This window comes from Lissotriton vulgaris, chromosome 11, assembly GCF_964263255.1.
Source record: "Lissotriton vulgaris chromosome 11, aLisVul1.2, whole genome shotgun sequence".
In the NCBI taxonomy this organism is placed as follows: domain Eukaryota; kingdom Metazoa; phylum Chordata; class Amphibia; order Caudata; family Salamandridae; genus Lissotriton; species Lissotriton vulgaris.
Genome location: NC_141699.1, coordinates 683655726 through 683727814, shown reverse-complemented (window position 1 = coordinate 683727814; position 72089 = coordinate 683655726).

Genomic DNA, 72089 nt, shown 5'->3' with positions numbered 1-72089 from the left:
AGACAATTTGGAGGAGATCCTAGCCCCACTACTGGCACTCTTTAACAAAATATTCATCCAGGGAAAGCATATTCCAGCCTCTTGGTCGGAAGCTACCATCACGTTGATAGCAAAACCGAATAAAGTTCCTAAAAAAATCAAGTCATACAGGCCTATTTCCCTTCTTAATTCAGATTGAAAAATTTACTCCGGCATACTAACATCTAGATTGGCGAAAGTAATCAAGCCCATAATTCATCCAGATCAGAGGGGGTTCATACCAGGCCGTCAACTTAATGAACTTACCTTTCAAGTTGTTGGTGCAATAGATACAGCAATAGGGAGGGGACTGCCGCTTGCCATTGTTGCGATTGATGCAGCAAAGGCATTTGACCAGGTCAACTGGCATTTTTTATGGAAAACTATGTCTAAGTTTGGGTTCCCAGATACATTCATGAAAGGGATTGAGACACTATAAAGGAGTCCCCGGGCCAATGTACTGGTTAATGGTAGCTTGACCAAATGGTTGAATATTTCAAGGGGAACAAGGCAGGGTTGTCCTCTGTCTCCCCTCCTTTTTGATATTTATATTGAGCCCTTTGTCTGCTCCTTGAGATCAGACCCAGTAATCACTCCGTTTAAAATGGGGACTTGGTACTGAAGACAGCATTATATGCAGACAACCTTCTTCTTTACACAACCAATCCTGGTGAGGCCATTCCCAGGTTATTTGAATTGGCTGAAGATTTTGGTGAAGTGTCGGGGTAGAGAATCAGCAAAGATAAAACTGATATAATGAGGTGGAACAACCTGGCCCCGATACCAGAAGCTAAACAAAAAATTAGATACCTGGGAATATACCTCACCAACAAATTAGAGGAGGTTTCAAAAACTAGTTGGCAATCGGTAGTAAAGGAGGTAAGGAAGCTCCTGACTAGATGGAACACTCTACCTCTTAACATCTACGGTAGAGTGAACCTAGTCAAAATGATAATCCTGCCTAAAATTACCTTTTTATTTAACTCCATTCCTCTTAATTTTAATAAAAAGGATATTACTAACCTTCAAGGGAGGATCGGTTCTTTCATTTGGGCCACAAAGTCCCCCAGGATTGCCTGGAGGAAATTGAGAAGGGGATTGAAACTAGGCGGGCTAGCTCTCCCTGATTTACTTTTCTACTGTTATGCTTTTCAGTTTAAGAATTTTAGACTCTTGGCAAATAAGTTGGACTCTTCATCGCATGGTCGCCTCTTTCAGGCTATGTTATCGGACCTGCCACAAGGCTTAGATGTTTTCTTATATAAATTTGGAGACCAGAAGTTTTTTAAAAAGGTCCGCCTAAAACTCTTACAGGCAGCACTCAATACTTGGCAATCAATACGTAAAATTATGGAGATTCCCTACTATCATTCTCAGGCCCCAAAATGGGACTCTCCGGGTACCCCCGATTGTCTATTAGATAGGTTGGCTCTCCCACTGAGAACAGCAGGCTTTAAGAAATGGGGGGACCTATGTAATAATTCGGTACTTCTAGACTGGGAATCCTTATCGAACTTAACAGAAGGCTCCATTACAAGATTTAAATTCTACCAGTTGTCTTCTTGGTGGGGGCAACAGCGCTGGGCAAAAGATGAGGAGACCCTAATCCTGGAAACTATTAGTAGGGGAGGCTGGAAGGGAGAGATTGCATTTTGGTATAACACATTAGTGGGAGCGAAAGATAATTTGGAAGCTGAGATTGCTAAGCTTTGGGATAATTCCCTAATTCAGAATCCCGTAGACATTTTGAAGGTTTGGTCAGATGCATTTACACTATCACAAAAAATCATAAAACCATCCAACCTTAGAAGGAATCACTTGTTTACGGCATATAGAATGTACTGGACTCCTGCGAAATTATCTAAGATCTCAGCAGAAGAATACTACTGTCCAAGATGCAGGCTCCCTGCTGCGGATGACAGGCATATGTTTGTAGATTGCCCAGAAATTACGACTTACTGGAGACAGGTGTGTGAGTTCTTAGAGGAGGTGGTGCAAGTATAGATCATCCGCAGTCCCAGACTGATTCTTCTCGGCCTTCCCCAGGACTATGACATTAGAAATAGTACTTCACAGTTTATCTTTTATGTTATTGTTATTGCAAGAAGGGAGATTTGCAGGGAGTGGAAGTCCGTAAATCCCCCCAGATTCGCAGACTGCCTAAGGAACATCATGGCTGTTAGCCGCTTAGACATGTTGTGTGGCGGGGAAAGCGTCGCTAAGATCTGGTCTCCATTAAAAGCATGGTCTGAGACATAACACACAATAAGTCCAATGACTATGCCAGAGGTTTAGTGGTCCTGTCCTCCCAAAGAGGCAAGATACACCAATAATGGGAGTTGGATCAGGAGATGACCTACCTCTGGGTGACCTCCGTAGGCTATCCACAGACTCCAGGGCGGAACATATTGGTTTGTGTTAGTGGCCCGGAGAAAGCCCATCTAGAGCTGATATTTTCTGGTGGCATTTATGAGTACAAAGAAAAAAAAAAAAAAAAAAGATTAATGTAAAACAAACTACGGAATGATCGGAAAAAGTGTTGGCCAGAATCCCTGCCTTGCAATTAGCTAGCAGTTTATCTACCAAGAAATAGTCCAATCGAGGCGCTGTTCGATATCTAGAAGAGTCCTGGATGCCCTTGCCTCCATGGATCTGTTAAAGCAAAATCTGTTTTCATATTTGTTATTAGCTATGCCGTTTTAGGATTTAATTGTAATTTTGCTGAATTCCAAGAATCAAGTGTCAAATTTGTAAGAAAATGTAAATCACCCCCCATAATCAGTATGCCTTCCGTATTCACAGCTGTTTCATAAATTGGTTCCAATGCTATGGTTTCATCATCTATGGGACCATAGTAGTTCACTAAATGTATAACTGTCTCCTCAACCTTTACCTTAACCCATAGCATCCAAAATTCCCATCTCGTAAAACCTCCTTGACCTGCCAATCAATTGTGTTTGATAATAATATCCCCACACCTCGAACCGTTACATTAGAAGATGAAAAATATGCCAACGCATATTTTTTGGGCAGGGATATCTTGGGGGTATCAGTCCTAAAATGGTTTTCTTGCATAAATAATACTTCAGGCGCAAGGGATGCTAGACAATTTAGAAATGCACCACTTTTATGTGGATTCAACAGACCGTTAACATTACATGTAATTACTTTTATATTTTGTGTCATTTTGGTCTATACTTGAAATCATAGTTCAATCTCAACCTCCCCTGGAACTTTTCTCCCTTCTTTCTTTCCGTCATCTCCCTTAAATTGTTCCGTGCCTTATCTCAATAATATATCCTATACAATTCGCTCTAGTCCTGCTCATTTTTCTTCTGCTTACCCCACCCACTTTCCCCCCACCCTTGTCTGCCCACCCCTTCTACGTGCCCTCCCTTATCCCCTGGGTAAAAACTCACTGCTAATAGAACGGGGAAAGCCCACCACACACCTCCCAGTGAAAACATATCCCAGATTGGTGCCATGGCCTTCCAACCATCCCCTTCAACTCTGCCCAACTCCACTGTATGGCACTCCACTCTATGCTCTTCCACTATATTGTACCCCACTCTAATATATAGTATTCCACTATACACTACTCCACTGTATGCCACTACACTCTACACCACTCTACTTTACTACACTCCACTCCACGCTACTCCATTTTATCCCACTCCAGTCTAAACCACTGCACTCTATGGTACTCCCCGCTATGCTACCCCCCTCTATGCTATTCCACTGTTTGCAACTCCACTCCCGCCACTACACTCTTCGCTATTCCACTATACACCACTCCACTGTAAGCCACTCCACTATACACTATATCACTCCATCCCGCTACACTCTACTGCAAAGCACTCCATTATATGCTTTTTCACTCTAAACCACTCCACTCTACGACATTTTACTCTAAGCTTTTGTTCTGTATACCTCCGCACTATACCTCACTCCATTGTATACCATTACAATCTGCACCACTGCACTCTGTGCTACTCCACTGTACACTATACCTTTCTACACTCTGCACCACTCCACTCTACGTCACTCTGAAGGATTGGGTTCTTTAAGACCCAGCGGTGCCAGGGGACAACACCTGAAACCTTCGTGGGTAACCTGCTCCGGCGTACGAATGACAGAGACACGGGACACTTCCTTCGGCGTCAAAGATTCAAAGTTTATTTACTGCAGGGAACACAGAAGTCACGACAAGTACAACACGTGCAACTTGGGGAGACTGCTTCAAATTGGTTCTGTGGATCGCTCCTTTTATACACGATTTTCCCATAGGTTTGCATAGCAGACAAAGGTTTACAACCCGGTTCCCACAATTATCCCCCAGAGGGGTCGCTTTGGTCACTTTGATACACACAAGGTCCGGAACATAAGTGCGGAAACATTTGGCGGTTCCCAACTGTAAAAACCCATCTTCCCAACATTAGTGCATTCCAATCGGCAGTAAAACAGATCGAAATAGGAACAAAGACAGGTGCAGAGGAAGATGGAGACAGTGGGGAGATCGGAAAGGGTGTAAAAGGGGAGGTATCAGGAAACACGAGATACAGGCATCAAAGGGACGTGCCTAATGAGATGCACGGCTGAGACAATAAACCGGCACGGCAAGATGAGCCTCGAGCGGGGCCATCTGCCTTACAGTATCATCCCCCTTGTCATAAAGACACTTACAAAGAACATGTGTCTTCCGCAAATATCGTGGGAGTCCCAGGGTCACGATGCGGACAGCGTCCGTTCGCTGGCTACTTGAGGGCAAGAGACAAAATGGATGCCGTATCTAAGATGGAACCCGTGGGTACAGATGAAAAACCCACATAGCAAACGAACGGTTAAAGTTAGCACAGCGAAACTGCGCACACTTACTAAACTCGCCATTTGCGGTTCGTAGATACCAGACTCGACCATATTCGTGCGAGTCGAAAACACCGCTTACAATTGTCACGGAACCTCAGACGCTCCTTTTGCCCTCATGTAGGCAAGCACTAGTCGGAATCATATTCGATATTCATCAGACCATCGAGATGTTGCTGTAGCATAGCTCTGTCCAACCGAGTCCCCTTGGTAACAGGTGGCTGTCTCATACACGTTGTAGCACAGAGGCCACATAAGGCAGGACCGCACTGCACACAAAGGCAACACGTGAACAGGAACGCCACAACGACTCCGATGATCATCAGAATCTTCCAACCCCAAGTCGACATCAGGCCCCAAAACCATCCAAGTAGCGTCCAATCCCCTACATCCACGTGTATGGATTCGGAGATCTTATGCAACTTCGAGATGGCTTGATAGACAGTCGGAGCGTTATCAGGAATGAAAATACAGCAGCTCGAATGGATCACCTTACATACCCCACCTCGATCTGCTAAGATCACGTCTAAAACCATACGGTTTTGTAACGTCATAAGTCTATCTGCCTGAAGTTCAGTGGTGATATTACCAAGGGCACTGGCAGTAATATTAGCTGTCGATTATAAAGTATGTACCCTTGGCAGCCAGGAACACAGGGGACGAGACCATCGGCAGAATGTAATTTTCAGTGCAAGCACTCTCTCCAAGTCGGGCTTTCGATCTTCGGCCACGACCTATTAGACAAAAATTACCAATGTGGGGTATGACCCATATCGGAGGCGAGCTTTTAAGCTGTTTTTCACTAGTGAACACACTATATTCGCCTCTACTTAGGACCCTATAGGCTTGTACCTCTTCTTCAGGAATAAGCGAGGGATCATAGATATCGCTATCTAAGTCTTCAATTGCTATAGACAAAGGTTTCTGATACGAGGTAGGACCAGAGTAGGGGGAACGTGGTTCTCGAATGGGGTGGAAACCCAGTGCGCTTCGAAACATTGTTTGAAATGCTCGAGCAGACCCTTGGGAACTATACGGTAACACCAGATATGGAATTCCCTTATCCGTAGTGTGTGGCATCAACCCACACACCCAACAATTAGTAGTGTTAACCACTAACTGATGCTGATGAAGGAGCTGAATAAAGGAATTATTGCGGAATTCTGCACGTCTAGCCTGCTCGTGTTCAGGTAAGATATGAAAAGAATGAGGAGAAACAGTGGAGGTGAGTTTCGGGTCAGGGGTAGGAGTAGGTATGGCAGAAGGTAAGAAGTAAGACATCGTGTAATACACCCCACCCGCCAATAATGCAGAAACAGTCAAAAACAATACGAATATTTGGAACATAAAACATTTGGTACGACTGAGTTGCTGCAGCTTGAATCTTTGCGCTTGAGCTCCTTCCAAGTCCATCAGCTTCGAAAATGCCATCCCCTATGACCGTCCGCAACGTTTCTTGACGCACTTCGTTCTGTGTAGCAGTAGTCAATCCCTAGGAGTTCCCAGGAACCGACGGTCTTTAACCTAGTGTCAAGACCTACTAACCAGAAGGAAGTACGCGCGCGGCCCTACGGTCTTTATTTCACAAGTATATATATGCAAAAACAATGTTTCTCAGCTGTGGAAGCAAAAAGGTGTAAGGAATGGAACTCAATGAATATATACAAAAATAATTACAGTGATATGAGTTGTTCAAACTGATCGTGGAAAACGGGATAATGCAATTGTCAAGGGACAGAACAGGATCTTTTATTAGTCTTTGGTGCTAGATCGCAAAAAGTATCGGGTTTTCCCAGGACGTGTCTGTTCGTCAAACAAAGGATCCGTTGAAGAGACAGCGTTCTGTTGATCAGTTGAATGTTCTGGTCTTGAGTCTTTTGATGACAAATGTTCAACAGTGCCTTTTTGCTGCACTGAGGATTCTCCGACAGGTTGTGCGTCACTGAAAGGTACAAACGCCGGCAATCCTTCGGTTTCAATTGATGCAATGCCTCTCCTCACCCACGAGTCTGCCGGTAACGGAATAGGGACCTTTTTGGTGTGGGTGGCGTGCACCCAATTCTTCCGTCCCTCGAGACGAACTGCAGTTCTCGTGGCAAGGAGGACCTGGTAGGGTCCAGTGAACCTGGGATCCAAATTGTTCTTGCGCGAAAAGTTTCGCGTTACCACCCAATCTCCGGGCTGGAGCTGGTGGCCTGGACCCTCCGTCTGCGTCGGCAATGCTTTGTGAACCTGTTGGTGAATTAACCTCAGTTTAGCAGTCAAGTCATGGAGATAATCGATCAACATTGGATACTCAAGATCACAGAACACACCTGGCCTAGGGACCCCCCAAACATTGGCAGGACGACCGAACACTATTTCATAGGGACTGAGCCCTACTCGGGAGTGTACAGTTGCCCTTGTTGACAATAATGCTAAGGGTAAAGCGTCAGGCCACGAGAGACCAGTCGTAGCCTGAATCTTCGCTAACTTTAGTTTAAGGGTGCCATTGTACCCTTCAACCAAACCAGCTGACTGGGGATGATTGGCGCTATGGAATTTCTGATTAATTCCAAGGCCCTTACACACACTCTTCATCACATTCCCCACAAACTCACTTCCGTTATCGGACCACACAACTCTAGGCATTCCGTACCGAGGAAAGTATTCCTTCAGTAGGATTTTCGCAGTTGACAAAGCAGTGTTGTCCTTAAGAGGGTAGGCTTCGATCCATCGGGAGAACGCGCAAACCACAACTAAAACGTATTTCAGGTTATTGCATCGCTCCATATGGATGAAGTCTAATTGGATCACCTCAAAGGGACATGAAGGGGGAGCAAAACTACCAGGAGGAGTTGGGGTTCCCTTACCAGGATTGTACAACATACATACCATACAATTCTTAACCAATCGTTCAGCACATTTTGTGATACCATCATTCTTCCACACAGGAGACAGCAACTTGCAAATACCTTTCACGCTAATATGTGCTAACCCATGCGCCATTGTCACAACAGCCAGCACATACGCATCAGGCAACATCCATCTTTTCTGATCCGATAGGTCAATCCAACAACCATGCGCATCCAACTTTCCCGTACTTTCTTTCCACTTCATCTTTTCAGTCTCGGTGGCCTCATTCTGAATTGCTTTCACACTCTCGATAGTGTCCTCACACATACTCGATTCTGTAGGCCACCTAACCGAACTCGTCACATACATTTGAGTGCTAAGGTTTCGGGCAGTCTCCTTAGCAGTCTCATCCGCAAACGCATTACCACGACCAACATCATCCGTCACCTTACGATGCGCACTACATTTAACAATCGCCACTTGCTTGGGCAACGTAAGTGCATCCAAAAGATCATTCACAAGCTGGCCATGCTGAATCTTCGTACCATGCGATGTTAGAAAACCTCTCTCTCTCCACAACCGTCCAAAACTATGTGCGACGCCAAAGGCATATTGGCTGTCGGTAAACACATTCACACGTTTCCCTTTCGCTAACACACACGCTCTAGTGAGAGAGATCAGCTCTGCAGCTTGGGCAGAATTCTGATTTAATCTCGCAGTCTCAACAACAGTATTCAATGTTACAACAGCATAAGCAGTAGTCACATCGCCATTCGGCAACTTGAAACATGAACCATCCACATACAGTGTTCCATCCGGGTCTTCCAATGGGGTGTTTTTAAGGTCCACTCGACCTTTTGTTTCCTCCTCTGTCCTCAAATAACAATCGTGTTCTGTTATTTCATCTGACTCTGAGCTAATTGGTAACAAAGTTGCCGGGTTCAGAACATTACAACGTTTTATTTGAATGTGGCTTGCCAACAGCGTCAACTCGTACCCAGACAATCTCGCACTCGTCAAATGCTGAGTTTTCGTACGATTCAAAAGAGTGTCGACTGCATGCGGAACCATCACTGTAAGCATATTATCCATGACCAATCCTGCTGACTGTCGGATGGAGACCGCGGCTGCCGCCGTTGCTCGTAAACAACTTGGCAATGCTCTAGCTACCGGGTCCAAGGTCGAGGAAAAATATGCACATGGACGTTGTTTACCACCAAAAGGTTGCGTTAAGACACTCAACGCACAACCTTCCCTCTCGTGAACATATAATGTAAACGGCTTGCTATAGTCAGGAGTACCTAACACAGGAGCCGAACACAATGAATCACGCAATTCAGAAAAACTTTTCTGACATTCTTCCGTCCATGGTAAAGGAGTCGAAACATCCTTGCACGTAAGAGCTACCAATGGTTTCGCTAGCAATGAAAAATTTGGAATCCATTGCCTACAGTATGACGTGATACCTAGAAAGGCACGCACATCTCTTTGGGTTGTTGGCACAGCCATTCGCGCAATTGCTGCAATTCTCTCTGGGGTCAACCGTCTTCCCTCCTTTGACAATAAGTGACCTAAATAGGTTACTTCTTGACAACAATATTGGAGTTTAGAAGGTGACACCTTGTGATTTAATTCACAGAAATGTTGCAGCAACGACACCGTAGCAAGTTTGCAAATGTCCTGAGTATCTGCAGCTACCAATAAGTCATCGACGTATTGGATGAAGGCCGCACCAGCTGGCAACCTAAACGCATCCAGTTGACCCTTCAAGGCTTGACTGTAAATCGATGGACTCTCACAGTAGCCCTGAGGAGCGCGTTTAAACCGGAAGCTGCGTCCACCAAGAGAGAAACCGAAAAGGTCTCTGCTCTCTTCTGCAATGGGAATGCTGAAGAACGCATTCTTCAAATCAATCACCGAAAACCACGATGCAGAAGCTGGAATCAGAGTCAGTAATGCCGTGATGTCAGGCACAACGGGGAACTGAGGAATCACAATTTTATTCACCTCCCGTAAATCGATAACAAAACGATAAACAGGTGGTTTCGAAGGATCAGTACGTTTTAGAATGGGCAGTACAGGGCTGTTGCACACGTTTCCCCGTGTTTCCTCAATAACGTCTTTCTCGATCAAATCATAGATGATCGCTAACAATGCTCGTTCACCATCAAGAGAGATACGATACTGGGGAATACGTGGCAACCGCACATTAGATTTCAACTGAACAACATAAGGGGAGATGTCAAGCAGGCCCACATCATTGGGACCTGTTGCCCACAAAGATGTAGGAAGAGAACTCAATTCCGGTGGAAGCTTATCGAGAGACAAGTACATAGGAGAGACAACCCTCTCTCCCAACGTAAGCTTTACACCCGCAGGGGAACAATACAGAGTTGCATACAAACGTTTAAGCAAATCCAGGCCCAAAAGATTTTCACCACAACCAGTAGTCAAAATCAACGGAGCTTCTAGCTCACGAGGCCCAATTGTAAGGGGCAAAGGGCGCGAAACTGGATTGCTAACGGGGGCGCCAGAGAATCCAACGGAAACATTTGTTAAGCCAGACAAAGGTGCGCCAGGGAGTTTCGAATGCTTTATGGAACTTTTCGCTGCACCAGTGTCCAACAGAAAAGGCTCAACGACGCCCGATGTAGCAACTGCGACGTAAGGCCCTCTCTGATCAACCGGAACTGATACTACTCCCTCTCCTTGTCTTCGGCTGTCCTAGTAATTACTGTCGTCAGTTCCCTGATCGACGTAATAATCGTCTACATTGTACTGCGCAGATCGTCCTTGTGAGGAAATATAAATTTTATGGTCAAATTGTGTTCCCTAGCGCGTACCCCACCGTCTCCATGTACCAGCTTAAAGTACATGTAACTTCCCTCCTGTGCCAGCTATGAAGACGCAAATACATTTGCGTCCAACGTTAACATGTCCTCTTTCAGATCCACCTTGAATGGATTAATTAGTCCGTTCCTAAATATGCTATGCCAACGTCTTTTTGTAATGTACTTTACACGTTTTTCCTGCTCTGGCAAAGTAGGCCCTGAATTTCTGCCATCGAGCCATTTTCCTGGCTTCTGACTCTGAAAACCTCAGCCCAGGCTGCCTCTGTACCCGTGAACTCTGACTTACTTCCAGCGCGGCCCACCGCGCTCAGCTTAGCCTGCTGCCTGCCAAGACTGACTATAACCTTCGAGTTATCTGTTCCGCTCCTCGAAAATACATTCCTGCCTACTAGCTTCAGTAAACATCCCCCTCATCTACAGAGCAGAGGGCCGACCTGTCCCTGTGCAAGTAATTCATAGACTCTGTTACCATGCTCTCATGGAAGGCCCCATGCCCCACGCTTCTCATACAGACACTCAGGCGCTTACACACGCATCCATAGTCAGTATAGAGTAGCTTCTGCCCCAGAGACCTTTCCGTTCAGATAATATGGTTCCCAAACATCAGATATCAGATATGATAGAAGTACAAGTTGATCTGACATGCCAGACTTCTGTCTCTTTCCGTCAGTGTAAATGTCAAGTCCCCTGCACCCTCCAGTTTCACGTAAATCACACGTCATGCAGCTGCGCGCGCATCCAAGCTTCCGATTTCTGCTGACATTGCAACATTTCTGTTAGTGCCACCCCTTTTGTGACACCTACCTGTGACGTTTCTAGCACACACCTCCAGTTCACGCCTAGTCCACGCCTTCTGATTACGTACTAGTAACACGTGGATACTGTTATCTTGTCTTCTCTCAGCTGTTACGCCTACTATACTGTTTTCTATGACATGAATTAAGTATATAAGCTATGTACTGTCAATAAAATGTAGCGCGCTCTATCCCTTCTTCCACCCCTGTGGTGGGAAGAACATGATATATTGGTCCTGACCATTCCTTTTTAAGGAATAAAACCCCTAAGAACTCTAACACCACGGACTCTGTTTTTTTCTTTCCGATTTGAGTTATTATTGATTAAGTACTTACCTGCATAGAAACTAAGACGGTAAATTATATATTTACATCACTTGCGACGATCTACGTTGATCAAAACAATTATCGGAATTGGATGGGTTATCTGAACGATCATTCTGAGCACCACGACCGCTACCACGTGGTGCCTGCTGTGAACCACCACGACCTCCTCTAGATGAGTTACCACTATTACGTTCGTTTAGAACAGGACAATTGAATTTAATATGACCCTCCTGTCTGCAATAAGCACATTGATTGTATCCTAATGACGATCTTTGGAAAGAGGAATCATTACGAGTTTGTGATCGGTTCGATTGCGACTGCGATCTATTTTGTTGCGAAGCATTCTGATTCGAACGTGGAGGATAAGCCTGCTGTAACAACACTTTAGTCTTAAGGTCTTTCGTCTTTTTATCAGCACGGTTGTTTTCTTCTTTCTCTCTATTCTCATAATACTGTGCCGTAGCCAATATTTGAGCTGAAGTAGAAACGGCCCATGCACTTTCTGAATTCTTTAATTTATTGCTCAAATCGGGCAATAAATTCGAAACGAATTTGTCCACAAACAACCGTTGACCGCCCTCAGTGCTCATATCCTGACCACTATGATCGATGAATGCTTCCTCGAACCTCGTAAAGAAGTCGGAGACACTCTCGTCCTTCTTCTGTTTACAAGCTGACAATTTATCCCAATTCACTCTCATAGCTGGCATAAGAGTTTTCATTAACGTTATTATTCTTTGAGGGAGAGCAGTAATGAGTTGTTCAGGCTTAGCCCCACCAACTTGTCGCGTATCGGCCGCAATAAGGGCAGCCCAATCACCACCTAATTCATTTGGATGATTCTCCTGACGAATCTTAGCCCATACTGGTTGCGGTACAACATTGCCAAACAGCATGTCAATATCAGCAAGATTCATTACCGTAGCGTCTACGAGCTGCGATAATTCCTTATAGTACCCTGCAGGATTTTTGCGAGGGTCAGGCAAAGATTGCTTTACCTGTAACACTTCCGATCGTTTCCATGGGAGATGTATCCATACTCTCTGGAAATGTGGCAAGATCGGAGGTTGAGCATTAGCGTCGCCTGGCATCCACACTGGTGGAACTTCTCGCATGGGGAACTGACCAGACTCATCTGGCTGTCTTTCAACATCCTCAACAAGCAAGGCTTGAGGTATAGGAGTGGGACGAAAAGATAACAACCGTTCAACAGCACGTCGAACATTAGAATCCACTATCAGTCCAGTCGAGAACTGAAGCTGTAGATCAGACAAAGCGGTCAGCACCTCGTCAGGTGCGTCGGCCGATATCTGTTCACGAAGGACCTTACACATTTCCTCGAACACAAATCTCTGGGTTGGTATATTGAATTGACAAAACGTGTCGAGTACAATACAAGGTGGATTTCTAAGGGGATGCGTCATCCAACCCATCGCCATATTATATAGCGAAGCGCGTTCCCTATTACCGGGAAGCTGACTACGTCTCTGAGGACCATAAGAAACCAGCGGACCCAAAGACAGGTCCGAGAGAATGAAAGAAGCTAGCCGCAAGAGGAGAATTACGACTACGAGTAGAGGGAGAAGTATAAGACACAGAACTAACAAGTGAAGGAGTAGAAACAGAAGCAACAGCAGGAGTTAACAGAACAGGAACAGGAGCAGGAGGTGGCGACTTCATAAGATAGGACATTAAGGGATCCTCAACTGCCTCTTCCTTCTTGTCCGACTCCGTAGGCAAAGTAGGATAGCATTTATCTATAGTCATACGCTGTAATCTATCAAACACTTCCTTTTCCTTAACCTCCTTATCATGCTGAAACTGCTCTGCTTTCTTTACAATGGTAGCAACACCATCTCTCTGATTTCGTTTAGTCTGTCTGATTTCTTTCTGTCGGGCTTCTTTACGCCACAACCGAAAGGCATCAAACATGGCCGTCCTTGACTTTTTCTCGAACAATTTAGCCTCTAAGTTATCTAGGATCGGGGTCTCAAAGCTACCGTGAGGTTGCCAACTAAGGACACCGTCCTTTTTAGTATAGCGAATCCAATAATCATTAAAAGTAATCGGGCCTAGCCCATGTTTACTGTACAGTTCATAAGTCGGAGTTCCAACCGGAGGTATCGGACACGAGTCCTCCAGTCGGGAATCCGCACCACAAGGTCTGAAACAACTAAACAAAGTACTGCGACTAGGCATCTTGCACACTAGCCGAGTTTCACAAACTTCAAGGGTTACGGGATTTACCAAGTCCCAGCAAAAAGCAAAAACCCTCGGTTTTTGCCGGCTGCAGTCGTCAAATAGCACAACAAAGTACGCTAGCAAAGTGTCACCGACAAAAACACTCACACAGCGTCAACAACAAAAACACTCGCTAAAGTGTCAACAACCAAGGACTCTGGGAGCGACCCACAAATACTTAACTCAAAGATCGATGGCGTCACCAGGAAGGCCCGTCAATCGTCTCGCTATACCAAGGTCTACGCCAGGCGCCAAAACAGGTCTACAGTCAGGGCAGCAGTCCGTCGCAGCCGTCAGGAGGCGGGAATCTTCGCGGGAAAAGTCTTCGGGCCACTTATTTCGACAACAGGATCGATGAAGCGGAGTGCACCTTCCCTCGGAGATTTCACACGAAGTTCCTCACGATCGTCGGGCTTGGACCGGTACCACTGATGCAGCCCCATGTTGGGCGCCAACTGAAGGACTGGGTTCTTTAAGACCCAGCGGTGCCAGGGGACAACACCTGAAACCTTCGTGGGTAACCTGCTCCGGCGTACGAATGACAGAGACACGGGACACTTCCTTCGGCGTCAAAGATTCAAGGTTTATTTACTGCAGGGAACACAGAAGTCACGACAAGTACAACACGTGCAACTTGGGGAGACTGCTTCAAATTGGTTCTGTGGATCGCTCCTTTTATACACGATTTTCCCATAGGTTTGCATAGCAGACAAAGGTTTACAACCCGGTTCCCACAATTATCCCCCAGAGGGGTCGCTTTGGTCACTTTGATACACACAAGGTCCGGAACATAAGTGCGGAAACATTTGGCGGTTCCCAACTGTAAAAACCCATCTTCCCAACATTAGTGCATTCCAATCGGCAGTAAAACAGATCGAAATAGGAACAAAGACAGGTGCAGAGGAAGATGGAGACAGTGGGGAGATCGGAAAGGGTGTAAAAGGGGAGGTATCAGGAAACACGAGATACAGGCATCAAAGGGACGTGCCTAATGAGATGCACGGCTGAGACAATAAACCGGCACGGCAAGATGAGCCTCGAGCGGGGCCATCTGCCTTACAGTATCATCCCCCTTGTCATAAAGACACTTACAAAGAACATGTGTCTTCCGCAAATATCGTGGGAGTCCCAGGGTCACGATGCGGACAGCGTCCGTTCGCTGGCTACTTGAGGGCAAGAGACAAAATGGATGCCGTATCTAAGATGGAACCCGTGGGTACAGATGAAAAACCCACATAGCAAACGAACGGTTAAAGTTAGCACAGCGAAACTGCGCACACTTACTAAACTCGTCATTTGCGGTTCGTAGATACCAGACTCGACCATATTCGTGCGAGTCGAAAACACCGCTTACAATTGTCACGGAACCTCAACTCCACTATAAGCAACGCCTCTGTACCGCACTGCACTGTACAACACTACACTCTAAGCCACTCTACTCCACTGTATGATATTCAACTGTACGCAAATCTTCTGTAGGGAGTCCACTCTAATTCAATTCACCCACCTCCATTCCATGACGCTATATTCTACGACAGTACACATTACAATATTCCTCTTGACAACAGTAAACTACCATTTACATTTTTAAAGAATAAAAGTAAAAAAAAATGAAATTCTATTAAAGAAAACAAACGTTAAACCTCAGTTATAGTTAGGAAAACGTTTTTTATTCTTTTTATATAAAATAAGCTTAAAATACACAAGCATTAAAAATTCTTCAGTTATACTTATAGCTTAAATTTGTAATTTACTGACCTTCTTTTAATTTATATAACTTTATGTATTCTTTGGCTACTAACACAAGTTAAAGTGAGCAAAATGTTTAATTTCTACACTTTCAATTATAATGTATGCAACACCTTCAAAATATTATAACTAGTGCACCTCCATACACAGTGTATTCAACTCAGTAGCCACACTACATTAACTATAACTCACACCTTTTCCATGCACTGCGTCTACCCTTTTATATTTTTATATCAGTTATAACTGCGTAATGGTGGCAACTTTTAACCGCCTGCTTGTTATAATAGAATATGGCGATTGGATTTTATTGGACAAGAAGTTTTCTTATGCACTGCTATTTACCGATCCAAGTATTGAGTACATGCTTCAAGACCATAATTGGTGTGTTAGTTGGATGAAGATGTCCTGAGTAGACCCCTAGAAATATGTTGGGGTGGAAAAATCGAAAATATTCCCAATCAGTTGACACCAGTAATGGAACCATACGTATTGCCAAAATCTTTGAGCCCTTTTAGTTTTCATTTGAACTCTAATATATGTGCAACTATTGGGAACACACAGTCTCTATGCTTTGTAATGATTACGGTCTGTTGAACCACATTTTGTGCACAGTGTTGTCTGCATTATTGATTCATACTGTCACACCTTGAGATATATATTCATGAAGATAATACATGTATAAATTGAAACCTTCTTGGTCTAGATGTTTCATTGCTGTAACACTGTTCTAAAATCACAGACACACCAATCCTTCAAAAGTGTACAGGGACACTGCTGTTGACCAGTTGAGAAACTTCTAAATTGCGGCATGAGGTTACTTCACTTAAATGAGTATCATGTGATGTGCGTTTCTTGATATATGCAGTTAGTTAAAAGTATGAAAGTAAATCACATGTGCAAAATACTCATGAGGGTAAGCTACCTTTGTGAATAGATCTGATAGCTTAGATGTTTGCAAGCTATTAATTCTGTATTATTCGGTTATTCAGTGTTGCAAATAAACCATTAGGCATTTTTAGAAGGCCTTTATGCATATATCAACCGACCAAGGGTGAGCAATAAATTCCCATCAAAAAAACCAGTTCACATTTGTGGGTCAGAGTGTTTGGGCCTTGTAAGATCTTAGCCATAGATCTCATCAAGGCTGTCGCCTCCTCCCCAGAGCCTAATGATCTTATTCCCTAGAAGTATCACCCACAAATTATAGCACTTGTATAAGATAACCTGGTTATAGGCTTAAACATTAGTACAGGAGAAATTTAGTTCCAGGCTTTTCAGAACCTTAGTGTGCTTTTGTAGTGTTTCCCTAGCCATATTGAGGACAGATGGGTGAAGGAAGGAAGTTTGATGGAAGTGGTAGTGAACACATGATGTGTATTTCAGCCCCAAATTGAGTCCAACCATGTGGTTGTGAGTTAATTGGAGCTTGATTGAAAATTTTTAATGTGAAAGGGAAAACTGATTTTGGGAATGATCAGTTGAAGCTAGAGCAAAAAGGCAGCTCAAACAGTAGGCTGCTTTTTAGTGACATTGTTTACTTGTAGAACCAGTGTCTGGTCTGCATCAAATATTCATTTACTCCAGATAAAAAGGAACCTGTACAACGTAGGAATGCTTGAAATGGATAAGTGAAATTTATTAAGTAAAAAGAAGGAGATGTGGTTATATAATTTATCGAAACCCCGGACAGTTGCATTCATTTTAGGTGAATGACGCCACTGAGAAGAATCACACATCAAGGCCCCCTTACGGGAGGGGGGCACGGCTCGCAAGTGGAAGGCTGTCGATCCCTCTAAATTTCTGGCTCATCTGTCCCAAACCTATTCCCCGGTACCCCACGACACCGGTACCGACGAGCTCCACGGTTGTGTGGCAGACTAGCTTACCACAGCCAGTGACATCTTTGCTCCCCTCACTAAGTTCCCTCAATCCCGGCACAATAACTCCCACAAATGGTTTACCCCCCACCTAAAAGTTCTTCATTTAGAACTCCGCCAGTTTGAGCGGAAGTGGAGGAGAGACTACAGCCCTGCAAGCAGAGACGCATACGTGGCTGCCCGCAATGGGTACAAACTCGCTATTCTGGCTGCCAAAAAAACCTATGCCTCTGGAAAAATTTTATCTGCCCCTTGCCAGACTAAGGAAATTTTTAAAGTTCTCAACGAATTTACTTCCGACCCCAGGACGCTCCCTACTCAGGCCCCTACACAGGAAGCATGCAACGCCCTTAGCACTTTCTTCATTGAAAAAATCGTATCGATCAAGAACACCATTCCCACTACATTTCCTGGCGCTGGACCTGTCTCCCCTCCCCACAACACTTCTTCTTTCACACAATTCCCTCTTCTTGACTCCTCCTCCCTGGCTACTCTTGCCACCCGCATTAAGTCGGGATCTCCAGATGATTGCTGCCCCCCTTCCATTCTTAGGGACATCTGCCACACTCTACCCGACTGTATTCTCCCCCTGCTAAATTCTTCTCTTTCTTCTGGGACGGTGCCGGCCCCCTTCAAGGAGGCCGTGTTGGTACCCCTTTTGAAGAAACCGGGGGCTGACCCCGCCGTCCCGGCAAACTACCGCCCCAGCTCTCTCCTACCTTTCTTCTCAAAAATCCTGGGAGCCCACGTCACCACCTGTCTCTCACAGTTTATCGAGAGCTCCAACTTTCTCGAGGGCAACCAAGCTGGCTTTAGACCCGGCCATTCAACGGAGACAGTGATCCTGGCCGTGCTGGATGCCCTGAGAGACGGTGTTGACAAAGGTACCCCCCAGGCCCTGGTATTATTAGATCTGTCAGCCGCTTTCGACGCGGTGGATCATAACATCCTTCTCCGCCGTGTCGAGCAGGCTGGCATCCAGGGCCCGGCTCTGGCCTGGGTCAGATCTTTCCTGACGGGCAGGTCCCAGACCCTTAGCCTGGGTACCTTCAGGGCCCCTAGAGAGCAGTCGCTCTGTGGGGTCCCCCAGGGTTCTTCTCTGTCCCCTCTTCTCTTCAATCTTTATCTCCGCCCCCTTCTACTTTCTCTGAGGCTGTGGGACGTTACCGTGTTCAATTACGCGGACGACCTGCAGCTCATCTTCTCTCTTAATTCCCATTCTGCTATTCCCAACTTTCAGTCAGCCATGTCCCACATTCTCCAGTGGATGGGCCATAACCAGTTAAAACTGAACCCCGGTAAGACGGAGCTCCTCCTTCCTGGTAGGAGCCCCACCTTCTGGGGGTCACACTTCTGGCCGGCGGAACTGGGCCCGTCTCCCACTCCCGTGGCCTCGGTGAAGAGCTTAGGGGTCACCATTGACTCTGCTCTATCCCTAGGGCCGCAGGTGGGGACCGTGGTCTCATCCTGCACTTACCAACTGCGCAGGATCAGGAAAGTGGCATACCTCCTTACACCTGAAGCCCTCCTGCAGGTCATCATGGCCCTCGTCCTCTCTCGCCTAGATTTCTCCAACTCGATCTACCATGGTCTGCCCAAAACATCGATGGGCAGACTACAGGTGGTCCAAAATCAGGCGGCGAGATTGGCCTTAGGGATCTCGAAGTGGCAATCTGCCAGGCCCCTTCTCGTCAAACTCCACTGGCTCCCTGTCGCCTCTAGGGCAGCCTTTAAGATCGGCTGCCTCATCTTCAAATCCCTGGCTGGCTCCTGTCCCATCTTTGTAAAATCTCTTATCCTACCCTACTGCCCGTCCCGCAACTTGAGATCCTCCTATCTTCATCTCTTAACCGTCCCCTCTTACAAGCTCTGCAGATCTGGAGGCCGGAGATTTGCTTACCTGGCCCCCAAGTTCTGGAATTCTCTCCCTCTTTCTCTTAAAACTTCTAATTCTTTGATTCTTTTTCGCAAATCTCTAAAAACTTGGCTTTTCCCTCATTCTGGTTAGTCTTTCTGTCCCCTCTATTTCCAACCAGCGCCAGGAAACCCATGGTGTCAGTGCGCTATACAAGCACCCCTTACGATACGATACGATACGATACGATACACAATGAATATCTGGATGTACCAATTTCACGTAATGGTGCTGAAAGGTGAAGAGGTCCAGCAACCTCCCCAAGATAGGCCTAAACCAAAAAGAACAATTCACAGGTGTTGCCGTACTCTGCTTCCCAAAGAGTGGCGGCGTCTGATATCGGGAGGAACTACAATCAAGTCTTTTGAATAAGGGGATACTGGAATACCTGGGATATTGATAGGAAATTTAATTTTGCTGCCGCCTGAACAGAAATCCTTTGTGGGTTGGAAGTATCACCACAAATCGAAGGAGATAGAGCCTTGAGAAAGTCACAGGATAACCTCCCTGTTTGCGACGAAACACGTGTTGGCTGTTGGGAGCTGTTTGAAAATCTACGCTATTAAAAAAAATGACCAAGAAAAGAGAAAAAAGAATCATGTTTACTTTATTGTGCTAAGACTTTGTACACTACTTTAAATTGGGAAACTACACTTATACTCAACGTGTGCTGGCGAGCGTGAATGGTTATATAATTGCTATGTATTATTTTTATTATTTCTGGAAAAAAGGTAGAATGCATTTTGCTATTATGTCCTTTCTTGCCAGGAGGAAGTCAAGTTGTACATGAAGGGATTGGGTAGTAAATAGTCATATCTTTTCAGGTGTTAAGAAAGAACCAGATATGAAGACTGAAGGTTAGACATCAGTTATGGTGGACACTGACTTAAAGGTGATCAGTGGGCTTGATGGATTTTACCGGATATGTATCTGATTGCCATCGCAGTACATGGTGAAACTCACATTGTGACTGCTGTGAATGATTTCTGTAGGTGGTTTATTACGAAAAGAAACATAAAAACCATGCAATTTTAGATCGATCCATAGCACAATAAAGAGTTAAAAGCATATTTAAAACATAGACACTATATAGTAAATACATTACCCCAGCATGCATAAAAAGGTTTTTCAAAACAATATTCGCACATGATTACAGGTTCTGAAATTTCCGTCTAATCTTCAGGCAGAATTAAAAAACTTAGAAACAGCAAAGAACTGTGAACAAAGAGCTTATCCATTTCTTTCTATTATTTTCATGAAGAGGACAAACTAGCAGGATATGAAAAGTAGACTCTTAATTGCTCAATTTCCTGGTCACATGATCAATTGGTGCTGCTTACAACCTAAAATGTTGAGTCTCAGAGGAGAGCCTGATCTTGGGAAGGTATAAAGTATAGCATAAACCTTTTATATGATTACACCATGAGAGAAAATCGAGATCTTCCATTGATCTCTCAAAGTGTCTCTGAATACTATTTCTTGAGAATTAATCCAGAATTGTATTCAGAACAATGACACATGCTTGTGGTGCCTAACTCCTCATCCAGCAGCAGGGTGGGAGAGGCTTTACATAGAGACTGAAAGGATTTGATTAATTTATTTTACGTGATAGCCAGACATTCAACCTCTTAATAAGGCCAGAGTTCAACTCATATAGTTCACCACTGAGGCAACTGGTGCTACAGACGGTGGGCACTGCTGATAAGGCACAACCACCAATCTTCGAGCAGGAAGACTTCAAACTAGCAATAGTTAAAATTAAAATATTTCTAGATGTTATTTTTTATCTGGTTAGCCCATTTGCCAGATGTAGCAATATACAGACTTAAATAATCGCAGTGCCAGACTTGGATCTTAGTATTTCCGTTCAGGCAAAACCTCCTTTTCAGTTTTCTTAGAGGACCAGTGCCAGTATGTCGACACTGATAATAAGTATTGTTCCAGTACTGTTTTTCAAACCCTGCCAGGAGCAACCACAAACCATTTTCTGTGAATGCACATGAGACTGCACCGTCTGGGGACCCAACATGTAATCTCTACAAACAGAGTCAAGGCCTTTTACAAAAGCATTAAGCAGGAAATTTAATAAAGTGCAACCTAGTCAAAGACCTTGCAAGATAATAGAACTCCAGAGGCTGTAACTCTAACCCTCCATCCTCATAGCGTCTCATCAATGAAGCCCAGGCCATCCTACTGCACTTGCCTGCCCATAATAGTGAAGTAAGCCGGGAATCCAGTTGCCTAAATATCTAAGAGTGCAGAGGACAAAGGAAGTGCTGTATTGTATAAAGACAAAGCAACAGGACCACCATTTTGGAGAGGGCTATCCTGCCCATAAGAGTCAGTGCAAAACCAAAGTGGATGATGGACGGAGTGTTGTACATTGCAAGCACTCCCCCCCCAGTCAACTGATCTGGGTTTAGTCCATCATCATAAGCGACAGTAGCAAGAAATTCCAAAAGGTGACAGAGAACCTAAGGGAGTCCAAAACCCTCCCCTCCCATATCAGAGCTTTGCCCACCCTCATCTCTTTCAGAAAAGAGCTAAAAATATGACTCTTAATAACTAGGCTCTTTCTGCTCAGGTATAGACAGCGCCAAGATACCTCAAGGTATAAGCGGGCTTAACAAATTGCAGTAACATAACATATTATATTATATTGCCTCTGGGCCTTCTTTGAGTGAGTGACCATAATTCCAAGATAGCGAAACCTATCCAGCTCTCACCAAAGTCCCATGTCTTGAAGGTCCTCTTGCGGGGTTTCGCACTAGAGTCACCGTTGGAAACAACAGAGATTTCTGGCTGTTTCAAGTGCAACCCCAAGACTGCCCCAAATTTGTCCAAAATACACAAGGGTTCTAGCCACTCCCTAGGTGCCTTGAGATAAAACAGCATGTCACTCCCTTAGAGGTGTCTTGTCACGCCCAACTCAATGCCCCATCTAGGCAGATCCTGTCAAACCCTGATCGCCAGGGGCTCTAACACCCGAGAAAACATAAAGGGCAACCCTGTTGAGTGCCCCATACCACTAGGGCTCATATAAAGTAATAGAATCCAGACAAAGAAGTTCAGGTCAAAATATTTAACCCATAGGACTTCCAATAGGTACCCCCAGTTGCCTGTATCAAATTCTTTTTCTATGTCCACCGCCACAAGGGCCATGTCCTCATCTGCCCCCTCCACCTCTTGCAGAGTATGAGTGAGTCTTCACAGAGATTTCACTGCAACACTTCTAGGACAGCAATGTGTCAAAAACGTACCCCTGTCTCAGGGCAGGTGTAAGGGTGACGCAGTGCCATAGGCATAGGCCTACCCCATGTATTGCTGGAGTTGCGTCATGCTTGCAACAACTCCAGCAATGCATGACTTTTGCGCCAACAGATATGTCAGGATTCCTGACGTGTCTGTCTTACCTGGCGACATGCAGCGTCATACATTAAATATGGCACATCCATCGTGCACAGTGAAATCTGTTGCATTGCTGTTTTGTTGCAGTGATGCAACAGTTTTCATAAATGAAGCCCACAATATTTACCACTGATGTTCAACAGAACTAATGTTAGCTCTCCTAACCAAATAATCAATTTTACATATAGTTCTTTTATTGTGACCAAAGAGGGTTGAATGTATATCTTTTTTTAAAATACATTTGGTTTGTGAATGATTTTAAAATGGTTAATTTTATTGTGGTTTGTTGACCTTAGTATGATATCTAAATCAAATCAAATAACCTTTGACTTTCCTGTGGCTAACCAGTGAGAGAATGTGATCAGAAAAATGTTGGACTGCTCACTGAAGGTTTGCATCTTCAGATGTTTCTGAAGGTCAGAAATCTTCAGTAATATTCACCAACAAGATGTAGCCAGTATTGAGTCCAAAAGGTCAGACATTCTGTTGCTGCAAAATTCCCCCCAAAAATGCAAAGCAGAAAAAAAAACAGCTAAGTTAAAGATGCAGAGTTGTATCTATTTTATATAAGCTTGGAGGGAGTCACAGTCTACCAGGAGTGAAATATCTTCCAAATGTAATTTATTTTTTTGCAATACATGCAGACTTTTCTTCTATTTTGGTGTCAGTACAGTCTCTTTTTGGAGTAGATTACAAGAGCAGGTTAATGGTTATCCCAGACTAAGTCCGCCCTGTGTACAAGGACTATGTAGCAGAGGAAGATGCCATTAGGTAGAAAGAGGTAAGAGGGGTGCTCAAGCGCCACTTATCCACATTATGGGCCACACTCCTGCACAGCTTCCGACACATGGCACCACAGCACCTAAACACACTACCGCTCACAAGAGAACCAAGACAGACCCCGCCAAATGAGGCCCACACGGAATACCAAACTTCACAGGACCACCTTGCACACAATAAGCAAACTAAATCCTCCCAACAGATACAAAAAGGATAGAACCGCCATGGACAAGCAGAAGCCCCAATAAGCCCCAAGTCAAAAACCATCAGAGATGACAGCCGCTCACCAAAACAAACCCCCCATTCCCAACTATTTCTACCCAGTTTGGGATCCACAGTTAATAATAAACCATAGTTCCTGGTAGTTCTGTACACCACACACAAGATGAGAAGGATGAATCCCCAAGGGGTGGGAATAAGATCATCACTACAGTAAACAATCACTGACCAACATAAAACCTATACTCAACTATTGAAAATAAAATGTAAATGTGTAACGTGACGCTATGTGATGAAAATGTAATGTAAGCAATGATAAAACAACAAAAATGTAATAAAATGGTTTAAAAAAAACTCCAACCACATACAATCAGAATTATATACAACAGAGGTGCTGATAAAATGCATGCATATTCAAATATATGAACTCATGTCAATATACCATATACACAACCTTGTTTTTTCTTTTAAAATGGCATTCTTTCGTACATTTTTCATTGTTATTAATAAAAACACAATAATATATACTGACTGATATCACAAACAAATGGACCAATATTCTACTACTTCAAATCCTGAGTACACAGTTGTATCTATACAATACTCACTTTCAATCAATCAATCTGGGATTTATAGAGAGCACTACACACCGATGAGGGTCTCAATGCGCTGGGGAGGGGGGCAGAATTGGGCAGCTTGGTCATTCAAAAAGTCAAGTCTTGAGGCTCTTCCTGAATGTTTTGCAATGTGGGGCTTCGTCTGAGGCTGAGGATGAGTTTGTTCCAAGTCTTGGACATGATGTGGGTGAAGGATCTGCCTCCTGTTCTGGCTCAGTGGATGCAGGGGATTTCGTCCAAGGCTAGCTCAGCGGAGCAGAGGTTTCTCTTGGGGGAGTAGAAGGAGATTCGTTTGTTAAGGTATTGGGGTCCTGAGTTGTGGAGGGTAAACATCGTTTACCACAAATCATTTTCCCCGTAGGGTATCACAACTCGGTCGTTACAACAACCGCGTTGTGATTCCGCATACCATTACTCCGGGGGAGATGTTGGATTTAAAATCCAACACCTTCTCTAGTGTCTGCACTGACTGGATTTGGAATAGTAAATTATACTATTCCAACTTCCTGCACCACCCACAAGTCGTTGTTCCGGCTTGCGGAGTAAAGGTATGCGGAATCACAACACGGTCGTTGTGACGACCGCGTTGTGATTCCCTGCGGAAAAAATGAATGCGGGAAAGGAACATATATTCGTTGTGAAGGGCTTTGTAGGCATGTGTGAGCAGCCTAAAGGTCACTCTTTTTTCGACAGGGAGCCAGTGGAGGTCTCTTAGGTGCTGGTTGAGGTGGTTTTGTCATGAGATGCAGGGTATGAGTTGGGCTGCGGCGTTCGGTACAATCTGGAGTTTGCGGAGTAGAAAACTGTTGATTCCAGCATTAAGGGCGTTCGCAGTCCAGACTGCTGGTGATTAATGCATGGAGGATGGTGTTCCTGGATTTGGGGGGATCCATTTGAAGGTCTTCCTGAGTATGTGGAGGGTGTTGCAGCATGTGAAGGATGCAGCCTTAATCTGTCGGTTCATGGTGAGGGAGGGGTCGAGTGTGATACCGAGTTTGCGGGTGTGGTCCGTGGGAGTGGGAGGGATGCCGAGGGCGGGGGGCCACCAGGTGCCGTTCCACGCCGAGGTGGTGGATCCGAGGATGAGGTCTTCCATTTTCTCAGAGTTTAGCTTAAGGAAGCTGCTGTTCATCCAGGTTGCGAGGTCCTTCATTCCTTCCTGGAAGTTGAACCTTGTGTTCTTGGGTTCCTTGGTGAGGTAGAGGATGAGCTGGGTGTCATTGGTGTAGGATACTATGCTGAGTCTGTGTTTTATGATGATGGTTGCAAGGGGGGCCATGTAGATGTTGAAGACAGTTGTGCTGATGGGGGATCCTTGGTTTACTCGGCATCTGATCTCTATGGGTTTGGTTCGGAGAGGAAGGAAGAGAGACTAATTCTTTGAGTTTGGCCAGTGAGGAAGAAGCTGATTCAGTCTAGGGCAGTTCTGTGTATGCTGGCGTCATGAAGTCTGGCAGCAAGTGTGCAGTGGGAGACGGTGTAGAAGGCTGCTGAGAGGTCTAGGAGAATGAGTGCTGCAGTGTGGCCTTGGTCGGGGAGTGTGCCAAAATCGTCTGTGGCAGCTAGGATGGAGGCCTCAGTGCTGTGGAAGCTGGATTGAGATGTGTTGAGGATGCCATTCAAATCTATGAAGTTCGTTAGCTGGATGTTGACGAACTTCTCAGTGACTTTGGGGGTGACGGGAGGACGGAGATGGGGCTGTAGTTCTTGAGTTCTGTCGGGTCTGCAGAGGGCTTCTTGAGGAGGGGTTTGACCTCTGCACATTTCCCAACGTCGGGGAAAGTGCCTGTTTCATGGGTGCTGTTGATTGCTAGTCGTAGTTCTGGTGTGATGGCGGAGGCAGCCCTGTGGAAGATGCGTGGTGGGCAGGGGTCAGTGGGTGCTCCGGAGTGTGTGCTCCAGAGTGTATGCTCCTCATGATCTTTGCTGTGTCTTCTGTGGTGACAGGTCCAGACAAGAATGGTAGACTGAGTGGAGTTTCTGGTGGAAGGTGTGGGGTCAGTGCCTTGGTCTGTTCATCGAAGTTGTCGTAGAGTGCCTTGATCTTGTGGTGGAAGAAGGAGACGAGTTTGTTGCAGAGGTCCTGGGAGGGAGGGATGTCAGAGGTTTCGCTGGGTGGTCTGATGAATTCTTGTATGATGTTGAAGAGTTCCTTGGAGTTGCAAGTATTGGAGAGGTTTCTGTCCTGATGAAGTTCCTTTTCATAGATCTGATGAGTTGGTGGTGCACTGCAGTGGCGGTCCTGTAGGCATTGCGTGCTTCCGCAGTTTTGTGGTTCCTCCGTGCTTTCTCGAGTCTTTGGCACCAGCGCTTGGATTCTCGGTTGTCCATCGTTAACCAGGTGGATTTTGTGGTGTTTTGTCTGTCGGGGTTCTGGAGGGGTGCGAGTGTGTTGGCACAGTCAGCAATCCATTTGTGGAGTTAGTTGGCTGCAGAGTTGGCATCGATAGTGGTGGTGGGAGGGGAGCGGCTGAAGGCGGTGGGGATGTGCCCTTCAGTGATCTTGTTCCAATTTCTGCACGAGGCGTGATGTTGGCCTGTGTCAGTGGGTTCCGAGAAGGAGAAGTGGACACAGTGGTGGTCTGTCCAGAGGGGTCGCATGCTGTAGCTGAAGTGAATGTTGATTACTCCGGCAAAGGTGGGCTTGAGGGTGTGTCCCACCTTGTCGGTGGGGGTGGTGATGATTTGCTTCAATCCGATGTTGGCAAGGTTGTCTAGGAGGGCGATGGAGTTGGGGGTCACCGAGGTTTTGTCAAGGTGGAAATTCAGATCTCCGAGAAGTACATAGTCTGTGGAGGTGAGGGTATGAGGCACGATATAGTCTTTGATGGTGTTATTGAACCGGGTGCAGGGTCCGGGAGGTCGTAGACCGGGGTCCCACTTAGAGCTGTTCTTGGGTTGACCTGGATCAGAAAGTGGATGTGTTCCATAGGGGGCGGGGAGTCGTTTGTGGTGGAAAGTTTGCAGTCTGAGTGCGCTTTTGTGGACAATGCCGAAGCTGCCTCTAGGGTTGTCGGGTTCCTCTGGATCTCGTACCCATTTGGGATGGTGGTTGCGATGTCGGGTGCGAGGCTGGCGTTGGTCCTCGTCTATATGAGGAAGGCGACATCGGGCGAGAGGGTGTTGAGGAGAACTGCATGTCTGTGCTGGGAGTGTACGCTGAGGAGGATGCAGCTCACGGGTTTGGGTGTGCTGGCATCTGGTGGGGTGGCTGTAGCTGTCGGGGTCTGGAGGTGGGTGAAGGTTCCGTAACAGCTGTGGCAGGAGAACGTGCCTTGGGTGATGCTCGGCGTTGGGAGCTGGAAGTTGTTGTTGCATTCAGGGTTGAGTGTGTCACAATGGCGGGGGGGTCGGAGGACCAGAGTTCCTGGTCCTGGCAGCGGAAGGGCACAGATGAGCTTGCCTTTGGTGTGCCAGTGGCGCAGCCGCACAGCCATCGCCATTAAGTAGGGGGAGGGAGAGCAGCAGAGAGGCGGGAACACGCAGGGATGGAAGGGGCAGCAACGGCGGGAAAGGGAGCTAAAATGGCAAACAAGCCAAAACAGTGAAAACAGACAAAAAGACACAAAGAGACAAAAAGGTACAAAGAGACAGAAAGGTACAAACTGTCCATAAGGCACAGACAGACAACAAGGCAGAGACAGACAAAATCAGGAAAACAAACACAACGGACCACCAGGAATGAAGCGTAGGCTGGAGCCTGTGAGTGGAAGAAGGCCTCGAACACCTTACCAGAAGGTTCTGGGGGCAATGACCCAATGACAGAGCTGCACAAGGGGAGATCAGTTTCCCTGATAAGGAGGTTGGAGGTCTTGCTCCTTTAAATTTGAGTAAAACAATCCTTCTATTCAGTCACTATGGTTACGGCATGGGTGCAGCACTTTGATTGTATTCCTATAATAGGCAGCAAAATGTCCAGTTCATCTAGATACACTCATCTGTAACAGATATATGAGTATATCTAATATCTGAGGCATGTGTTTTTCTATTTAAAGAGGAGAGTCTGTCCAAAAATGGAAACATTAACTTCAATCTTTGCAATGTCATGTGTAGCGACATCTAATGATTGTTCCGCCAATTGGTTAAACAGAATAAATATATATAATTCTCTCTTTTGGATCTGTAAAACCAACAAAAGAAAGTCTTACTCCCATTATTTAGCTTAAATTCAATCCTCTCTGTACAAGGAACCACCTGCTCAGTAATCTACCCATCTGCCTACTTATAACCTCGAACTATGATAGATCCTCCACAAACTGAAAATCAAATTCAGAAAAGGGAATGCTTCATAGTCGCAATTTTATTATATGTTCAATAATATTTTATAAAAACCATTTTTACATTTGAGAAAGAAACATTGAAGGAAAAACAAGAATGCAAAACGGACACAGGAGAATGCAATTAATTAGGAACGAACCACCATTCAATACTACAATCATATCACTTTCACCGTACATTCAAAACATGTAAACTACTCTCACACATACCATATGTACATTATCTACAACAGGAAAACATAAAACTGGTACTGCCTTAGTATGAACACAATGTTTGCAATTTGTATTGAAAAATAGAACACTACCAAAAGTTTTTACAATGTCAAGCAATCTTAGCAAATTAGACGAAAAATAGATAGTGTGCAACAAATGGCAAGAGGTCTATACAATGATGTACTCTTAAATCAGTTGGCAGACCAGTAGAGGGATGGGCCTACGCGTTTCGAATCTCCTTTAATTCTTTGGAGATTCTCATCAGGGCCTCAGGCAACACCTAAGTTGCTGGCGGTGGTCCAGAGCAGAGAAATGCTGGGGGTGGTGACCAGTCAATCGCTCTGGGGAGAGCAAAGTGTCCTAGCGCTGGGAAAACAACATTGAATAATGCCAAGGTAAGGGATGAAAGTGCTCCACGGAGTCCGGGGTAGTTGCGGCGTGCACTAGTCACTCGCATGCACGAGTGACTAGTGCACGCCGCGACACCGACCGGTTGCAGTGATCCTGGAGTTCTGGACTTTTTGGTTCCGTCCAGAGGTGTCAGGGAACAACACCCAAAGACCCCGGAGTTCCACCTGCCTTGGTGCACAAATGAACAGAAACACGGGCTTCTCGATGGTGGCGTCAAAGACCAAAGGTTTATTACTGCAGGGACACAGAAGTCACAGATACTACACACGGGCAGAATCTAGGAGCCTGTTCAAATTATACAAAGCGGGTTGCTCCTTATATACTAGTTTTTGGCCTTCAGGCGAATTCTTCACATGTTGGTACATTCCCAAAACCTTTGTGTCATAAACAATAAATATTTGGCGTACACAGGAACCGTTGATAAAATCTGATACGAAACATCTACGAAGAGGGGTTCCCACTAGTTCATCACAATCCCTTGTCAATATTGTATTCAAGAGCCGGACCGCCTCATCGTAAAGTTCGTTACCTCCCCCTAATAAAGATTCAGAAAGAAAGGAACGGAGCCAGGTGTGGAAGATAGGAAAGCGGGATAAGAGATGCTTGTGGGTTGTAAATGGGCAAGGCTACCGGCTTCGGCCGCCTAATCATGATCAGGACAATGGACACGAAGACCAGTTTGGCAGGACTGGCCTCGGGCAGAGGAGGCAGCCTTTGTCGAGTCATGCAGCTACAGCGTGATCTGGTTTAAGGTGCACGTGTCATGTAAAAGGTGAATCTCCGGCTAAGGCTACGTGTCCTTAATCGAAATGAAGTGATCAGAGGTTATTGCGTATGTGAGGGCAAGAAACACAAAATGGCTGCCATGATCTAAGATGGATGCCGTGGGTAGATTAGAAATGTGTTAATAAAAGGAGTGCTCTTGCTTGTAGCGTAGCGAAAACACCAGCGTATGCTAAATGGATCATTTGCGGTTCACTGATACCAATTTTATGTATTTCTGACAAACTTGAAAACACGGGTTCAAATCGTCACGGAACCGTCACGGAACCTCAATCCGATGCCTTCGTCTTCGTACTCGCACACCGGACTTCTGCCTGCTTGTGCTGACGCTGCCACCGGCGCCGAGTCTGCTTGATTAAGACAGGCATTTCACCTTCGTGATTCCAAGGACTCCGAGCCTCTTTTACTATAAAGACACAGCGCACCCGACTTCTGCCTGCTTGTGCTGACGCTGCCATCACTGCCGAGCTAGCTTGATTAAGACAGGCTTTTCACCTCCGTGATTCTAAGGACTTTGAGCCTTCTTCACTAGAAAGACACGACGCCCAACTACCCCGAACATTGTGTTCATACTAAGGCAGTACCAGTTTTATGTTTTCCTGTTGTAGATAATGTACATATGGTATGTGTGAGAGTAGTTTGCATGTTTTGAATGTACGGTGAAAGTGATATGATTGTAGTATTGAATGGTGGTTCGTTCCTAATTAATTGCATTCTCCTGTGTCCGTTTTGCATTCTTGTTTTTCCTTCAATGTTTCTTTCTCAAATGTAAAAATGGTTTTTATAAAATATTATTGAACATATAATAAAATTGCGACTAAGAAGCATTCCCTTTTCTGAATTTGATTTTCAGTTTGTGGAGGATCTATCATAGTTCTAAGTTATTATTATCAGCATTGGCATCCCCTTTTTGTTGTTTATGATATAGGCTAGGCCTTGCTGATTAGAGCCAGCCCCACCCTGTTTTCACGTACTTATAACCTCGGCACACAGGCAGAGTAACAGCCACCATCTTCAGAAATTAGATAATGGAAATTAGATTTCTCCCTCCATTATTTAAACGTCCTCTGAACAAATCACACAACACCAACGCCAAAGCCTCCAAACATAAATACATCCATCTCTAGATGAGAATACGGGGGAATGGTTCGTCTCTGGTTTGCCAGTATGAACAACCAATCACGTTCCCCTTTGTAAAAAAAACAAACACAAAAAAAACCCTTCCAGTCTGTTGGCATTCACGTCAATTCTGGCTTGTGGCGTACCCAATATCCACTTTCATCAGTATTTAAATGCTTAAACAAAAAACGCATTTACTGATTATAAAAATCTGTTAATACCCAAAAAACATCATGACAAAGTTACAAATAAAGGTACAAGTTACAAGTGTGTTCTGTGATCCAAATGTAACACTGAATAATTTACACAACGAGTTTCCCTTTTGGTCCGCTAATGTTGTGAGGCACTCAACGTGGTAAAGAGTTGAAAATATAACCAGTCTCCACGCTCCTCTATTTCCTGTAAAAAATTAATCAATGACAAAGCAGGTGTCAGCAATCAGCATTCTATCTAGCTATCGTGAACTGCAAAGTTTCCCTTCAGGTCCGCAGATAGTGGTAAACCAATAGACGTGGAAAAGAGTCGAATATACACCAGTCTCTAAACTCCTTTATTTCCTATAGAAAATTAACTAAATGCAAATCAGATATACACTCTATCTAACAGGCGTAAAGCAAATTAAAAATTTGCTAACATTCGTGCCAAGAATTTTCAATTCTATTAATGACAGGATTATGCTTTCTCATTTCTTTACTGTCACAAACAGCAGCCAATGAAAACACAGTAAAGAAAACAAAGAACTACATATCCCATGAGCACCAGTAATGACCATAGAGGTGATATAGTATAGAAGGTGCCATAGAGGACAACACTTCCTCTTTCTTTGTCCAGAACAGTTCAACCAAAAGGATAAAGTCCCAAAACCAAGGAGCCATGAAGGTCATGAAGAGCAGACCATAGGAAATCTGAACGAAGAAACTGAAGCCGAAGATCGTCTGTGCGAAGCACCATCCTCAGGCAACAGGAAACATGAACACAGAATTTCATTTAGGATCTGAACCTGAAAAGTAAACCAGAGCCGTAGTAACCCAAACCCACAAAGGTAGAAATGCATCTAGATTCAAAATTAGGGTGGGAAACAATGTAGAAAACAGCAAGAACATATCAGAATACAATTGCATATAAAGCAAATGGTACAGTACAACAGAAAATATGCAGATATAAAATAAGGGTGGGGTAATCCTCGCCTCCTGTCCCTAATAGAATTGAAAATTTTTGGCACGAATGTTAGCAAATGTTTAATTCTATGGCAGGACGAAGGCTCCGATTATGCTTGTTCAAAGCTGAGCCACCACAACTGAAGCAACATCCACAATCGGTTTGAAATAAAAAGTTTTAAACACAGACTCTGAAGACCAATCAGCTGCCTTCATGATCTCATGGAGACCAACACCCAGGGAAAAAGCCTTAGAGGCCATAGTCCCCGTGCAGAGTGAGCACCAAAAATGGAAACATCAATGCCAGCCTCCAACATGAACTAACGCACCCATCGCGCTAATGTTGCAGGAGTCACAGGCTTGAAAGGCTTTTGCAAAGCAATTAACAGTTGACCTTGTAAATCATGTTGAAAGGGAGCAGTACTCACCTCGTAATCCTTGATGCATTGAACCACACAAAGTTTTCGGTTGTGCGGAGAAGAAGGGTAAGACACAGAAGACGTGTTACATTTCGTACGTCGAGAAAGGACAAAGGAAAGGCCCTCCGAGGAGAACGTGCGACCAGCAAGATCTAAAGCACGAACATCTGAAACTCGCTTGCAAGACAACAGGCACAACAACATAGTGAGCTTGGCAGACAATTGCTTGCGAGTCAGCAAAGAATTGGAAGGCCATGAGTCCAAGAAACGTAGAACAACTGAGACATCCCACAAAGTGACATACTTAGGACAAGGAGGTTTTACCATCCGAATGCCTCTGAGTAATTTGGAAACTAAAGGATGTTCCCCAACAGGCTTACCATCAATAGAAACATGCCCAGCCAAAATAGAAGAACGAAAATTATTTACAGTTCTGAATGCCAAACCCGACAAAGCAATGGATGCTAGAAAATTGAGGACTAAAGGGATATCTACAGAAGCAGGATCCACCGTCCGTTGTGAACACCAATCACACCATCGTTTCCAAGCTGACGCATAACGTTTGTGTGTGTTGGGGGCCCAAGCTTCATCGATACATCTGGCAGCGTCCGAAGAAAGACCTGGGATTTGCCAGCGACCCCCAAAATCTGCCACGCCACTAGACGGAGATGACCCGATAGTACGAGGGGGTGGGGTTCCAGAAGAGGGTCCAGCAACAGGTTCTACTTATGGGGAAGAAGGAGTGGCGTTGAGCAGCACATCTCCAGAACAACCGGAAACCACTCTTGGGCTCTCCAAAGAGGAGTGATGAAAAAGAGCTCCGAAAGAAAGTGTTTCGTGCGGGCCAGGACTCTGGGAATCATCACAAAATGTGGAAAGGCATAGCACAGGAGAGGAGGCCAAGACTAGAGAAAGGCGTCCGTGGCCAGGGCCACTGGATCCGGGCGCCAACCGTAAAATAGGGGAAGTTGTTTGTTGAGGCGAGAGGCAAACAGGTCGAGGAGACAGCGTCCCCAAATCCGGGACAATGCCCGAAATGCTCGAGGGTGAAGCCTCCAATCACTGTAATCCCACAGATGGCAAGAGTTCCAGTCCGCTATTCGATTGTCGCAACCAGGAAGGTACTCTGCAATAACTGTGATCTGTCGTTGCAGGCAAAGATGCCAAAAGTCCTTCGCAATCTCCGCAAGGAGTCTGGACTTGGCACCCCCTAATTTGTTGACATAACGCACCGCCGAGATGTTGTCCATGCGGAGGAGAATGCAACAATTCGATGCTTGAGGGGTAAGGCAACGAATGGCGAAAGAGCCCGCTAGAAGCTCCAAGCAATTGATGTGAAGGGATAATTCCTCCTTGGACCAACGGCCCCCAGTTGCCACAGGGCCGCACCAATCTCCCCATCCCCAAAGGCTCGCGTCTGATTCTATCACCACATCTGGAGTCTTCTTGAACAGTGCTCGACTGTTCCAAGACTCCATGTGTTCCAGCCACCACAACATCTCCCAGCGTGCATCCTCCGAAAGGTTGAGGTTGTAATAGCAGAGACCCTTCTGAAGATGCCGATCTTGAGGTGTTGAAGAGCTCGATAATGTAACGGACCCGGGCAGATCGCTTGTATTGAAGAGGACAACAGCCCTACAATTCGAGCCACCGATCTCAACAAGACCATCTGTTTGGACAGCACCATCCGCAATTCCCGCTTGATGGCTCTGATTTTCTGACCAGGCAGAAGGAGCTGACAGGAAATCGAATCGATTCGGAACCCGAGGAAATCCATTGTCTGAGAGGGTTGGAAATCGGACTTCAGTGGATTCAGAAGAAATCCGAGAGATTGTAAGAGTTCTATGGACCACTGTAAATGAGTCTGCAAAAGGAAAGGGCTTTGAGCCATGAGAAGAAGGTCGTCCAGATATCACTATCAGGCGAACCCCACAGGCTTGCAAAGACTCCACCACTGGACGCAGAAGCTTTGTGAAACACCATGGAGCCGAGGAGAGACCGAATGGGAGGACAGTATACTCGAACCACTTCTCCTGCCATCGAAATTGGAGGAAGCGGTGATGAGGTCCATAAATTGGAACCGACAGATAAGCGTCTTTCAGGTCAAGACGGAACATCCAGTCTCCTTTCTGAAGAAGGTCCCTTAGAAGATGGATACCTTCCATCTTGAAGTGACGGTATACCACGCCGCTGTCGAAATCCTTCAGATTGAGGACCAATCGTAAACTGCCTCCCGTTTTCTCCACCAGAAAAACATTGCTGACGAATCCGTTGGGATGCAGGGAAGTTTGAACGATGGCCCGTTTGGCCAGAAGAGAATCGATTTCCTCGGAGATGAACACCTGATCTTGTTGGGAAAAAACAAGGAGGGTAGGAAGGCAGTGTTAGTGAGGATGCTCGTAGAACTCGAGTCTGTAACCTTGCACCGTCTCCAACACCCAAGCATCGTTTAAGATTTGTTGCCAATTGTGGAGGAAAAACTTCAACCTTCCCCCAAAACAACCTCTGAAGATAGAATCAAGCTCACCTGAGTTCGAGGAATCGTGATGTCCACCTTGGGTTCCGCCGTAACCTCCCTTTTTGTACTGTCCTCTCCCTTTGCGCGAGGGATAGAAGTTGGACTTGTTCGAACCGTAGTTATCTTGTCCTCCACCCCTTTGGGACTGGCCACCACGTTGATGTTGTTGGCTGGCTCCCTGGCCGGACGGACGTCCCCTTCGTCCGGCCACCCGAAAACCGGGCGGAAAGCCCGACGCAGATTCGATTGTGCCTTGTCCAGGGCACTGAAGGATTGCCACAAATTTGGTAAGTTCCTTGAGAAAGGGATGACCAAAAAGCAAACCATGGGCCAGGGAACCAGATTCAGATGGAGCTAAATCAGTCAATTTCGGGTCCAGCTTTAGTAGGATAGAGCTTTGGCGCCCACATGAAATTGCGCTATTGGCATTGCCTAACATACAGATAGCTTTCTGAGACCATCCCACTAGCTCATCTGGTCCATGAGAGCATCTGACTGTTTAGCGCAGAACGCAAGATCCAAAATCTTAGTCAGAGGACCGAGAAGGTCCAACATCTGGTCCTGACAGGACTTCCAAGACCTGTCTGGACCTTTCTTTGGGTCCTTGGAATATTTTTTCATATAGGTCACCATTGTTGGGTCAACGTCAGGCATTTCTGCCAATTTATCTGAAAGATCTGGACGGGGACATTCCGATCGTAATCGGGCCCTAGCATCCTTGTCAAAAGGACGACGAATATGCGTCTGCACATATTCTGCAACTTCTGGGGAGGGAAGCCAGGCCATGGAGTTGGGATGAACAATGTCAGTTGGATCAAATGTGAGAACCTGGGGAGTAGAAGAGGCATCCACAAAGTGCTCCTTACGAGCCTTCTTTTTTGACGGTGGAGCAGGATCGGAAGATGAGGAATCGGAAGAGGAGGAGTCAGTATAGGAAGGAGAGACTTGTGGCGTAGGCACAGACTTCGTAGACTTTTTAGCAGGACGGGAAGTGGACAGAGTCTTCGCCAGTTTCGCAAAATCCGCATGATGAGGATTTTTTGGAGACTTTTTGGAATGGCCAGAGGAAGGAGGCAACCAACCTTGTTGTGTGGCATATTCCGACAAATGCTGTTTCAGTGGGGCAATGGCATGAAATAAGGCTTGACCCATAACGTCGGCATCCACTGAACGAGGGCTCATCTTCATTGTAGTAGTAGTATAGTCTCCCATTATGCCAAAAGAAAATTGGATTATGCACACTTGAGGAGAAGAAGAAGTAACAACAACCCAAAGGGCAATGCAGGGGGAGTGCAACCCCAAAGCAAGCCAAAGCAATGCAGGTACGAACCTGCCAAAAAGAAATATCAAGTGTGGAGGAAGGGCTTGCTCTAACTCAATGGCACTCTAGGCAAAGCCTATGCATTATTTTACAACCCCATTTCTATTTGAAATAGGGGCGTAGGAGGAGGCAAAATCAGGCAGGTAAGTGGGCTAACGCTGTGAAAACAGCCTTCGTGAAGTTGCTACTCAGGAAATGCTCCCAGAAGACAAGCGCCGTCACTGAGGGTTCTTCTGATGAGACGCGGAGCAAAGTAAACAAATACACGCTATCGCGCATGCGCGCTGATAGCCGCCTGCTGAACGAGAGACGCACAAGACTTGAGTGCGTCTCTCTGCCCCCAGCTTCCGCTCCACAATCAGAAAGACAGGCGCGGACACCGCGCGCCTGTTAGGGGAGGTGCCACACGCTCCCTGTAACCAACGCCGGAGAGACCGAAACCGGCAACAATACCGGGCCGAAGCCCCAATTAAGCCTAAACAGCAAAGCTGGCGGGACACGCAAGCACAGGGAAAAAACATGCTGACAGAGCGGCGAACAACCGACATATGCGCTGTAAAGGCAAGCAACAAGGAAGTAAAAACATAATATCAACAATACGAAAAGTGCACTTAACTGGCTGAAAGAGGAAGTGTTGTCCTCTATGGCACCTTTTATACTATATCACCTCTAAGGTAATTACTGGTGCTCATGGGATATGTAGTTTTTTGTTTTCTTTACTGTTTTTCATTGGCTGCTGTTTGTGACAGTAAAGAAATGAGAAAGCATAATCGGAGCCTCCGCCCTGCCATAGAATTAGAAGGTTCCCTTCCCTTGGTGAGCCAATAAGTGTGGCAAAAAAAACGGAAACACACCTGTCTCCACGCTACTTAATTTCCTTTAGAAAATTAACTAAAGACACAGCAGAAATCAGTATTCCAGTGTTGAATGAATGAGACGGTTTCACTTCAGCTCAGATTAGTTATGGACCAATCAAAATTGTCAAATGATTCCGAAACATATTTCAAGGTCAAAAAGCAGCACGAGTCATGCCCCGAAAAGTGAACAAACTGTGGCCCAGATGTAGGTAAAATAGATTTACCGAATTTTAATTACCGAATTCTACCGATTCGGTAATTAAAAATCGGTAAATCTTAGGGGTGGATATGTAGGAACATCCAGATGTTCCTTTTACCAAATCGGTAAATATCTGTATTTACCGATTCGGTAAACACCGACCGGCAATGCCCCGTTCATTCCTATGGGCTTTGAAGCCCATAGGAATGAATGGGGCATTACAGGTCGGTATTTACCGAATCGGTAAATACCGATTTTGACAAGGGTGCAGGGGGTGTCACTTTGACACCCTCTAGCACCCCCAAAAAAGATTCGGGGCCATGTGGCAGGCATACCTGCCCTAAGGGCAGGTCTGCCTGTCATATGGCACAGGTGTGCATGCACACCGGAATCGGTATTTTACCATGAAGTTGGATTTCATGGTAAAATACCGATTCTGTAAGGCTTGTGGGACTCAGAAGAGTCCCACCTACATCTCATTGTTACCGAATCGGTAAAAAATCTGACTCAGAAGAAGACGTCAGAAAAAAAAATATCGGCACTTGATTACTATTCGTGCTATAGGAAAAATTAAGTATTGTGTTCCATACTGAATAATAACGGGCCCAAGTAGAGTTGTCACAAGGTAGCATACAATAGCGGAAGAACGGACCAAGTGACTCATCACTTTGTACAAACTATGCGAATATAATTGAAATCTATTTGGGCGTCCAACTGACCTAATTGACAAACGTTCTAAATCAAACGAGACTCTGTTTACTGTATGGGGCACAGTAAGAAAACGATACACACTAGGAAGCCATCAAATTAGCACAAGGAGACAGGTGCTCCTAAAAAGTCCAAATAGTATGCTGATATGCATGTATGTATTAAGTCAAAACCAAAAACAATCTATATTCCTACATTACTATCACCCCTGTTAATGCCTCTAGTGGGATCTCCAAATATCACAGGGGCTCCCACAACTCCCAGCTTAATCGAGGCCCTCCATCTTATTTCACTCTTAGATCCCCATGAGCCGACCCACATAGTGGTATAAAAAAAATGGGAAATGTGAACTCTATAAGTGGACACCATGATAGTCCACTTATTTTAACACTCAAATTTCCTTGACAAGTCCTAACTGTGACCGATCATTCCTATCATTTACTAAACCAGAAGATCTTTTCTGGCTAGGAAAAATACTCGAATTTAAAACCAGAAACATCTGAATACCTCCTGGACCATAACTATGTACAGAAGGCTCTGATAGCCAGCTTAACCAAATGGATAGATAGGCTTGGAGATCCCTTCTAAGCTATTTCAGATTATCCAGAACTCTACGGCGTCCCATGTGGTGCCGGACCCAAGCCAGATATGGAGGTGCATATAAAAAATGTGATGAAACTCAGTGACCAATTAGGCATATCATTTTCTAGACCAGAACATCTCTTCTCACCGCAAAATACTCCAATATAAAAAATTGAAATATCGGTTTGTCTGCACCAAGGGTTCTGACTGCTACTAGTTCCAGCCTGATATGTCATGGAAACTTCGATTGTGACAATTATTCTCTTCGTCTTGTAGAAGTGCCTGTTCGAAGGTCAGGAGTATTGGGCAATGGCATCATGAGCCCCCCTCCCTCCCCCGCCACCGGTTTCACAGCTTAAGCGGGGGTGGTGTTGACACATTTAATTATTTAGGACCATGTTCTGTCTGCAGAAAAACTTTCATAAAAAAAGAAACAGAAAACCATAACAGAGGTCAGGAGTGGGAAGCCAATAACAGTAAAGGATGCCTAGAAGGATAAATGATGATAGAAAGAGAATGAAAGAGTGTGAAGGGGCGTAGCTCCAATTGTTGCAGCAGGTGCAGTGGCGCCAGGACCCAGAGGCTCAAGCTGCACACTGAACCCTGTTTATTGCTGTATTTGATCAATCCAACAGTAGCCCTTGGGCACATTTACTTCCTTACAGTGCGGACCACAATACACTGGCTACGGTACTGAGAGTGGGAGAGAGATGTCTAGAAAGAAGAAGAAATAAAGAACATATGAAAAGAAGAAAGAAACTGTGACAAGTAGGAAGGGCAAAAAGCATGAAAATATGGATGCTAGGGTGAAAGAATTGATGGAGGAAATGTAAAACAACATTTCATTGGTGGGTGAAAGAAAGAACGGCTGGAATGATGACAGGCTGGATGAACTGGCAAATGGATTAATGGAAGTGTGTATGGATGGGTGAATTGATAAAAGGAAAGTGAAATGATGGATGGATAAAAAAAGAGATGGATGGATGGAAAAATTATGAATGAATGGCTGGAAGTGTGAGTGGAAGGGTTGAAGGATGGGTGGAACAGTCATGATGAAAGGGTGAAAAGACCGAATAATAAAGGAAGGAAGGAAGCATGATAGATGGATGGAAGGTGGGATGAAGGGACCAAGTACAGTGTGAGTAAGGCTTATTCGCTTCCCTCACCCTGGTCATTAGAGATATGGGTCAATTGGGGGTATTTTAATTTGCTGACTACTCTCCTGGTATTGGGAGTGAAAGTCGATGGGTTACGCAGCCCATAGTCAATCTGGTCCGGTGTAGGTTTTCCTTTAAAGAACGCTTTGAGGCGTATTTTGCGAACTAAATTGTAAGTTCAGAGTTCCTCTGGAATTTATCGATTTTCGGCACGGGCACAAAGTGTAAGCCTTTTTGCAGTACTCTCTCCTGTGCCACTGTGAGTATCATAGGTGAGGGATTGACAACTAATTTTTCTTCCCTGAGTGGCTCCTGAGTACCATCTGTTGTGGAGGTGGTTCCTGCCACTGTCTCGTTGCTGTTGCTCTCTTCTTCGTCCTTTCGCTCTGCCCCAACCTCTGTCTAAAAAAGAGAGGTTGTATGGTTTTGTGAAGGAGTGGTGAGGGCCCTAAGGGAGCATTGGGTATTGCCATATTGGTGGATCCCAGAAGGGAGTCATTCCGGAGCCAAACAAGGGTCGTGTCAAGGTCCCAACATTCGCCAGCACTTCTGAAAAGTTTTTCAAACAAAACACAAAGGACACCCGACTCACTAGGAACCAGGGTAAGTAATGTGTTACAAAAACAATGGTTCTTGTGGGAAAGTACTTGTATATATTAATATTGTTAGATCTCTGGTTGGCTAAGGCTTGCGCCAAAGCCAGGCAGAGAACATCACTCTAGTCAGGGCTTGGGAGTTAGACGCCAAAGATAACCCCTGCTCACCCCCTTGGCAGCTTGGCACGACCAGTCAGGCTTATCCCGGTGGTAATATGTAAAGCGTTTTCGCAACACACACATACAGCAGCAACACACTCGGCACACCACAAAATGAACTCCACACAAGGTTATATATAAAAATAGCCTTTGTAATACCATAAACCCATTAGATCATAATCACACAATTTACACTGTGCCACCTGGCACTAGGCAGTATCTACAGGGGATTATATATACATGACAGGGCCAATTGGGCCACTGTCAGAACAATCACAAAGGGAAATTAGCAAATGTAGAACATATACTGACTGTAGCACAAATTATAGATGTAGAGCACAACCAGTAATTACTGGTAAAATAATGACCTCAGCATCATCACAGTAGCTAGGTTTAAAACATATCCAGCATAAACCTCAGGGGCATACATACATTATGCATAAGCACCATAGCATCACATTAGGCCTCACAAGTGTAAACACCTTAGGCAACAGATTAGCATAAAAGCAGTGTGCACCAATCAGGGGCACAACACACTGAATTTGGCCCCAGGCCAACTGGCCTCTCAGAGGGGCTCAAATGCCCGATGTCCAGAATGTCCGGGCTGGCTGCGCACGCAGCAAAAGCAGCAAAGCAAAAGATCAGGCCTAAACATGACAGCTGCCCACTACTTGCTGGGCAGCTGTGAAGGCAAAAATGTGGGCACTGGCGCTCCCTGTACCAACTGCCCCCAAAAGGAAATGCCCCCAAGGTCGCAGCTGCCTGCACTCTCGCAGGGCAGCTGCAAAAGAATGCGCAGTTACTGCCTGGCACTCCTGATGCCTCATGGGCCCCCACCGACTGCGGCGCGGCTATGAACCCCAAAGTAAGAATGCAAACAAAACAGGTGATGGACCGAATGTGGATCAATGTCACACATTCATCCCAGTCAAAAGATCTGGGCCCAAATCCATCGTTTTTTTGCACTCCACACCACCCTGGGTTAGACAATGGCGATATGCAAATCTGCTCTGACCCTGTGCCCCATGGGAACAGTCCAGTCTGAACTACAAAAGCCATGTCCTTCCCAGAATGGAATCAAGCATCCGAGGACCGGACCGGTTTCGAGGTAACACCTCTCATCAGCCCGCACTTATGGCGGTATTGCAAACAAAACAGGTGATGGACCGAATGTGGATCAATGTCACACATTCATCCCAGTCAACAGATCTGGGCCCAAATCCATCGTTTTTTTGCACTCCACACCACCCTGGGTTAGACAATGGCGATATGCAAATCAGCTCTGACCCTGTGCCCCATGGGAACAGTCCAGTCCGAACTACAAAAGCCATGTCCTTCCCAGAACGGAATCAAGCATCCGAGGACCGGACCGGTTTCGAGGTAACACCTCTCATCAGCCCGGCTAGCTTGACTCCAGTGGTGTGGAGTGCCTGGGACCCACGTCTGAGCATCCCCAGCGCACTTATGGCGGTATTGCAAACAAAACAGGTGATGGACCGAATGTGGATCAATGTCACACATTCATCCCAGTCAAAAGATCTGGGCCCAAATCCATCGTTTTTTGGCACTCCACACCACCCTGGGTTAGACACTGGCTATATGCAAATCAGCTCTGACCCTGTGCCTCATGGGAACAGTCCAGTCCGAACTACCAAGCCATGTCTTTCCCAGACCGGAATCAAGCATCCAAGGACCGGTTTCTGGCTATCAGCCTTCTTCAGCCTGGATAGCTTGACTCCAGTGGTGTGGAGAGCCTGGGACTCACGTCTGAGTATACCCAGCACAAGGCGGCTCTGTGGACTTCCGGGTCGCGGCGCTGATTTCGGGTGCAATACGGGGTAGGCCACTGCGCCCTTGGCCTGGTCGCCCCACACCCCCCGCCTGCTCCTCCTTACCTGCTGCCTGAGCCTCGCACTGCACGACGCCCCAGCCGCCGCAGGAACGCCGCAGAGCCACACCAGCCGCCGCAGCGCCGCCCCAGCGCCGCCTTAGCCACCGCAGGGCCGCCGCAGAGCCCCCAGGCTTTTCCATTTCCCGCCGGACTCCCACGAAACCCCGCCCCCCTGCCTGCCGATTGGTTGCCACGCTCCCCACCTCTTCGCAGACCCTCCCTCCCGGCTCCCCTCTTATGACGCCCCCAGAGCGACCGCGCAGCGGATGCGTGCAGCGGGAGCACCGACTGAGCGCCGAAGGTGCGCCAAAGGTAAGCCCGTCTGTGCCCGTCCGCGCCTGGACCGCGCCCAGCGCCAGGACCCCTGGCCCTCGCAGACCCCTGCCCACCCACCGGACGTACGACGCCGCCACCCTCAACGCACTCAACACTGGCCGAACCCCTGGATGCTACCGAGCCACCCCGAGACGCACCCACGGACCCTTCAGCTGCCACGCCTGCAAGTTCACCTGTATCCGGACCTGCCTCGCACCAGCACCCCCCAAGCTGAACACCAGCAGCAACCACCTCAAGTGCATCCTGCTCAACACCCGCTCCGTCCACAGACACGCCATCGAACTCTGGAACCTCCTCGACACCACAGCACCTGATGTTGCCTTCCTCACGGAAACCTGGATGAACGACTCCTCAGCGCCCGACATCGCCATCGCCATCCCAGAGGGCTACAAGATCACCCGGAGGGACCGCACCGCCAACCAGATGGGAGGAGGCATCGCCATCATCCACAGGGACACCATCCACATCACGACCAACACCGACGACACCCTGACCACCGCCGAACACCTACACTTCCAGATCCACACCGACGCGAAGACCACCCTCAGAGGCACCCTGATCTACCGACCCCCGGGACCACGCACACAATTCAGCGAGGACATCGCCGACTTCGTCAGCCCGCATGCCCTCCCCTCCGCTGACTACATCCTCCTGGGGGACATCAACTTCCACCTGGAGAACAACAACGACCGCAACACCATCACCCTGCTCGACAACCTCGCCAACTTCGGACTCAAGCAGCTGGTGTCCACCCCCACCCACCTCGCCGGACACACACTCGACGCCGTCTTCTCATCCAGCAAAGACATCGCCTTCAGCCACGCCGCAGGACTCCACTGGACGGACCACAGCTGCGTCCACTTCACCTTCAGAAGAACGACGATCCACCACCACCAGCAACAGGTTGCTCGAAGAAGCTGGAACAAGATCACAGCCGACCAGCTCACCGCTTCCCTGAGCCAGCACCGTCCTGCCAGCTCAGCGAACCCCAGCCAGGCCGCCGACAACCTCACGAAGTGGATCAGCAACTGCGCGGACGAACTCACCCCACTGAGGACCCCGCCCAGCAGACCCGGCAGTAAGAAAGCCCCATGGTTCACCGACGAACTCAAGAGCTCCAAGAAGAATTGCAGAGCCCCCGAGAAAGTCTGGAGAAGGGAACCAACACCGGACAACATGACCACCTTCAAGTTTGCCACCCGGAAGCACCACCAACTGATCCGCGCCACCAAGAAAACTGCATTCAAGGACCGGCTGGACAACAACGCACACAACTGCAAGGAACTCTTCAACATCGTGAAAGAGCTCTCCAACCCCAACGCCGGAAACAACGACATCACCCCATCGCAAGACCTCTGCAACTCCCTCGCCTCCTACTTCCACAACAAGATCGCGGACATACACAACAGCTTCAGCACTCAACCGACGCACGTCACGCCCGCACCAACGCCCCCCACCACCACCCTCCGCGCCTGGACTCCGATCAGCACCGAAGACACTGTCCGCATGATGAACTCCATCCACTCCGGATCACCGACCGACCCCTGCCCTCACCACGTCTTCAACAAGGCCGACGCTGTCATCGCACCCCACCTGCGGGACATCATCAACACCTTCTTCGACACCGCCACCTTCCCGGAGAGCTGGAAGCACGCCGAACTCAGTGCTCTACTCAAGAAACCAACTGCGGACCCCACCGAACTCAAGAATTACCGCCCCATCTTGCTCCTCCCGTTTCCAGCCAAAGTCATCGAGAAGACCGTCAACAAACAGCTGGCCGCCTTCCTCGAGACGAATGGATCCCTCAACCCCTCACAGTCTGGCTTCTGAGCCAACCACAGCACTGAGACCGCCCTCATCGCTGCCACCGATGACATCCGAGCCCTGATGGACAACGGAGAAACAGCGGCCCTCATCCTCCTAGACCTCTCCGCGGCATTCGACACTGTCTGCCACCGCACCCTAGTGCAGCGCCTCAGCAACGTCGGAATCCAGGAGAGGGCACTGGAATGGATCATCTCCTTCCTCGATGGAAGAACACAGAGAGTCCGTCTACCACCGTACAAGTCAGAGGCCACTGAAGTCATCTGCGGCGTCCCTCAAGGATCCTCGCTGAGCCCCACCCTCTTCAACGTCTACATGAGCCCCCTCGCGGCCATCGCACGCCAACACAACCTCAACATCATCTCCTACGCTGACGACACCCAGCTGATCCTCTCCCTGACCAACGACGCCGCCGCCGCCAGAGCCAACCTTCACGAAGGGATGAAAGACGTAGCCGAATGGATGACGACCAGCCGCCTGAAACTGAACTCAGACAAAACGGAAGTCCTCATCCTGGGCTCCTCGCCCTCCACCTGGGACGACTCCTGGTGGCCCCCCGCCCTGGGCACCGCACCCAAACCGACGGACCACGCACGCAACCTGGGCTTCATCCTGGACTCCTCCCTCTCCATGACCAGACAAGTCAACGCCGTCTCCTCGTCGTGCTTCAACATCCTGCGCATGCTACGGAAGATCTTCCGGTGGATCCCCACCGAGACCAGGAAGACGGTCACCCAGGCCCTCGTCACCAGCCGACTGGACTACGGCAACGCCCTCTACGCCGGAACCACCGCCAAGCTCCAGAAAAGACTCCAGCGGATCCAGAACACCTCAGCCAGACTCATCCTCGACATCCCACGACACAGCCACATCTCCGGACATCTGAGAGACCTGCATTGGCTCCCCGTCAACAAAAGAATCACCTTCCGTCTCCTCACCCACGCACACAAAGCCCTACATGATCAAGGCCTGAGCTACCTCAACAACCGCATCAACTTCTACGCTCCCAAACGCCACCTCCGATCAGTCAGTCACGCCCTCGCTGCCGTCCCCCGCATCCGAAGAACGACTACAGGAGGAAGGTCCTTCTCCTACCTGGCCGCCAAGACCTGGAACTCCATCCCGACCGACCTGCACCTGACCCAAGACCACCTCTCCTTCAGGAAGAATCTCAAGACCTGGCTGTTCGAGCAGTAGCAGCACCCCCCCTCTCCCAAGCGCCTTGAGACCCTCCGGGTAAGTAGTGCGCTCTATAAATGTCTTGATTGATTGATTGATAGGCTCCCCTTATTTCTACATAAAGTCCCTGGCGGGGTGGGAACCCGCTAGAGGTGTTTAAAGCTGCAGATATGTGGAGTGGGCACACGAGGCCCTCACGCAGATGCACTTATGCAGGGCAGGCACCCTCCATGAAGGTATTGATACGGGGTGGGCTTTCGCTCGGTTTCCAAGCATTAATCAGCGGGGTGGACTCCCTCTCGAAAAGGGCACAAATGCGGGGGGATCCCCACGCCGGGGATTCCCTCTTCAAAAATGATTGCAGCACTGTGCTGAAGCCACAAATAGAAGTGCTGCTACTCTTGGCCACAAGAAATAAAGCGCTCTTCGGAAAATAATGATATATCGCTTCCCAGGCGCTTGAAGTCCCAAATCCAGTGAGAAAGAATAGAGCACTCTGGCCAGCAATAAAGAGCAGAGCGCTTTTACAAATAAAGGCAAAGTTCAGGGGGGGGCACAAGTCTGGGCTCAGGCAGGCCAGCACACAGGGCCCTCCAGCAGGGAGGCAGTCCCTTGTGGCGGTTCCTCCTGGAACCCAGCAGCAGCAGCGTCAGGACCAGCACAGCAGAACATTTTTATGGTGTCACAGGCCCTTCTTTTATACACATTTTCCTTTGTCACCCAGCACAGGGCTGGGGGAAAACCAGATGCAACTGGTTAGGGGGAGCTTTGGAGCACTTTGTTGTGCTCAGCTCCACTCTCCTCTGTCAGGTGGGGGCTAGGTGATCAGACGCACCACAGAGGGCGGAGCCAGCATTGTGGAGGGAAGGCACAGCCCTATTCAGGTCCCAGGTGCAACTCCTCCCTCCCATCTACATGCAGATCTCCCTATTCACCACTGGGCAGACTCATCCTGGCTCCTGGAGCCAACCACCCCAGCCAGCACCTGTAAATCACAAGCCAGACATGCACTGCACATCAGGCAGCCAGACACATAGCACACAGAAATGCCAACTTCGATAAGTGGCACTTCTCCACCTGTCACAATAAATCTGCACACACCATTGTGTATCATTTATTCTCACGAGTTTGCACATACTAAACTCTCCCCTGCACTCCTCTCATTCCAGGAATTACCATGGACACACATATACCCCATGCATTCCTATGGGAGGGGAGGCCAATCTCACCACACGCACTCAAAGTGTGCACGCACTTTACACTGGGACATAGTGCTAAAGTGCGCAGAGGCCAAAGACTTCTAATATCAGATCACATTAAAATGCAAAAAGTTTAAGGGTGAACCTGCCAAAAGGGCCAAGTCCAACAAATACTATAATGCACAATCGCAATGGCTGTGGGTCATACAGATGTCAGAAGGAAAGGAGACCGAGTACACTTCAGTTTTGTATTCACAATCAATATTTTATATTTGATTTAGTATAAGTATAAGTATATACAAAGTATATATAAAAAGCAAAAACATATAATAAAGCAGTGCTTAGTGTCCCCAGTGTGAATGGAACCAAAAAGACAGACTAGTGAGTTTGTGACATATGGAGCATGGTTTCCATCATTTTCAAAAAACGACCATTTATGAATTCACAATATTTGCAGCCACTGTATACAATAATCAGAGCTGATACAATGATTCACTTTGTACACTTGTTGACAGCGTTTCGACCCTTCATAAGATACAGGGTCTCTTGAGGACCTATAGATATAGGGACATCTAAGAGTCAAAGAAAAACAGCATCACCAAGGATGTTTGGAAATCAAGAGTATTTGAAAGGAACGAAAAGGGCCATATGGCACCTGAAATTATAGAGTTGCGCAGCCACGTGAAAAAAGAATGAAGACACCGGTCTAGTGAGAAGAAAAAGTAAAGATACTCACACTGGTCCCAGCTGGGTACTACAAGAGTGAGAGAAGAAAAGAAGATTGCAGTTGGAAAGGAAGAAATAATGTATTACTGTGCACAGCGGCCACTTTATCTATGGTTCCCTGTGCCACTTTATCTATGGTTCCCTGTGCCACTTTATCTATGGTTCCTTGAACAATTCCTTACCCCTGTGTGGAGGATGGGCTGAAATGCTGGCAACTACGGATATGTAGCACGGCAGATGGCACTCTCTGAGAGGCAAGACTTCTTGTGGGTTTTGGCCTATGGGCAGCGCAAAGAATATATCTGGAAGGTAAAGAAATTAATATTGAGTGACCAGGGCTTGGGACAGAGTACAATTATAAAGGGAGAGATCTCCCAATGAAAAGCAGCTTACCCATGTATAGCCTTTTGTCTGGGCAGGGCAATGGCTCTTAATAAACGGTGATGACTAAGGTGCGGGTACTTGATCATCCCGTCACAGCGTACACTGTAATTAATAAATGATCATGTTCATTATTGTGCGTGTAACTTATAGGGTGAACTGAAACACATTCAGTTCCGGTTTGTACAGGTGCGTGGCTCAAAGGGCCAATGAAGCCGGGTGTTCACAAACAGTTGAGGCAGTTGATTAGCAAATCGATTGCATCTAGGTTTAAAAACTGAAGTCAGGCTTTAAAAAACGATAGCTCTGTGAGTAAGTGAGAAGGGTTTTAAACTCACTGTGATCTGGTTACCCTCTGTTACAATGTGTGGCAGAGCCGATCTTCCGAAATAAGGGGCATATTACCAAGCAATAGCGATAATTATCGCTATTGCTTGGCTAGAGACAAAAATTTATCTCCGACCTGCAGCGATTTTTATCGCAAATAAACCTTGGTATTACCAAGGTTTATCGCAAATGCGATAAAAATCGGCTGCAATGCATGAATATCGCTGAAAAGTCAGCGATATTCATGCATTACCGAGCTAATGCTCTTAGCCATGTTATCCACCTACCATTGAATAACATGGCTAAGAACTGCTCAGGGCAGATGTTAGCTTTTGGAGATATTTGCGCTTACCGTGAATATCTCCAAAAGTTGATAATAGGAGATAGCGATGTCAGCGACTGTTTCCAGTCGCTAACATCATGGCACGCCCACTTTGCATGTCATTAGTGATAAATATCACTGACATGCAAAGTGGGGCCCAAGATGGTCGCTATCTCCTACTAGCTGTTGCTAACTGGTGTTAGCGACAGCTAGGTAATAGGGAGATAATTTTATCTCCGCTTCCTTGGCTTTTAAAGCCAAAAAAGCGGAGATAAACCCCCTTGATAATATGCCCCTGTGTCTCTAATGAGAAGGACTAGTGTCAGGATGTCAAAGGCCGCTTACCGTCCGACTCAATCAGTAGTACTGGAAGCTCGTGCCTCAGCTACGCAGGGTCCACATAAGCCGTCTGCATTGGTACGATGACAGTGATGACAGCGAGCTTGGGGTCTCAGCGTTACTAAATACCCTGTGGGCCTGCTCAAACCGCTCATCATGGCAGGCATTACTGGGGATTGCCGCCCGTGGAAATGGACTGAGGATGTTCAACAGAAAGGGAGGAAAGACCGGTGAAAAAAGGAAGAGTGTAGAAAGAATAGATTTTTTCAGAATGCAACGCTCAAAGGTAATATTTTTGCAGAATAATCTCTCCTTAAAGAATTGACTAGGGATGAAGGAACAATTGTACATTTAGTTTTTTCCAATAAACTATGTACAAAAATAGATTGGATTAATAATTCTACATTCCGGGAACTCATCGGCACTTACAAAGAATGGTGCCACGAGCTGAAGATTACTGCACAGGTAACATCTTCGTACATGGCACAAAGGACATACCTAACGATGTGCCTGCAATCATATATATATTTTTTTAAACTCTTTTTATTAACATAAAAGTAAAGCATCAGGCAACAGATTTACTTTACAGTAATTCAATATACATTTTCATGATACAAAATGAAATACACTGAACAACAATTGTGGGGATCAAAGGGACTCCAGTGCTACTGCTACTTCTGTGGTCACCGGAGGAGTACAGATATCCCTTCTATATCCATTCCAAGCACCCCTGATTTTCCCCCATATCTTGGGGCAGCCCCAGGCGACATACACCGACCTCTCCCTGAACATGCACCAGTCTAGGTCCTCCATCCACTTCCCGAACTGCGGCACCTGAGTAGCACCCCATAGCTGTGCAATGTTTCGTTTAGAAATCATGCACGCCAGGGTCACCCATAGTTTCCCGTTTGAGATCAGGTCTGTAGGTTCCCATACTTTCAGGACACACCTCCTGGCCTCTATCGCCAAATCCACCCCCATAACCTCCCGAATCTTACCGTGTAGTTTGGACCAATAATCCTGTATTTAAGGGCAGTGCCATAGTATGTGCATGAACGTTCCGGTCTCCCCGCATCCCCTCCGACACTCCCCACTTTCCGCCAGTCCCATCCGGACCTGGCACGGGCCAGTGACGTAAGTTCTGTGAAGGATCTTCAATTGGACCAGCCTAAGTCTCATCTGGATTGCTACTACCTTTGGGTAGGAGACCGCGTCTCTCAAATCCTCATCATCCAACACTAGACCGTCCGCTTCCCACTGCTCCCTGATGGTCGCTAAGGGATCCCCCATATGATTAATTAGTTTCTTGCAGATCAAGGAGATAGTTTTTACTGGGAGATGTCCGTCAAGTACCCTATCCTCCAACGGGGAGGCCTCTGGGGCGTGGTGCCTCTGGGGATGTGCGCCAGTAGGGCATGTCTGACCTGAAGATATCGGAAACGCTTGCTTTCCTGCAGATGATATTTTCGTTGTAGAGCATCAAATGTGAGGATCTCATCTTTCCCCCAGATGCTTCTAATTTGCGAGATCCCAATGAGGTCCCACTTGTCAAATCCCTTTGTCTTCCACAGGCTACCCAATCTCTCTGAGCTCCACAATGGGGTTGCAAGAGTTAATTTTCCGTCCCATTTAAGTTGTCAGGTGGCAGCATGCCACAATAGCACCGCATGGGCCGGTGGCCCGACAAGGGGAAACCGCCCATTCCTGGCATATAGGACTCTAGTTATATCCCCCCCGGGATCTGACCGCGATCCCAATAACCAGGATCTGATGGGGATCCATAAATAGCATGGTTTATCGCCGGAAGTTGAGATGCCCAGTAGTATTTTCGGAGGTCTGGCAAACCAATCCCCCCTTCATACCAGGGAAGAGTGAGCCTGCAAAAAGCAATACAGGGCCTGCCCTCCCAAAGAAGCTGTCTCTGGAGGGACTTGATTTCCTTGAAGTTTGTGGAAGGTACTGGGTCCATCGAATTCTGAAGCGCATAGAGGAAGCGGGGAAGGGCCATCATTTTAAACAGCACCGCCCTACCCAGAAGAGAGAGCGGTAATGATCTCAATCTTGCCACATCTCTGCGGAACCAAGACAGAGGGGGTGCCAGATTATTCTCATATCTCAATTTCAGATCCATGGTAACATATATGCCCAGGTACCAAAACCCCACTGATTCAATTTGCAGCAGACAGGTACTCGGAAGGACCGGGGGGTCCCTGCTGAGTACAAAAAGCACCGACTTTGCCCAGTTTACGGTGAAGCTGGAGTACTTCCTGAAGACTGCCAGGACGTCAAGAAAAGTTATCAACACATTTCTGGGGGAAGTAAGATATGGTAGAATATCATCTGCGTGTAGTGAGATCTTGTCTTCCCACTCTGGTGTCCAACGCAGCCCTCTGATCGATCGGTCCCATCGAACCCACGCCGCCTGCGGCTCGAGCTCCAGAGCAAATAATAGCGAGGACAAGGGGCACCCCTGCCGTGTGCCCCTGCCCAGATCAAAGTCAGCGGATTTGTGGTTGTTCATCACCACCCTGGCAAGAGGATCTGTGTACACGAGATGGACCCAACTTATGAACTCATGACCGATACCCACCTTCCCCAGAACTGCAAAAAGATAGGGCCCTTCGACCCTATCAAAAGCCATGGTCGCATCCTATGATAACAAAGCCGCCGGTTCATGTATCTTATGGGCGCCTCCCAAAATTCCATGCAGCCTCCGGAGATTTAGAGCCGTATTCCGGCGTGGCATAAAACCCGACTGGTTCGTGTGGATCAGAGTGGTGATGACCTTGGTAAGTCTGGTCACCAACAGTTTGGCCAGCACCTTGGGCTCGGCATTTAAGAGTGAGATTGGTCGGTAGGAAGAGCATAATGTCTTGGGTTTTCCTTCCTTGTGAATGGCTAAAATATTTGCCACATGTTGATCATAGGGGAGCTGGCCCTTTTTCCTGCTCTCGACAAACATTGCAAGAAGAAAGGGTGCTAACTTATTTGCTTTGAGTTAATACAACTCAATGGGGATTCCGTTTGGGCCGATGGCCTTCCCGGAGTGGACCCCCCTGATAGCTTGCGCCACTTCGTTGTTCATAAAGGGGGAATCTAGGTATTTCCCATCCTCTTCCGACAGTACTGGCATTTGGATATCGTGTATCATAGCTACATTTTCGGCCTCTGTATAGTTACCTGCAGATTTATACATCGATCTATAATGAGCGGAGAACTCTTCTACTATCTCTTGCGGATCTGTCACCCTACTCGACTCTCCTATCTGGAGCTCAGGAACCAGCCTCGATGCCCACTCTCCTTTCTCCAACCACGCAATCAATTTCCCTGCTTTGTCACCAAGCTCGTATATCCTGCTCTGGGTGTTTACATGTTGCACTTTATCCCTATCTCTAGCCTGGCTCCTTTATTTATCTTGGAGAAGTAGTAACCGGTGCAAGCCCTCTGGAGTAGCGTCTCTCGACACCTCCACCTCCATACTTGTCACTTCCGCCTCAATCTTCTACACCTCTGCCCGGCTCTTCCTCTTCCTCCCAGAGACTAAGGATAAGACTGCCCCTCTAATTACCGTCTTGTAAGCCTCCCACAGAGACTGTGCAGATTCAACTGTTCCCACATTTTCCTGGAAATATCTCTCTGTAACTTGCACCATCTCTTTTTTAGTGTCAGGGTCTCTCAAGTGCAATGCATTAATGGGGGCTATCCTTACTACATCTCTCCGTCCCACCTCCACCTTGAGCCAGATAGGGGAGTAATCGGAGATCCCTCTTCCCAAATAGCGCACCTCACAGACCAATGCTGCCTGCGACGCTGGTACAAGGATGATAGGGAGTGGTGCGCAGCCGAGGTGTGTGTGTAGTGCACTCCCTCAGGATTCCTAAGCCTCCACCCATCCGTTATCCCTGTTGTATCTACGAAATCCGGCAGCCACCTCTGGGAGGGCGGCAGAATTCAGGCTGGGTGCCTATCCACTTCCCCATCAATCACTGCATTAAAGTCTCCACCCAGTATCAGTATACCCGCGGGCAGGGTTAAAAAAATTGCATACAGGTCTCGAAAGGTGTCCGTCTGCAGACCCGGTGGAACATACACAGACAAAACAATGACAACTCTACCCTCCCACAGGCCCAAGGCGCCTGCGTATCTACCTTGTTTATCAGTCCAGGTGGCCTGTATAGTCAGTGGGAAGGAATTTTGGACCAATATGCCCGCCCCCCCTCGATCTCGTGGTGAATCCAGCATGCACCACCAACTTATAACTGCCCCTATGCAATGCAGACAACGGTTTCCGACCAAGTGTGTCTCTTGAAGCAACACCAAATCCGGGAAATGTCTCCTGAACAATTGATTCACCATCCCCCATGTAATCTTATCCCCAAGACCATTCCCATTCTAGCAGAACGTGGATATCCCCAATCCCTGTCTATCAGAAGACATTATAAGAGTGCATTCTGTCTAAGTCGCCTGATGCAATCAAAAAGGAAAAACAAGTCACAAATATTTGTATGCATAATGAAAATCAAAACACAAAATACCCATCAACTCTCGACCCCCCTCCCCCACCCTGCACCCCTGCATGTAACTTACGCTCATGCCCAACTAGCAGTGTGCCTGTCGCCCGATCTACTCTACAGCTAACTAAAAGTAGAAAATGGAGGAGAGCCCTCATACAGGCTCGCCACCCCCTCCTCCCCTACCCCACCATCGCTACCCCTGTATATATCAATCCTCTGAGATATCTGCTGAACTCAACATGTCAGGGGATCCATTACTTACCCACCCCCACTCCCGCAACAATGAACTGTTATTTATGCCCATTCAGTCACTATTTTCCCACGAAATTTGTTATTCATCCGCCTCTCCTTGGTCTTGGCTCTCCGGGTCCGGCATGTGGGTACTTCCCAACCAATCCGCCACCACCTCAGGATTGTCAAAAAAACAGGCTTTCCCGTTGAATTCCACCCAGAGGCGGACCAGAAACATCATGGCATATTTTATTCCTTTGTCTCTCAGTCTCTTCTTCACCGACAAGAAGCCCTGATGTCGCTTTTGTACCGTCTTGGTAAAATCCGGGAAGAAAGAGAGAGTCGCATTTTCAAATGTTAACGGAGCCCCAGCTCGAGCCGCCTGGAGGATCATATCTCTGTCCGGAAAGTTTAGAACCCTTACAATCATAGGACGGGGGGCCCCCCAGGTCTGGGTCTACCCCCTGGAACTCATTGAGCACGCTAAACCGTGAAGAAATAACTAAGGCCTTTGGGTTTGAGGTGGTTAAGAATGAGATTTTCAACAAAAAGGTCCGGTGTTTGGCCTTCTGACTTTTCCGGCACTCCCAGTATACAAACGATGTTTCGCCGTGCGCGTCCTTCATATTCATCCAACTTGCGATCTGTGAGAACTCTGGAGGCCTTAAGATCACGCACCTCCTGTTGCAACAGGTTCACATAGTCTATTAGGCTGATTGTTTTAATTTACTGTGTCTTGATTTTTCATTTGCCTTTGTGAGGTCCGCTCTTATCAGCCCCACCTCAATTGTGACGGTGTCCAGTTTATTGTCCAGGGCCTCCATATTCTGGCCCAGAGATGACTGAACTCCGGTGATAGCCACCATGAGATCCGTCAGTGTTGGCTCATCTCTGGCAAGAGCGGTCTCCTCCCCCCGTGGGGGCCTTTACCCCTTCCACCGGAGACCCATTGGGCAGAGTGTAGCGATCCAGTTTGTTGGATTGGATATTTATAGCCCCCTTGAAGGACCGGGACAGGGACTTATCCAGGTCGGTTTTCATCGCCATCTCGCCGCCTTAACCCCCACGCCTCCCCTCCACACCTGTAGTCAAGATCTAAGCTCCTCCACCCCTCTCCGATGGTCAACTACGAGCCGTCTTCAACCTCGCCCCACTCGCCTCCACCAGGCCGCCCTCAGTCACCCAATCTGAGCCGCTCTTTGCACACTACTCAGCTCCCGGGGGGGTTGGGCTGCCCAAGGGTTCGAGTTGCTTGTAAAGTTCCCCTCCAGTCCCAGCTTTCGGCCAATGCGGAGGTGGTGACTTCTCCCCGTTGGCTGGGTTTTCAGCACCACTTAGTAAATGCCTCGCCCTCCGGGATCTCCCTAAAGTTCAGCAGATGTCATAGAAGCTCCCATGGCATCTCCTTACCACTCCTGAGAAGAGGGCCAACAGCACTGTACATCTCTCCCTGGCCGCATCAGCCGTCCCTCAAGGGCCTGTTACACAGTGTGCGCTTCGAGGGGACCCCCAGTTACCAATTCCCGCCTTTGGCCACACAAGACGAATCACAGGGTTCTCCCCCAGTGCAGCCACGCCAAGGATTCCCCTCGTACAGCCTGAATCTTGCCCCATCACCTGTATGCCCCTCCCGGGCAATACTTCCCTCAGGGGCCGCACCACTCTCTGGGTCTTCCAGGCCTGGTCTTTGCGATAATCAATGCCCAATCCTCAAGGCTTGCCCCTGTGTTCCTGCCAGCTCTGATCGGGCTTGATTCGCCCCGGGTGTGCCCCAACCAGCTCACCAGCCGGATCCGTGCGGCCGAGTCGCAGTTCCTACCAGGCAACCACTGGGACGGCCAATATTTATGGGGCTCCCACGTTTTTAGTCATTACGGGAGCGTTCTACAATGTCTTTGCCCCTCCATTAGGTCTCTGCCGCTGTGTCTAGGCTGTGGGGCCCGCCACTAATCTCTGGCCAATTTCACCCTTCCACCAAGACAGACCAACCCTTCCCGGCCCGCAGTGGCCGATGTTGATGCACTGCCGGCCGGCAGCACCGCAACTCAAAGCCCCAGCTTCTCGACCGGAACAGGCCTCAAACTTCCCAATGGCGTATCTCTGCTGTCGGACCTCGGGGCCACTCGGGACCACACTCGCGGGCGTCGCTTCTGCTCCCCTATGCAGGAGTGGGGCTTAGGCCCAGGATGGGTGACAGGATAGTGTGGCAGGAAAGGGAGGTCGGCGGAGCCGAGACCCTAAGCGGCCATCTTAGTCACCGGCTTGGCTCCTCCCTGCAATCATATTTTAATTTGCTAAGAGCAGAATGGCAATCGGGTGAGCAATGGTGAGTTGCTCATCATTTACAGCCACACGTTCTACTCATAGAGTGCAGGGCAGTAATGGTGATACTTATAGATAAATATTGCTATACACATACAGACAATTTCAACACTTACTTCATTTCAATCGCGGAGGGTCATATTGTCAAGAGGGAAGCAAATTAAGGTGAAATATGGTTGTGAACTGTTTGATGGTATAAGAAAAATCAGTATTTCTTTCATAAAAAAAAGTTTTTTACTAATGTTTTTTGGTGTAGAGTGGATGTACGTTTTGTGCAGTGAAATTATGTGGATAGAAAGTATGTGGTATTTAGTATATAGGACTTATACAGAGTAAGAATATGTGTTATGGAGAGTAATTATGTGGTATTGTAGTCTGTGCTGTGGAGTGGTAACCTCAGGTTTAGTCTTCCTCGTTTCCATAGTAGCTAAAGAGTAAACTCAATGAGACACAAAAAAAGAAGGAACCACTGAGGATCACTTCTGGACTTAGTCGGAGGTAGGAGCAGGGCACTGGAATTATGTGACTGCTCCGCTGCACCAATTCTCACATAATTAAACATTTTCAGCATTTGCCAAATATTCCATCATCTGCTGCCTCATCTGCAGATTTGAACAAAAAAAGCCTTGTTTCTAGCTCAAACGGCTCAAATGTCCCCAAAAATGCGGCTTCATCTGTTACGGAATGGTGGAAGGCCCTTTGCTAAGCTGCAATGGTCATGTGTTACTTATTGCTAAATATGGGTGTTAAATTGGTACTAATGGTGCACAAACCTCTCTTCTTTATGTGCCTCTCTTACCTCTTTCTGTATTTTTCTTGCATCTTTCTGCACCTTTCTTCCTCTTTCTGCACCTCACTATTTTCTTTCTGCACCCCTCTTCCCTCTTTCTGCACCACTCTTGCCTCTGTCTGCACACCTGTTCCTTCTTTATGCACCCCTTTGGCCTGTTTCTGCAAATCTTTTGCCTCTTCCTGCAGTTCTCTGGCCTCTTTCTGCACCTCACTTGCCTCTTTCTGTACTTCTATTACCAATTTGTGCACCTCTCTTGCTTTTTTCTGCACCCTGTTGTCTCTTTCTGCACTCGTGTTCCCTCTTTCTGCACTTCTCTTGCTTCTTTTTGCATCTCCCTTGCTTCTTTCTGCACCCTTCTTCTTTTTTTATGTTCCTGTTTCTGCTGTTCTCTTGCTTGTTTCTGCACCTTTCTTGCGTCTTTCTGCAACTCAGTTGCCTTTTTTTGCACCTCACTTGCTTCTTTGTGCACCCCTCTTGCCTATTTTTGCACCCTTTTTTTCTCTTTCTGCACCTCTCTTGCATCTTTCTGCACCTCTGTTCCCTCTTTCTGCACCTTCCCTGTCTGTTTCTGCACATCTCTTACTTCTTTCTGCACCTTTTCTGCCTAGGTCTGCACTTCTATTGTGTCTTTCTGCACCCTTGTTCCCTCTTTTTGTACCTCACTTGCTCCTTTCTGCACCTCTCCTGCTTCTTTCAGCAATTCTATTGCCTCTTCCTGCAGTTCTCTTCCATGTTTCTGCAGTTCTTTTGCATCTTTCTGCACCTCTGTTGCCTCTTTCTGCACCTCACTTGCTTCTTTCTGCTCCCCTCATGCCTATTTTTGCACCCCTTTTTTCTCTTTCTGCACCTCTCTTGCAACTTTCTGCAACCCTGTTCCCTCTTTGTGTACTTTTCCTGCCTGTTTCTGCATATCTCTTGTGTCTTTCTGCACCCATGTTCCCTCTTTCTCCACCTCTCTTGCCTCTGTCTGCACACATGTGCCCTCTTCTGCACCACTTTTGCCTGTTTCTGCAGTTCTGTTGCCTCCTTCTGCACCTCGCCAGCCTCTTTGTGCACCTTTACTACCTGTTTCTGAACCTCTCTTGCTTCTTTCTGTACCTCTGTGGCTTCTTTCTGTACTTCTATTGCTTCTTTCTGTACCCCTCCTGACTATTTCTGTACTTGACTTGACTTGCCTCTCCTACTTATTTCTGCACCTCCATTGCCTCTTTTTGCACCTCGGTTGGTTCTTTCTGCACTGCTGTTGCTTCTTTATGCACCTCTTTTGAAACTTTCTGCACTTCTCTTGTCTCGTTCTGCACTTCTCATGCATGTTTCTGCAGTTCTCTTGCTCTTTCTGCACCTCTGTTGCCTCTTTCTGCACCTCACTTGCTTCTTTCTGCTCCCCTCTTGCCTATTTGTGCACCCCTTTTATTTTCTTTATGCATCTATCTTGTGTCTTTCTGCAACCCTGGCCCCTCTTAGTGCACCTTTCCTGCCTCTTTCTGCACCTTTCCTACCTGTTTCTGCACCTCTCTTGCATCTTTCTGCACCCCTGTTTCCTCTTTTTGCACCTCACTTGCTTCTTTCTGTACCTCTCTTGCCTCTTTCTGAACCTCACTTGCCTATTCTACACTTCTCTTGCTTCTTTCCACACCTCTGTTGCTTCTTTCAGCAATTCTATTGCCTCTTCCTGCACTTCTCTTGCATGTTTCTGTAGTTCTCTTGCGTCTTTCTGCACCTCTGTTGCCTCTTTCTGCACCTCACTTGCTTCTTTCTGCTCCCCTCTTGCCTATTTTTGCACCTCTTTTTTCTCTTTCTGCACCTCTCTTGCACCTTTTTGCACCCCTGTTCCCTCTTTCTGTACTTGTCCTGCCTGTTTCTGTACCTCTCTTTTATCTTTCTGCACCCATGTTCCCTCTTTCTGCACCTCTCTTGCCTCTGTCTGCACACATGTTCCTTCTTTCTGCACCCCTGTTGTCTATTTCTGCAACTCTCCTGCCTCTTTCTGCAGTTCTCTTGCCTCCTTCGGCACCTCACTAGTATATGTTTGCACCTTTGTGCCCTTTCTGCACCTTTCCTACCTGTTTCTGTACCTCTCTTGCCTCTTTATGTACCACTGTTGCTACTTTCTGTACTTCTCTTGCTTCTTTCTGCACCCTTCCTGCCTCTTCCTGTACTTTTCTTGCCTCTTTGTGTACCTCTCCTACTTATTTCTGCACCTCTCTTGCCTCTTTTTGCACCACTGTTGGTTCTTTCTGCACTGTTCTTGCTTCTTTATGCACCTCCTTTGCACATTTCTGCATTTTTCTTGCCTCTTTCTGTACTTCTCTTGCATGTTTCTGCAGTTTCCTTGGGTCTTTCAGTACCTCTGTTGCCTCTTTCTGCTCCCCTCTTGCCTATTTTTGCACCATCTTCTCTCTTTATGCACCTGTCTTGTATCTTTCTGCACCCCTGTTCCCTCTTACTGCACCTTTCCTGCCTGTTTCTGGACCTCTCTTGTGTTTCTCTGCACCCCTGTTACCTCTTTCTGCACCTTTCATGCCCCTCTCTTCACATATGTTCTCTCTTTCTGCACCCCTTTTGCCTGTTTCTGCAACACTCTTGCCTCCTTCTGGACCTCACAAGCCTCTTGTTGCACCTTTGTTCCCTTTCTGTACCTTTCCTACCTGTTTCTGCACCTCTCTAGCCTCTTTCTGTACCTTGGTTGCTTCTTTCTGTGCATCTCCTGCTCTTTCTGTACCTTTCAAGACTCTTTCAGCACGTCTGTTGCTTCTTTCTGCACTTTTCTTCCTTCTTTCTGCACACCTGCAGCCTCTTTCTGTACTTGTCTTGCCTCTTCATGCACCTCTTCTACTTATTTCTGGACCTCTCTTGCCACTTTTTGCACCTCTGTTAGTTCTTTCTGCACTGCTCTTGCTTCTTTATGCACATCTTTTGCAAATGTCTGCATCCCTCTTGCTTCTTTCTGTACCCCTCTTCCCTCTTTCTGTACCTCTCTTGCCTCTGTCTGCATACCTGTTCCCTCTTTCTGCACCCCTTTTGCCTGTTTCTGCAACTCTCTTGTCTCTTTCTGCAGTTCTCATGCCTCCTTCTGCACCTCACTTGCCTCTTTCTGCACTTCTATTGTCTATTTCTGCACCTCTCTTACCTCTTTCTGCACTTCTCTTGCCTCTTTCTGCACCTTTCCTGCCTGTTTATGCACTTCTCTTGTGTCTTTCTGCACCTTTGTTCCCTCTTTTTGCACCTCACTTGCTTCTTTTTGCACCTCTCTTGCCTCTTTCTGAACCTTACTTGCCTCTTTCTGCACCTTTGTTCCCTCTTTTTGCAACTCACTTGCTTCTTTTTGCACCTCTCTTGCCTCTTTCTGAATCTCACTTGCCTCTTTCTGCACTTCTCTTGCTACTTCCCATACCTCTGTTTCTTCTTTCAGCAATTCTCTTGCCTCTTTCTGCACTTCTCTTGCATGTTTCTGAAGCTCTCTGCATCTTTCTGAACCTCTGTTGCCTCTTTCACCACCTCACTTGCTTCTTTCTGCTCCCCTGTTGCCTATTTTTGTACCCCTTTTATCTTTTTCTGCACCTCTCTTGCGTCTTTCTGCACCCCTGTTCCCTTTTCTTGTACCTTTCCTGCCTGTTTCTGCACATCTCCCGTGTCTTTCTGCACCCCTGTTCCCTCTTTCTGCACCTCTCCTGCCTCTGTCCGCACATATGTTCCCTCTTCTGCATCCCTTTTGCCTGTTTCTGCAACTCTCTAGCCTCTTTTTGCAGTTCTCTTGCCTCCTTCTGCACCTCACTAGCATCTTTGTGCACCCGTGTTCCCTTTCTGCACCTTTCCTATCTGTTCCTGAACCTCTCTTGCTTCTTTCTGTACCTTGCCAGCCTCTTTCTGTACTTAACTTGGCTTTCTTCTTTGTGCACCTCTCCTACTTATTTCTGCACCTCTATTGCCTCTTTTTGAACCTCGTTTGGTTCTTTCTGCACTGCTCTTGCTTCTTTATGCACCTCTTTTGAAAATTTCTGCATTTCTCTTACATCTACCTGCACTCCTCTTGCATGTTTCTGTAGTTCTCTTGCTCTTTCTGCACATCTGTTGCCTCTTTCTGCATCTCACTTGCTTCTTTCTGCTTCCCTCTTGCCTATTTTTGCACTCATTTTTCTCTTTATGCATCTATCTTGTGCCTTTCTGCACCCCTGATCCCTCTTACTGCACATTTCCTGCCTCTTTCTGCACCTCTCTTGCATCTTTCTACATCTTTCCTGCCTGTTTCTGTACCTCTCTTGTGTCTTTCTGCACCCCTGTTCCCTCCTTTTGTACCACACTTGCTTCTTTTTGTACCTCTCTTGCCTCTTTTTGCACCCCTTTTCCTTTTTCTGCACCTCTCAGGCGTCTTTCTGCACCCCTGTTCCCTCTTTCTACACCTTTCCTGCCTGTTTCTGTACCTCTCTTGTGTCTTTCTGCATCCCTGTTCGCTCTTTCTGTACCTTTCCTGCCTGTTTCTGCACATCTCTTGTGTCTTCTGTACCCCTGCTCCCTCTTTCTGCACCTCTCTTGCCTCTGTCTACACACATTTTCCCTCTTCTGCACCCCTTTTGCCTGTTTCTGCAACTCTCTAGCCTCTTTCTGCAGTTCTCTTGCCTCCTTCTGCACCTCTCTAGCCTCTTTGTACACCTGTGTTCCCTTTCTGCACCTTTCCTACCTGTTCCTGAACCTCTCTTGCCTGTTTCAGTACCTCTGTTGCTTCCTTCTGTACTTCTATTGCTTCTTTCTGTACCCCTCCTGCCTATTTCTGTACTTGACTTGTCTTGCCTCTTTGTGCACCTCTCCTACTTATTTCTGCACCTCTATTGCCTCTTTTTGCACCTCGGTTGGTTCTCTCTGCACTGCTCTTGCTTCTTTATGCACCTTTGTTGAAAATGTCTGTATTTCTCTTGCCTCTTCCTGCACTCCTCTTGCATGTTTCTGCAGTTCTCTTGCTCTTTCTGCACCTCTGTTGCCTCTTTCTGTAGTTCTCTTCTTCTTTCTGCACCTCAGTTGCTTCTTTCTGAACCCCTCTTGCCTATTTATGCATCCCTTTTTCTCTTTATGCATCTATCTTGGGTCTTTCTGCACCCCTGGTCCTTCTTAGTACCTCTTTCTGTACCTCTGTTGCTTCCTCCTGTACTTCTGTTGCTCTTTCTCCAACCTTCAAGCCTCTTTCATCACCTCTGTTGCTACTCCCCACACTATTCGTCTTTCTTTCTGCACCCCTCCTGCCTCTTTCTGTACTTGTCTTGCCTCTTTGTGCACTTCTCCTACTTATTTCTGCACCTCTCTTGCCTCCTTTACACCCTGTGGGTTCTTTCTGCACTCCTTTTGCTTCTTTATGCACCTATTTTGCAAATTTCTGCATCCCTCCTGCTTCTTTCTGTACCCCTCTTCCCTCTTTCTGCATCTCTCTTTCCTCTGTCCGCATACCGGTTCCCCCCTTTTGCTCCCATTTTCCCTGTTTCTGCAACTCTCATGCCTCTTTCTGCAGCTCTCTTGCCTCCTTCTGCACCTGACTTGCCTCTTTCTGTACTTCTTTTGCCTATTTCTGTACCGCTCTTGCTTCTTTCTGCATCCCTGTAGTCTCTTTTTGCACTGATCTTCCCTCTTTCTGTACCTCTCTTGCTTCTTTCTGCACTTCTCTTGCTTCGTTCTGTACCACTCTTGCTTCTTTCTGTACCCTTCTTCTCTTGTTGGCATCCCTCTTGCCTCTTTCTGCATCTCACTTTCCTCTTTCTGCACATCTCTGGGTTCTTTCCACACATCTGTTGCTTCTTTAAGCAATTCTCTTGCTTATTTCTGTACCTCTCCTGTGTCTTTCTGCACCTCTGTTGCTTCTTTCTACACTTCACTTGCTTCTTTCTGCACCCCTCCTGCCTCTTTTTGCACCCCTCGTTCCTCTTTCTGCACCCTTCTTTCCTCTTTTTGTACTTCTATTGCGTCTTTCTGCAACTGCCTTGCTTCTTTCTACACCTCACTTGCCTCTTTCAGCACCTCTGTTGCTTTTTTCTGCAGATCTCTTGTCCCTTTCCGCACCTCACTTGCCTCTTTCAGCGCCTCTGATTATTTTTTCTGCAGATCTCTTGCCCTTTTCTGTACCTCACTTCCCTCTTTCTGCACTTCTCCTGCTTCTTTCCACTGTTCGTATTACTTTTTAAGTATATCCTTGTTCCTTAAACCTCTTGCACATCATCGATTTTTCAATTGCAAACTTCCTTATTGTACTGCTATTTCTTTTTGCTCTAATAAGTTCCCCATAGGGATTAATTTGAACAAGACTGTACAGATACACTGTATTCTAAGTGTCTTTCAGCATAGCACTAGCTCCGGGCCTGGTTAGTCAGAGTCAGTTACCACCAGTACCAGTAAGCAAAAAGTTGGAGGCACTGGATGACTTTGCAACAAGGCCTCTTTTTGCACCTTTGTTGGTTCATTCTGCATATCTATTGCTTCTTTCTACACTTTTCTTCATTTTGCTGGACTTCCGTTGCCTCTTTCTGCATTTCTCTTCCTTTTTTCTGCGCCTTTCTTGCTCTTTCTGTACATGTCCTACCTCTGTAGGCATAGTTAGAAATTACCATTTAAAAAACCTCAGAAATTCACAGAAAAACCCATAAGCTTCAGGGACTTTATAGTTAGAAATTAGCATTTAAAGAACATTTTATATTCACTGAAAAAAACATAGGTTTCTGAGATGTTATAATTAGAAATTAGCATTTAAAAATCTTAGAAATTCACTGAAAAAAACACAGGTTTCAGGGACGTTATAGTTAGTTGGACAATTCACTTGTACAAAACCAGAGACATTTGGCTGTTATAGTTAGTTGAGCTAACTAAAACTTGCGCCCTGCAATGCACTGCTGATGACATCACATATTATATCATTCATGACATGGTCAGTGACATCACTGATGACATCACTGATGACATCTCAAATTACATCACTGATGACATCAATAAGGACATCATCCACGTGATAATCTGATGCACCTCCTCATACCCTAACATAGCCTTTGATACACCCACTCTAAAATACAGACTACCATTTTTGAAACCATAGATACACCAATACCTGTTACTACATACCCACTCACTGATTCGTAGGTCTTAATACACGTCCAATCATTCACCCATACAGTAACTCATGCATGCAGTCGCTCATCAATATAACATTTTACAGCCACTCTCACATTCACTCTCTCTTACATATAGTGATTTATATACTCCAACACTCACATATACTGCCATTCACATATGTAGTTACTCACAAATGTACCACTGAGACATTTATTCACTCACCCACACACCCATACACACACACACACCCATACAGCCCTTAACAGATGCACTCATGAACCCATACACCCAGTGAATTACCCACACACAAATCTATGCACAGAGTCACACACTCCCCACCCAGCCACACAGACACTCAGACAGCCAATACATAACCTGTAAAGTCACTCATATAGCTACTCAACAACCCATGTAGCCACTTACACACCAACGGACAGACTGATACAGACATTTACACAGTTTACTCACTAACCCATGCATTCAGTAAGACACGTTTAATCACTCACTTATACATTCCTGCCCCAGTTGGCTTAAGTACGTATACAATTCAAAAGATTTGTTGTCCATATATAGCTCATGGATCAATGTTATACTGTGTTATCATATTTAATTTCCAAACCCATTCTTTAAATAAGCAATTAGTTTGGGCATTTTATTCAAGCCTCAATGGGCTATTGTACAATTCCATTCATATGTATTCCTATTAAAAAAAATCATGTATAAGTACACATAGATTCCGACAACGACATTTTGATATTTAATATAATTAGTTGTCATGCCCAAGTGGGCAGTTGACTGTCCAATTTTGCTAGTAGAAGCCATTGATAACGTTGTTCTCTCTTGTTCGTTAAATGCGACTTTCTCTCCAACCACTTCTCAATATCTGTGCAAATTATTGTGCATACATAATGCATAGTCCTAATTACAAAAAACTTTAAAAAAACAAAATTTATAACATCCTATTTACACTTAAAAAACGAATATTACACTGATACTGAAGGAAGTAACATCACACCAAAATGTGCTAGATTATGTACTCACAATTTTGCATATGCATTTCATTTAATGCTACCCACATATTTACATACTGCTCAGATTGTTATTTACACTTACTACCCTAAATTTATAGCCAGCTCCTCACTGGAATTCATGCCTACAGCAAATATTGTCTCAAAATCTATAAGTATTTTAATTCTAAGATCCTGAGTTGACGATCTCTGTTGCCACCTCCTTTCTGTGGTTTAACCACATCTAAGATTACAAAATATAGTAATCTATCATTTTGACTATGAACAGCCTTAAAGTGACAAGCTACTTGATACTGCTTATTGTTTACGTTTAGCTTGTTTGTGTTCAAGGTTTTTTTTCCTGGCTCTATGTTTAGTACTGCGGATATAGTATTTTTTACAAGGGCAGATTAAACAATATACACAGAACTCTGTGTTGCAGTCACAGCTTCCCCGAATTATGAAATCTCTGTGACTATTCCGTACTCTTATCTTAGTACAATTGCTGTTGTTGATGCAAGCTTTACAGTGCATACAACACGTAAAACCAGTATTGTTTAGCTGTTGATTTACCGTCGCATATGATGTAACCAAGTTTCGACTCAACTCATCCTTGAGAGACTTTTCCCTTCTAAAGTTAATTTGGGGGGGATTCGTGTAAGGACTTATCCAGAACTGAATCAGTCCTCAAAATTTGCCAGTTCCAATTCAGTATCTTATGTACTTTGTAGGCCTGACTAGAATAGGAGGTTATGAACCTGATATTATCCTCATGCTTACTCTCTTTTGGTTTGGGGTTCAATAGGGATGCTCTTTGTAACAGATCAACTTTAGTCACCACTGTTCGTATTACTTTTTAAGTATATCCTTGTTCCTTAAACCTCTTGCACATTATCGATTTTTCAAATGCAAACTTCCTTATTGTACTGCTATTTCTTTTTGCCCTAATAAGTTCCCCATAGGGATTACTTTGAACAAGACTATACAGATACACTGTATTCTAAGTGTCTTTCAGCATAGCACTAGCTCCGGGCCTGGTTAGTCAGAGTCAGTTACCACCAGTACCAGTAAGCAAAAAGTTGGAGGCACTGGATGAATTTGCAACAAGGCCTCTTTTTGCACCTTTGTTGGTTCATTCTGCATATCTTTTGCTTCTTTCAACACTTTTCTTCATTTTGCTGGACTTCCGTTGCCTCTTTCTGCATTTCTCTTCCTTTTTTCTGAGCCTTTCGTGCTCTTTCTGTACATGTCCTACCTCTGTAGGCATAGTTAGAAATTACCATTTAAAAAACCTCAGAAATTCACTGAAAAACCCATAAGCTTCAGGGACTTTATAGTTAGAAATTAGCATTTAAAGAACCTTTTATATTCACTGAAAAAACCATAGGTTTCTGGGATGTTATAGTTAGAAATTAGCGTTTAAAAATCTTAGAAATTCACTGAAAAAAACACAGGTTTCAGGGACGTTATAGTTAGTTGGACAATTCACTTGTACAAAACCAGAGACATTTGGCCGTTATAGTTAGTTGAGCCAACTAAAACTTGCGCCCTGCAATGCACTGCTGATGACATCACATATTATATCATTCATGACATGGTCAGTGACATCACTGATGACATCACTGATGACATCTCAAATTACATCACTGATGACATCACTAAGGACATCATCCACGTGATAATCTGATGCACCTCCTCATACCCTAACATAGCCTTTGATACACCCACTCTAAAATACAGACTACCATTTTTGAAACCATAGATACACCAATACCTGTTACTACATACCCACTCACTGATTCGTAGGTCTTAATACACATCCAATCATTCACCCATACAGTAACTCATGCATGCAGTTGCTCATCAATATTACATTTTTATATGCACTCATACATCTATACAAACACTCACTCACCACCACTCATCCATAGGGTTACTCACACACCTAGTCAGTCATGCAAAGAATCAATCACACTCCCATTTACTCACCTATACAGTTATACACACACCACCTTACTTATTCATACAGGTACTAACACATACTTGCTCGCTCTCTTATACAATCACTGATACAAGCACACACTCATCTATACAGCCACTCTCACATTCACTCTCTCTCACATATAGTGATTTATATACTCCAACACTCACATATACTGCCATTCACATATGTAGTTACTCACAAATGTACCACTGAGACATTTATTCACTCACCAACACACCCATACACACACACACCCATACAGCCCTTAACAGATGCACTCATGAACCCATACACCCAGTGAAGTACCCACTCACACATCTATGCACAGAGTCACACAATCCCCACCCAGCCACACAGACACTCAGACAGCCAATACATAACCCGTAAAGTCACTCATATAGCTACTCAACAACCCATGTAGCCGCTTACACACCAACGGACAGACTGATAACAGACATTTACACAGTTTACTCACTAACCCATGCATTCAGTAAGACACGTTTAATCACTCACTTATACATTCCTGCCCCAGTGGGCTTAAGTACGTATACAATTCAAAAGATTTGTTGTCCATATATAGCTCATGGATCAATGTTATACTGTATTATCATATTTAATTTCCAAACCCATTCTTTAAATAAGCAATTAGTTTGGGCATTTTATTCAAGCCTCAATGGGCTACTGTACAATTCCATTCATATGTATTCCTATTAAAAAAAATCATGTATAAGTACACATAGATTCTGACAACGACATTTTGATATTTAATATAATTACTTGTCACGTCCAAGTGGGCAGCTGACTGTCCAATTTTGCTAGTAGAAGCCATTGATAATGTTGTTCTCTCTTGTTCGTTAAATGCGACTTTCTCTCCAACCACTTCTCAATATCTGTGCCAATTATTGTTGATACATAATGCATAGTCCTAATTACAAAAAACTTTTAAAAAACTAAATTTATAACATCCTATTTACACTTAAAAAACGAATATTACACTGATACTGAAGGAAGTAACATCACATCAAATTGTGCTAGATTATGTACTCACAATTTTGCATATGGATTTCATTTAATGCTATCCACATATTTACATACTGCTCAGATTGTTATTTACACTTATTACCCTAAATTTATAACCAGCTCCTCACTGGAATTCATGCCTACAGGAAATGTTGTCTCAAAATCCATAAGTATTTTAATTCCAAGATCCTGAGTTGACGTTCTTTGTGGCTACCTCCTTTCTGTGGTTTTACCACATCTAAGATTACAAAAGATACTAATCTATCATTTTGACGATGAACAGCCTTAAAATGACAAGCTACTGGATACTGCTTATTGTTTACGTTTAGCTCGTTTGTGTTCAAGGTTTTTTTTCCTGGCTCTATGTTTAGTACAGCGGATATAGTATTTTTTACAAGGGCAATATACACAGAACTCTGTGTTGCAGTCATAGCTTCCTCGAATTATGAAATCTCTGTGACTATTCGGTACTCTAATCTTAGTACAATTGCTGCTGTTAATGCAAGCTTTACAGTGCATACAACACGTAAAACCAGTGTTGTTCAGATGTTGATTTACCGTCGCATATGATGTAACCAAATTTCGACTCAACTCATCCTTGAGAGACTTTCCCCTTCTAAAATTAATTTGGAGGGGAATTCATGTAAGTACTTATCCAGAACAGAATCAGTCCTCAAAATTTGCCAGTTCCAATTCAGTATCTTATGTACTTTGTATGCCTGACTAGAATAGGCGGTTATGAACCTGATATTATCCTCATGCTTACTCTCTTTTGGTTTGGGGTTCAATAGGGATGCTCTTTGTAACAGATCAACTTTAGTCACCACTGTTCGTATTACTTTTTAAGTATATCCTTGTTCCTTAAACCTCTTGCACATCATCGATTTTTCAATTGCAAACTTCCTTATTGTACTGCTATTTCTTTTTGCTCTAATAAGTTCCCAATAGGGATTACTTTGAACAAGACTATACAGATGAGCACTCGAGGCACATAAAAGGCTGTTTCCCACTGTTTCCTTTCTGTGAAGCTTGTTTGTAAGATGCTTTCCTTGCACCACCACTCCCACATCATGCAAAACTATTTTACTGTTTCGAATGTGTGAGGTCAATTCTATATTGAAGGTGTTATCATTCAATGACAAAATTAAAGCTTTGGCTCTGGCCAAATTACAAACATTTCATCAATGAATCTTGACCATAGCAAGATTTTTTCACCATATTTCTCATAGCAATTGGACACCTGCTCCACCCATCAGCCCAAGAAAAGATTTGCATAACTGGGGGAGAAGCAGGTGCCCATTGCAGTACCTTGTGACTGATGGCTTGTATCCCTAAATCATGTCTGATTGTTGTGTAGCTTATTTAAAGACTGAGTTTGGAAATTAAATATGTTGATACAGTATAACATTGATCCACGATCAATATATGTACCACAAATCTTTTGGATTGTATACATACTCGAGCCCACTGGGGCAGGAATGCAATCCTGTTGCGCTTATATTAATTTCTCATAAAGGTGTCAACGATTGAATAAAACGGTATTGAATTGTGCAGCATTAATTGTATACGTATTTAAGCCCACTGGGGCAGGAATGTAATACTGTTGTGCTTATATGAACTATTCATGAAGGTTTCAACCAGTGAACATAACTTTATTGAAGTGTGCACCAATTAAAGAACAACTTTTTATTTATGCATTTTTATATGATTGTATCAATGCATGCAAAGCTAAAGTCGATTAGTCCATGCACTTCTATCTAAACACGATTGTGAGAAATCATATAAAGAGCTATTTTTAGGCCATTCAAAGATGGCGGGTAAAGCTTTGTATCAATGAAATGCTAGTCCAATTTTCATGTCTAACACAGTAGAGTATGTAAATGGAAGCGTAACATGACTTGCTTTACTGTGATAAACATGTCGGTGTGATTCCTTTTGTGGCACAATAGACAGAATTGACCATCTTGGTGAGTCCGGAGTACTTCTTTTTGAGAATGAAAGAAGGAATGTTATATTATATATCCACACATTACCTCGCTTCTTCTCAGAAAGGTACCCTGACATCAGATGTATTTGGTAGAAATGCTTTTATTCCATATGCGAAGCCACACAGGTCATGTACACCCAACGCGTTTCTCCTCTTTCAAGGCTTGATCACAGTTGGAAAGTTTCTGCGTTTGACTAACTGCATGATATTCACCACTGCCTTTATGTCTTTTTGCAGGATCAACTCCAGACAGGTGAGTTTGTTTTTTCCTGTCCATAAAAAAAGCTTGTCAAAACTTTATTGACGCTCACTTGCACAGTTGCTACTTCAATGTTTATAAATGAAGATCGTTTGTAGATGCATAGTTCATTTTAAAACCTGTGAATTATCCGTGACTGTTTGCGCTCAGAACTTCATACACAACTTCCATCAGCAAGTGGGAAGTTCCATCTCACAGCCCTTGCCTGCTCGCCTTCGTTTTTCATTTGGATTATTTTCCGTCTTTTGACATTTGTTTGCAAACCGGGCCGGGCTTATGGCATAATTACACCACTGAAAGTGCTCCGATCAATGAGCCTCAGACCCTGCAGGGTGGGTCAGCGTTGCGGCACCGGAGCCATCACTACCTCCCTTCTTCTCAGAAAGGCACGCAAACACCCGATGTCATTAGTAGAATTGCTTTTATTCCATTAACGAAGCCACACAGGTCATGTACACCCAACGCGTTTCTCCTCTTTGAAGGCTCGATCACGGGTGGAAAGTCTCTGCATTTGACTAACTGTGTGATATTCACCACTGCCTTTATGTCTTTTTGAGGGTTCAACTACAAACAGGTGAGTTTGTTTTTTCCTCTCCATAAACGTAGCTTGGCACAACTTTATTGAGATTCACTTGCACAGTTGCTTCTTTAATTTTTATAAATAAAGATCGTTTGTAGATGCATAGTTCATTTTAAAACCTTTGTATTATTCGTGCCTGTTTGTATATATATACGCTGAAAATATGGGCTGATAGAACTTTGAAATGATAAGTTACAAACATCATGTTGTATTATATTTTTTTCAAAATCAATATGCCATGCAGTGAAGGTTGCATGAAAAAATGTGTTTTTAAAACTATATGCTACATGGTAGACACAGGTGGCACAAATACATACTCTATTTACCATTTAATATTTATCATTAATTTATTTACTTTAGGGTTCAGTACCAATAACCACCCAATTGGTGGACTCCATGGAAAGTAGGTGTCAGAGCTAGTAGTGTGTTCCAACCAGTCCTTACTCTGTGAAGAATAATGCAATACAATAGTTATACTAAAGAGTTTGCTAATGTCAAAGTCTTCGATGTGCAAGAGTTCAGAGCTCGGGCATTCAGGACAGTCCGATCTTAGGCATCAGACTGGTTGTACTAGCTGTTCTCTTGCCAGAGAGATACTTCCTGCAATTTCGAAATACAGAGGCCAAAACATCATGTGGCAGAATTATTAACATTTTGTGTCGAGTTTTCATCACATAAGAGAGCGAAACAGGCAGAATAGGTTTATCTAGGAGTTACTTAAAAGTGCAATACTTCATTTGCAATGGTGGCTGGTAATTTTACTAGGAGGGGGGGAGGGGCACACACACTCACATACACCTCACTCATACCCATT